The sequence below is a fragment of the Corvus hawaiiensis genome, chromosome 2 (assembly GCF_020740725.1).
Source record: "Corvus hawaiiensis isolate bCorHaw1 chromosome 2, bCorHaw1.pri.cur, whole genome shotgun sequence".
NCBI lineage: Eukaryota > Metazoa > Chordata > Aves > Passeriformes > Corvidae > Corvus > Corvus hawaiiensis.
This window is the reverse complement of record NC_063214.1, coordinates 38,750,437-38,822,525: the sequence shown is the minus strand read 5'-3', so window position 1 is coordinate 38,822,525 and position 72,089 is coordinate 38,750,437.

Here is a 72,089-nt window from a genome sequence, read left to right as displayed (position 1 = left end):
AATTAAACCCATTGAAGCTTTCCGTGTGAGTTATTAACTTGGTGGTAGAAACAGACATTTTTTTAAACAGAAAACAATTGTATCTGATGTGATTCATAAAATTTTTAAGCACAAAGTATTATCTCACTATAGTAGGGTTATATTGCTGTATTGTCAATCCCAAGTGTTAAAAAGTTCTTCCATTCAACATTACTTTAAATAATACATTTGAGAATCATTTGCTTGCTTTTTCATAAGGCATTTTTATATTTTCAGGCATTGCTGTCCTAGCATTTAGAAGCAGGCTACTGGAGGAAGGAATCTAAGGGGTTATTCCAGTTCCTGTGCATGGACAAGGAGAACCTTCATTTCCCCACTAATTCCATGCTGTGGGTTACCACCTCTCTGATCTGCTGCCTCTTAGCCAAAGGGCACACCCTAAGCCCTACTAGTCAATAAGACTAATTAAAGTGCCACAGTTCAGTGGGAAATGTATACGTCAACATGATGGATTCTCAGCATTATGAAGAGTCAGTTCTATGCTACTAGAGCCTCTGTACTGGCATAATAAGTCACATGATCTATGATGAATAAAAAACTTTTCACACAGTTATACTCTGCCAGGACTAGAACTCAAACCCTGTCAAATTCTCCTTGCTTTCAGTTATGTAGAATCAAATCCATTTCAATAGCTGAACAAAAGCCATTGCTATGCTTTATTTTCCTTCCCAAAATAAGTCTACTGCAGGTAAAAAAAGTAAAGACAGACCTGCCAATGATGGCAAGCTGAAGAAAATTACTGATAAATCACAAAGAACAAATTTTTTCTGAGTAATATGAGGCTGATTTAAAGCAACATCTGACCAGTAGCTATGAATTATGTCTACTTAATGAAGAAAAGGTGGCAGATTTTAATATAGAGAGCAATATTAAGGGATAGTTGTAGTTTTCAAATTTTTCACAACCGGAAACACCATTTAATTGCTATTAAAACTGACCGTTATTGGAAGCCATATGGCTAACTTGATTTGGATCATAGTTAGAGGACAGTGGAAAATTCCCAATCCTTAGTATGAACAGGTAAAAGTGATCTGTCTGACGTCAGGCTCTCCATTAACCTGCAGATATGTGACACACCTGAGGAATTTGGGCCCAGAGATACTTCTCCGAGAGCACAATGAGCTTGAGACAAGTGACTTGAGCATCACAAACAGAAGGCTCAGAAGGCTTGCATATGCCCAAATTCACTTTTCTGTTCCTCTCTTACGCCAGAGACTCTTTCAGAAGAAGCATTAAGGTCTATGCTTATCTGAAAACATATATATATACCCACATACATAAGTGCAAAAAGTACTTACTTTTAAGGAAAAGCTTTAAAATTATAGAGCTAAGTTTGGTTCTGCCCTGGGACAAGCAAGGAACAGAAGCAAGGTCTTTGTTGCAGTCAGGTTTTCTGTATTCCCTTTTCCCAATTTCCATCCACTTCTTGCTTTTCTAAATCAATACCTACTTCTTTTTAAAAATCCTTAGTCATAAGTATGCTGTTCACATAGACCTTTCTTTCATGCCTCATCCTCCTCTTCTTCATTCCCAATTACAACTATGGTGTTGGCTCTCTAATATATTATCTAGCATTGAGTCTGGGTTACTCTGGTTGGTCCATCAAGTCTCATTTTCTATGAAGAATTTTCTGGGGAGCTGATTTTTTCTTATTGTTGTATCTTGGTCGCAATAGCTTCTGCCTTATGGTAAAACAAGAACAGAAAGCCGGGATAATGTCATCGCTGCTGCAATTTGGGAGAAACAACAGAGTTGCATCAAGAATTAGTTTAGACCAGGATGTTCAACCTAGATAAACAATGACTACAGGGTGTCGCTGTTGCCCTCAGGGACAGCGTGAAGAACGACACAGAATCCAAGTCCAGGATAAAATGGGATTATTTAATTAATTACAGACTCATTTATATAGCTTGATTCGCAATAGAGAAAGGACATGATTGGCCCATCGATCAACAACCTCTCAGAGTGATTGGCTGAATGCTACGACACCCATTTCAAAATACTATTCTCAATGAACCAAAACAATATCCACAGTATTCTGACAACAACCTGCACCTGCAAAATAGTTTACAAAATAGCAAACTGTTTCTCAGCTAGTTTGCATGAGAACGGAGACTTTCACAAGGGGCTGTAAAAACTGGAAGAATTTTCTCTGCTAGCTTTTCTCAGCATCCATAACAGGGACTATATTAAATGGAAAAATATGTGAAAGTAGTGAAGTAATGTAAAAAAAGGCACACAAAAGAAATGTTTTGTGCTTTCCAAAGCACAGTACAACATTTTTCCCATCTTAGTTCCTTTCCAAATAATGAAAACCCTCTTTTCTTGAAAATGACTGTATAATTTAAATGTCTTTCTTCTTATGATTTTTTTCTCAGTGAGACAAAAAGAATAGCAAAGGACAGGGAGCTATCACACAAACACATGTTTTTATGTTTTAAAAGACAAGGAGAAAATGCGAGACGTTATGGTCACAAAAATATATGTAGCAGGCACAATTTCAGAAATTTGTCAGAAGTAGTGATAAGGAGTTAAGTAACCTTAGAATTTCAGTTCCAAAAGATGCTGTTGTCTTTTGTGTCAAGAGTGCAAATCCCTGAAAAGCCCGATCACTTTTAAAACCACTATAAACACATAAGTCAGCCTTATAATTATTGATTGATTCTTGCACTCTGTTGAATGAAACAATGAGATCAAGCATGAAAATGATTCCCTGAAGATTTTGTGCTTGAAAAGACAAAGACAGAGAGAGAAGGAAAGTTTCATTTTGCATTTGCTTTTTCCACCCAACTTTGCAGGAGTTCAGGGTTCAGACATATGGTGCAGTATGTGCTATCAGTAAAATGACAGCTACTCTTTCACCCTTGGGCAGCAAATGGAAATGTGGCTTGTTTATAAGACAAATTCTAAAAATAACAAGTGTTTCTTTCAACATGGCAGAATAGTGTGACTCATGCATCATTCTAACATAAAAATGACATCTGTTGCAGTCAAATTATGTCCAAATGCTGAAGTCAGATGCAGTTGGACCATTTTCAAAATTACTTATCAATCTATCAAAATTATTTAAGCATCAGCACAAAAAATAACAGCAATCTGGAGATCATTTCCCAAATATTAGGTGACGGTTTTATTAGGAATTGAAATCTGAGCTATGAATTCAATCGGTGAAGTTAAAAATGTGTTAAAAATAACCCACAATCACCCATGTCATGCTGTTATATAAAATTAAATGCCTGGGCATCTTAATAGCTTATTTAATGGTTAATGTACTGAAGTGCATGGGACACTATTACTGCCATAAACTGACTACAGGACACTGAGCAAGCAAGTAGCAGCCTCTTAGCCTAACCTGTCCATCTATAAAATGGAGCTGATGATAATGCTTTCTATGTGGCCAATGTCTTCTCTTCTGAGCTGGAACTTTCACCATGAGATTTCCAAAACTAACATATCTAAGATGGCTGTGAACAGTTACAGCTAATTGCCCAAGACTGCTTTGTAGCGAATGGAAAGAGATAGGTACTGTCAGGGACAGTTCTCTGAGAAAATGAGATGAATCATCTTCTGGAAGGATCTCCAGATGGCTACTAAATGAGCCCAGGTGAGTACTTCAGACCTGTATTTTTCAGCTACACTGAAAAGTTCAGTCAGCTCTGGCAGTGTGGGAGGATGAGGGCCAAGCAGACCAGGGGCAGGGGGAAGGGACTCCCTCTCACTCCCTGAAGAAGACCCTTTCCAGTCAGGGGAGCAAACATTACAGTTGTAGGGTCTGTCCACCATTGTTTTTCATTGTCCCAGGCTTGGTGAGAATTTTGCATGTAAATTCCCCTCTCTCTGTACACTTTTGTTATTAATATTGTTGCTGTTACTGTTTCCTTAGCTCATTGCTGTTTCCAGCAAGTTGTTCTTCTCTCAACCCGTTATCTCTGCCTTTTGTGTCTCCAACTGGAGGGCGGGTATGGGAGCAGCTTATGCTTTCTTTTTAGTGGGATTATTAAATTGGGGAATACCATTCCTAAACCATGGCATTCATCCCATTGAACAAATGTGTAGATGCACTATGCAGAGCATGTTTTATTACTGTACCAATAAGACTGTTATTACTGCCACTAGGGAGTTGTTTTTAGCAGACTCATGTAACAGAGAATTTAATATACAAAAGTACCAGCTTTTCATGTGTCCTGTTCCACTTCTTATAATATTGCCTGATCTATGCCATCATGTCATATATTTGCTTTGTAAAGTGGGGTTTTTTAGCAAGCTTTTTTTTGCAGGTGGGATTTGACAAGTGGGTGAAAGCCCATGAAATTAGATTAACTTCAAAGTAATTTAAGGAAAAGGCAAAGTAGACCTCTAAGAGCAGTTGCTTTAATTTGGACTGAGCTGCTCAATGCAGCAGTGAAGAGAAGCTCCAATACCCTCCTACAGAACCACAGACACCAGCCACTACCATAAAATAAGTACGCAAGCACCCTGGGCTGGGTGTTCCCTGACAGCTCACTGCCAGTGAATCAATGCCTTCTGCTGAGCTCTAAATAAGACATGTAAAACTGTGGTAAGAAGGAAGGAATAGGCCATGAAATGCAGGGCTTTTGAGTGTGGTGGAGCCTGAGAGGTGAGTCCTGTGTTCCTCCCCAACAACAGCTCAGAAGTTTGTGTCCTCAGATGCAGCTGTTACACAACTAGCCTCAAAAAGTGGATGTGGGGAAGGTCAGCCTGAAACAGAAAGACTAAAATCTACTGTCTTCCTGAGAAGGAGATATTTAGGAGAGCTGACTCTATTATGCACTGCACAGACCTCTTTTATGTGAGCTATTGTGTAAAATTATAGGATGGAGTTCTTCAAAGAACTCTCCAAGGTTTTCCATAATTCTTTCAAAGTTCTTTTAAATTCCCTTTCAGAATCTGTGAGATAAAAAAGCATTGAAAACAGGAAAAGAACTTCTCCGATTACAAAGAAGATCAAGAGATGTTTTAGGAAAATAAAAATAATCAGTCACTTTAGTTACATCACCTGCATACTGATCCTTATCAAATATTTCCTTTACATTGACGTTAAAGTGGCAACTTAATTTTGTATTTAAGGGAGCAAATCACTTACCATGGGGTCCTTCTGGGAAGCTGCCAAATAGGCATATGACAAAATGATTTAACTGGTATCTGTCTTTAACTATCATCCATGCTGACATAAAACACTAACAGTGGCTTTTTGGGTAGCACAGCACTTTTTGACTTAAATTTTGGCTACTGAGTTTATGCTAAGTAAAGACCCAAACCCCTCTCTCAACCAACTGTACAGATAACTTTCTGAAACTCAGACATGAAGAAGAGCAGCTCACAGTCCCATTCCCAGTTTGAGGAGCTAGATGCTTTCAGGAAAATTTTTCACTGTAGAGGTGACGAAACAGCAACAACAACAACCAAACAAAAAACCCAGAATACAGCAAATAAATTCAAGGCCAGAAAGAAGAGGTGCTTGCACTCTTCCACAATGCTGCATCATATTAAATTTTCCAGATGATGCCTTTCTATGTTCTCTTTTATAGGAAAATTAATGTTGTTTCTTATTAAATCCATACTAGTTTTTGTGTTAGGCACACAGCTACTTTCAAGATGTCTAGTTCACCAAGGTAAACATTAACATTATTTCCATCAGCTCTTGGAGTTTTCTGTCTGATGGAAATTGTGCAGCTGTACACAGGGGCTAGATTAGGCACATTATAGAGAGAGTATGATTATAGCAAAAATGGACTAATAGAAGTTTCAGGTCTGAAAGACAAGGGAAGTAAGGAAAAAAGCAGTGATTACTGGTGGTTTGGAGTGCAAGAGGACTGAGACCCACAGGGCGTATCAATGTGGATCTAGGGTCCAGACCTAGAGCCTATATTCAAAAAGGAAAGCAGAAATATAAGACCGTATGGGCAATGAAATTTAAAAACTGCAGCCACTATAGACTTGCACTTCTTTCGGTTGTCTGAAGTGTCTCCAAGGAAAGTATTTCATCACCGCCATTATTTGTGTTGGGACTTTGTTCACCTTATCTAAAATATTAATAACTAGCAAGTGATCCTGAGAATGTTTGAGTCCGAGGTGTTAATTGAGATGGTGAAATGAAATCTCATCATCTAATAACAATACACAGGGAAGTCTCCTGTCTCCACACAGGTTCTTCTAACAAAAGGAAAGAAATTATTCTCTGTTCTTATACAAACATTTACCGGTTTGCATTTTCTGACACATAAACCCAGTGGGAATTTGGTGCTAGGAAAAAAGTATTTTTATGCCCCATACTTGGAAAATGTCATACTCTTTGCAATCCTTTACATTTTATCAAATGACAACATTTTTCAATTTCCTTTATCTAATTTATAAAAAGAGTTTCCGAAAACAAAATTACTGGCATTGATTTGCTTGCAACCCACTGTTAACATGATTTGCTTCATTAGAAATGATTAGCAGAAGTCCAATCGTTGCTCAGTAAGCAATAAAATCTAATTTATCACTTCAATAATGTTACTTTGTGGGATGCCAAACAGTGGGAAGTTTTTAAATCGGGAGAAAAAGAACACATTTTCCTCATCTAGATAATGACTGAAATTTTTGATGTCATTTCTGTAGAAAAGAAAAATATAAAAATACACTTGAATTGGAGAGCAATTGTAAAGAGTAAGTATCCCTGATGTCTTTTGTCTTTGATGAGTATTGGTCTTTTAAGATTGCAGATATTGAAGAAAAGTGTTTGTCTTTTATTTATGGACCAAAATACAAGGAGATATTTCATTCTATGACAGCAGATATTCCAAATAATCTGAACATCAAACGAAATATTCACATTTAAAATTAATCTCCTGTGCATCCATGTCTAGTCTAGGAGTCTCTCTCTTCTCATTTTTCCGGCATGAGTGTCTTGAGGATGCATAAGGTTTATGATTTTTCAGCAATGAAATTTAAAAATAGGGAAAATAAAGGAAAGCAAGAAGTTTTTCTGAGCAGGTACTGGAAACTATTGTCAGAAACTCAAAAATTCCAAGCTTCTTTCTTGCTATGGAAAGAGAAACATAACTCTTACCTGAATCAGAAGAGGTCATTGTAAACACGGCTTTGCTACTGTGCTAATCAGAATATAATTTTAATTTCATGAAAAGCATTCAGAAACACTGTATTATCATTCATCTAGGACTTATTTGAAGTGGAGCGTTTTATTGCTATAAGTGTGCTGGTTAAAAAGTGGTACCAGTCTCTCAGCATGGAATAAAGCACTTATCCTAGTATACTTTGGTTCAATGTATTGATATTTTCATGAAGCCAAGCACTGGAAGAAGCAAAATTGAACAGTTACCAACACATTACATGTCTATCTCCTGAACCACATACCTCCACCATCCAGTAAGTTTCTCTAATTGCCATCAAGTTTAAGATGGTAGTTTTTATGTAAAAGTTTTTACTTCTTTGATTTTTTGCCTTCTGTCTGTCCCTCATTTTCAAAGGTGTACTGAGCTGCAGTTCATGTTCTGTGAGAAAGGGGCAGGGTAACATGAGCACTTTCAAATCTTCCTTCCCAAATGTACCAGGATCTGTAATAAAGCAAAGAGAAAATAAGCTCTGCCATTATGGAGGAACTGAGGGTGCAGGAGTTGCCTCTGACAAAGCACTCAGGGACAGAAGAGTGAGGGATGCATAAATAGGGAGAGGGAAGGGAAGGGAAGGGGAAGGGGAAGGGGAAGGGGAAGGGGAAGGGGAAGGGGAAGGAGCCCTGCTCTTCTAATATTTCTTCTCCATTTTCTACCATATCCTCTGCTCTGCTCAGAAGATGTCTTTCTGAACTTGAATATTATTAAAAAAAAAAAAAAAAAGAACATCAGAGCATCTGATAAGACTGAAATTTGGAGCAGGTCAAGCCGAACCAGCTCAGTTTTATCAGAAACTAGACTTTAATACAAACTGTTGGAAATGCTTCTGAGACCTAGGCTGGGGAAGAGGAGCAGGAAGAAATAATTGGGGTGAAGGCAACCCCTTTGGTGTGAAAACTTCTACCTAAATTAGAGTATCAAAAGCCTGGAGATGATAAAAACCTTCACTCCTACTGACTGCCCTTTGACTGGTTAACACAGTGCATTGCTACTTGGGATACTGAAATATTTAGTCCTGTACTTGAAAGCCTTTGTCCTGAGAGCAAGATTTTAAAGTAATAATAAGTCTGCCCAGGAAATCCAGCCTTCTGCATAGCTTGGGGAATGGGTAGTGATTGTTCTTTGATGTTCAGTCTCTTGGAAGGCAACTTAGATCACATTTGTCCTTCCTCTTGCCTGTGGCATTGGCTTCTAAGAGAGTTGCCCTGCTTAAATTTTAGCTTTGAATTAAGAAGTTCAGTGAAGGAGCATTAAAATTTGTTCCCAAGCTGACTTTGAAAGTCAGTGTTCATCTTCAAAAGGAAATCTAGCTGCCCATGAATGCTGCCAAGCCAAACAGCTAGGCAGATACTGAAAGAAGAAAAAAGGTACTTTAGCTTCTTTTTGTGGATATGGAGAGAGGAAAAGAGGAATCAAATAAGAAAGTGAAGAAAGGTATGAAAATTTGTGAGGAAATATGAAAAAAAAAGGGGTGTGGGGGGGAAGTGAGAGGAAAGAGAACTGCTGTGATAAACACAAAATGAGCTGCAAAACAACCATAAGAAAAAAAGATGCTAAGAAGGTACACTCAGGTGTCACTTTTGAGGCACAATGTATCAAACTACCATTCATAGTAGTAATTTGGTTCATTTTAGTGGAAGGCTACAGTAAAGTGAGAGCCAAGTGAAGAGTTTATTACCTTTTTCTCTTGTTCCTCAGACAGTTCTTGCCCTGCTCTCCTCTGGCTACTGAAACATTACATGATACTTTCACAGAAGACTGGCTATTTATTGCCTCCCAAGAGGTTTGCTAACATTACTTTTAACCCAAAATACTCTGAGTCACGTACTTCCCACCCAGAAAACCACCTTCTCTTTGCACCTCAACTGTTCCCCAAATGTGCCTTATGCTGGATGTGTTCTCCAAACCATGAGATGGACACCTGACGTTTTGTAACAGCTTGTCCTTTGTGGGGGCCCATCCTTCTGCTGACAGCAGGGAGCACTGCAGAACATTTTCTACGGCCGGAAAAGTATTAGTCTGTTCTGTGCTTCTGGGTTATTCCCGATGGATGTAACTAAGCAGATGGATGATTGGAAGAGTGCAAAGACATTTTGTAGTTGTGTATTTAATGGGTGTTTATGCAGCCAGAAGAAATCAATACAGTAAGCATTTCATCTCAAAATACTCAAATCAGTAAACATTTCATCTCAAAGAAAATATGCCAGCTAAAGATTATTTCAGCTGGGACATCACTTCTTGAATACTTGAATACTCAGCTATCTCAAGATACTTTAGAGAAATACAAAACTAGTGCAGAGTCAGGATTTTTCTTCCAAATGATCTCTGTGTAGTCTCATCCCTTCTCATCAACATAAAATAAGACCTAAAATTAAAATGGTGAAAGACTTGATGACTACTATAGATACCCAGTGTGGCGCTCCCTGAGCCACTTCAAGCATGAAAGAAGCACATTGGTTGGAGATAGCACCCAAAGAACACAGTAATATCACTTCTTGACTCAAATAGGTACACAAATGCAGCATCCACCTTGTCAGTAATCTATGTAAGTCAGCTTTAACTTGTGTTCCTGCTCTTCTTCCTGTGTAGTGCAGGCACATCATGAGCTGTGTAGCATAATTTTAAATGAACCCTGTCTTGGGGACTATTTAGAAATACTCAGAAAAACACCAGAGAGGATTTTCAGGCAGAAGCAGGTACTGCCCCTGTTTTGGCTCTGTTGTAATTATCCAAGCCTGACTTTGCAGAAGTTTCCCCGAAGGACAAGTTGTAGCTAAATCACTAGAACACAAAGAGAATGAAAAATGGTGCCTCTCCTGACAGTGAAAATGAAAGAGAAAAGAATCATTCTCAGGAGAACAGGGAATTGAAGAAGGTTTAGGAGCAAGGAGAATTAGTGACAAATACTGCTCCCACACTCTTCCACCACAGATCCTGGGTGGCATTGCAAACAGAAGCATCAGTATGCAGTGTGAGGTGACAGGTGAGCCAATGGTCAAATCAGTTTCCACAATAATGTCCCAAGGAAGAATAAATATGCAATGGAAAATAACTATAGAACATCACCTACCCAAAATATATCATCATAATTTTTTATTTTAAAATTTTTGTGAAAAAAATAATATTTTTATTTTAAATATTTGTCTTGTCTCAAAAAAACTATTTTTTTTCATTTGGAACTAAATTAAAATATATATTTCACCCCATTTTATGGTATTTCTTGGCAGTAGGCAAGCTAAAACAGTTCAAGATGAACATTTTGTAACTTCTGCTATGTAATATGTAAATGTAAAATCTGTAAGTAATTAAATATAGGAATTTCTCTATTAAAAATTGTGACAGTGGTAGATATGGAAAAATTGTGGTCAGGGTTTTTTTCCTTAACAAAATAGAGTATTAAAACATGATTGTGTTTTGCAAAACAAAATGACTGAAATGTAATTATCTCCTATGAACCTTTCAAATCTCTATTTTTATACTTCATCCCGGTACTTTTCCATTTGTTATTTTTTATAGTACCATATTAATGGAGCTCCAATTATTTTTAATCATCTTCATCATCTGAATAATTTACCTAAAATCTTTCAGTCTCATTTTCCTGTTCAGACTATTTATAAAGGGAATGCAAATGTCCTGGGAATTGAAGAAATACACCATGTGCTAAGAGCTAAGCACAAATGTCTTCCAACTCTGTGTACAAACACAAAAATTATGCATATTTGAGGAAATATGGTCTTCAAGCAATTCATTCACAGAGACCTTCTACCTTCCAGATGATAAAACAAGTGAAAATAAAGAGGGCTTTATGCCTTTTTGCTCATTTTCACTCCTGCACACATTACCCCAAGGACTGAATACGTGGTTTCTGTCTCCTGTTGCATGAAGGCACGGTACTGACTTGGCACAAGGAGCTCACAAGACATGGAGGTGCCACATCATCCACATCTCCTCCTCTCCCATTGACATGGAAATGTCTCAGCAGTGCAAGCGTCCTGTAATATTTCCCATGGGAAGATATTGAGAGAGTCAGAAATGGAGCTGCAGAATTTTCGTGTTGCCAGGAGATGTGCTTTGCACCATGGCTCCATATTTTCTTTCTTTTGCCTGCAAGCACTATTATCATCAAGAAATGAATGTTGTTTTTTAAGTGCCAAATAAAACACATTGACTGCCAGCCTGCAAGTCTGGAGTAGAGAAGTAAAACGAGTTTTTGGCTTCATCTTGACCAGAAAGAGGAGTTGGATCTCAAATATGGTGATGTCTGAAATGTCACCTTGACAAGTGTTCACAGGGAAATCAAAATTTCAGCTGGACTCTGTAATTCTGCAGGCAGACCTGATGGGAAAACACAGGCAGCTGTGGGCATAAAAATCTCCCAGGACTGCAGAGAGCTGTGAAATCACTATAGAAAAGGACTGACTCACACTACCAAACACTGGAGATGAAAAATGTTATTTGCCACAACCCACAAAGCCTAATACCTTCACTTCTAACTGGGTGCAAACATTTTCTGCACAAGAAAGAGGTGAAAAGCTTGAGACTTGCAGAAGATTCAAGGAAGAAAATATCCAAACCTCCGCAGAAATGACAAATAATGTCCACAGTAGCCCACAAAGGCATTATTTTACATACCAGGTGAGGAACTTTCTGTCAAAGCTGGCACAAAATGCAAGGGGCTGAGCAAGGCAGGAAAGGCATGACAGCATCAAACACACTAGTAGTTTCTACCACAGGAAAGCAAAGCTCATTTCTTTAAATAATATTACCAGGTCAGATCATTCTCAACCTTTATTTTAAAATCCAGCAAACTTCTGGAACCAAGGGAGCACATGGCAAGAAGACAGAAAAAATGCAGAAGTAAAAATATGCAATAATTATCCCTTTTGTGAGTTAAAAAACACATCAAATTAAATTTAAAAAAAAAAAAGAGAAATGTAATAGAACTTGTTAAGGTTCCCCTGACCAAGAGACAGTGACACATAAAGCCTCTTTATTATAAACAAGCCCCAGGCCTACTCGAACTACTGTATTTGGAAGCTTCAACCTCTCTTGTCTTTCACATCAATTTACAGTGATTTATTATTGATAACCCACGTGAAGAACTCTTGTCTTTTTTTCCTAGCATAGCTTCTGCTTTTGCCTTGATTACAATTCTGAGGGCAAGCACTAGCACAGACAGGAAACTGTAATGATAAATAATCACAAATTTCAAACTGAAGATTAAAAAAGCCCTGCGAATTTAGTCTCAGAAGAAGTTATTAGATGAAGATAAAACCATAACCCTCCAAGACAGATACTCTGAAATTTGTCTGTTCACAGACATGGTGCATGCAATGAGAATAGGCTTAGAAAATTTAATTTGAAGTCCACTGTTTCAGAGCCTTTGAGGACTAGAAAACTAACTTACACTTAAGAAAGCTTCATTATAACTATGCTGTTATAACATGAAAACAATTGTACATTTTTTATCATATTGGGTTTACACGTTGGAGCAACCTGTCAGGATTAGTTCTGATGCAGAAATAAATGCATCATACGTGATGTTTGAAAAAAAAATCCAAAAAAGGCTTTACACCTATTCAGCAGAGGTGGCCATCAATTTTCAGTGCTTACTCTTCATTACAAGAGTTCTGCTGTTGTTCTAACATACGTTTTATTTATAAATAACCCACTGGAATGTCACATGTGCCACCACATTACATCTTATTAGAGTAAAATAACTTACAATGCTGAATGCCAGTCCCTGGAAGGGAAAAAGGCAGAAAATGAGAAATGACAGAAGAGATATTTCTGCCCATCCCTCTTTTTGCTCCCCTTCTCAGGAGAGTTCAAGGCGTTGTGCTCATTAAACCTCTGTCTTACAGTAAGAAATACATAATATTAATGTTACAAATACTTCACATTATTAATAAATACAGAATGGATAAATATTTTATGAACGCCCCATTGTGAGGAACTTTTTTGTGTTGTTCAGACTCCTGGTCAGGCTAGAATATATCTTTTCTCTCCTTTGACAAGGTCTGTTTGACAATGGTGGAAAGTTGTCCTTCAAGCTAATAAATCACACAACTGCAAGCACAGGGAAGGAGCATGTGTTCTCTGTCAGATATTCCTAATCAGCTTGCCACTTCAAATAAGTCACTTTATGCAGCACAAAAATGACCTTGAATTATTACTTTGACTCGTATTTCATGTTGTCAGCTTGCAGAATTTTAATTAGAATTGAGAGTTCAGGAAATCACTATATCCAATCCATCAATTTCTTACAACCCTGAGAATTATTGCAATTTAAGCAGTATCAGAGCAGGAAGAGGGCATTTGAGGCATCCTTTTCAGGAAGTTAGATCCATGTTATTTGTAATAGGCAGGGGGATACTTGTAATTAATTTTCCTCTCAAAGTATTCACTTCTGACTGAAGCCGTTAAGAATCTGAAAAGCCTTATACAGCTGCCACTGAAAAAATAGAATAGCTATAGAGTTAATAGGTCAAATGTTCTGTCTCTTTTCTGTCCACAAGGCTGAATGCGTAACTCCCAATCCTTCCTGGTTTGGGAGTCAAATCTGCGCTTGGTTTAAGATGCCATTTTGTAGAGGTTGGAAGGCAATGGCTGAATCTTTTCTTCCTTGATATGACTGTTTCCAATTTTACAATATTTTACAATAAGCAATCCCAATAAACTCCTATCGCCTCAGATGGAATTTGGTGTGAGTTTTACACGAGTTCTTTTATGTCTTCCAGTACATTCCATGGGAATTCAAGCATTATCATCAGAGCAGTTATGCTCCTCATCCAAAATTCTGTGCTTGACAAAGACTGTGGCCAAATGTAGTAAGAAACCCTGCAGGCAGCCAGCAGTGGAGAGTATGCACCAGGGACTCTGACCTCTGAAAAATTAGAAATCGAGACATGCTTCATTAGTATCCCAAGCTTATTCCAACTTTGTCTCTTCCCTGCATAAACCCTGCTATGAGTAAGTCTGCCCTTCTCATAGCTTCCTTTAAAAAGCATCATCCTCCTGTTGTCCATTATAATAATTTCGAATAACCTTATAATTCTGAAAAAGGATGAGGTTTTATTTTTTAAAAACCACCTTACTCTTCTCCAACTTTTAGCTTCAGCAATATTATATAATAATGAGTTCTACAGATGAGTTGCAAGTTGTGGGAGAAAGTAGAACTGTTTTTCAGTTTTTCATCAACTTTTTTAATAACATCATACCAGGACTGGTTTCAACCAGCTATACTGAAGGTGTTTTTCTGAGTGTACAAAACGTAGTGTTTGGTTTCCTCTCCTTGTATTGTTAGACACACAATAATTTCTTTTTCTTAAGACAGAAATAAACCCAAAACTTCCTGCAACAGGAAATGAAGTTATAAAAATCATCCTCCTTAGCTACTAGGAATTTCTAGTAACAATCCAAAGGCGCTCCTTTTCTGGGAATATGAAGCAATTAGCAAAATAATAACAAAAGAGGAACAATGAAGGATGACTGTGTGTGTCTTCTGACAGAAAGTCATTCCCCATCCACAAGAGTTTGCTAGAGCACTCAGCTCTAACCAGATTCATCTCTTTGTTTTATTAACAAAGACAGGCAAATGAAGAGGAAAATGTTTCTTTATTAAAGGTACAGATTGCCACTATAAATTGTCAGTATTTCTACACTATTTGTCTTCCAAATGGTGTCTAAAAATATCCTTTTGCATCTTTTTTTGGTGTATATATATTGTTCTGTGGTGTTGTAACTCAGAAAAAGGGTTCTGTCAGAGAAAAATTTCATTAATCTTGAAGATTTCATCGATTTTTTTTATTTCCCAAGAAAAATAAACTTTGCTTTTATCTTTTAACTGCTTTCTTGCAGCCATTACAAAACCATTAGAAATTAATTTGCTTTTCCATTGCCTCAGGAACTAGATAACTACCTTTAAAGTTTCAGTTCTGCCTACACTCAAAAAGTGTGTGTAACTCTGGGAAGGTACAGGCAGGGAAGATATTACAGTCCACTGATCATTATTCTGAAAGGCTGTAAGAAATGGTGGGAAAATAGAAAGCAGTCATTTTGACATTAATTGACATCAATTGGAGAACACATAGATCAAAAGGAAATACTTGAAAAGCAGTCCTAAGAACAGCCAGAGTGGTTTCTTCTTCTGCAAAGCAAAGCCAATCTAATTTGTTCCAATTATTCAAAGCTATACAAGAGGTGGGCAAATCTTCTGGATTTGTGAAATTCTGAGACTACTTTCTAGGTTCATACAAAACAATTAAGCCCCATGAATGGGTTTGTTAAAATGTAAACAAGCTGAAGGAATTGTTTTTGTAGACTAAGGCCAAATGACAATGTTACTAAGAGGTTGTGATCTTCAGCCATTGAACACTTGCAGATTCTGGTTGTGTTTCATTTACAAGGTGTCTGCTTAAAGGCACCACAGTCCTTTAAGCTATCCTTGCACTCCTTCTCTTATGGCAAAGGAGGAGCCTTTATTTTCTGTCCAGTCAAAACTACTCTGCCCCATTCCACAAATTTTGTGAAGGTACCAGGCTATTCAGAAATTAAACGCTGCACGTCACTATGTATAAATTATGTTGACAATTATTGAGCTAATACCAAGTTCTTGGAGCAGAAATCTTATGAGGAGCAACTGAAGGAGCTAGGGGTGTTTTGCCTGGAGAAAAGGCTCAGGAGTGACCTTATCAATCTCTAAAACTGTCTGACAAGAGATTGTAGCCAGGTGGAGGTTCGTCTCTCATGATTATTGTTAATAGTCCTTCTTTTGGTCTTCCAGAGCACAGTGGAAGGGAAAAGAAAGTTAAAGAACAAAATGTCACTGCAAACTTCTTTGAGATTTACACATAATCTTTTAGTGTGACCTGGGTGGAAAAAATGTTACCAGGTCGATTTATCTAACCAGTCTCAGTTCCTAATTCAGCAAGACATGTAAAACCACTGACTCATTCAGCAGTCTAGTTCAGAAGAGCATGTGAGGGCCCTGCGGCTCAATCCCTGCTCAAAACAGGGCCAGATTTATCAGGGTCTTGCCTGGTCAAGGACCAAAAGAAGGACTATAAATGATAACCATTTTATAGCTTTAACACATCTTTCAAACCACAACTCCTTTCAAAGTGTATTGTCCTTATATTTCATTTCTAAATTCACTTATTGTCCTTTTTTCTTACATTCTGAAAATAATCTAGAACCAGAAATACCTGACAGTGCTATCATTAACATCATTTACAATTATCTTCCTTTCCCCACAGCCGCTCAAATAATATGCAAGGAAATATGAGAGCAGTTCAGGATATTGTAAGCAGTATTATAATGAAAAATTCACCTAGAGCTAAATCTATCAAGGAGATTCAAATGACCGTGTCCTAACTAAGCATCTTTGTGTGTAACAAAGTCCAAAACTGATTATCTTAGACTCCAATCACTCAGTTGCTAGGTCATGCTACAGCACCAATGAAACAGGAATAAAGATTCCTGCAGATCTGCTCCAGCCCAGGATTTCCAAGGTCTGAGGGTGTCAGAGAGACAACGCTGCAGAGCCTCAAACAAGGCAGTAACCATACTCCCCACTTCCCCACCACAGTGGATACTGCAGACTCTTTCAGAGACTAACAGCCAACCAAACCCACAGCAGAGAACAAGAAGTGTTTGCCTTTTCCAAAACAACCCGTGATTAAATCTCCTCAGAAGCTAAAGGTCTGTCTCTTTTCTCCCCTGAGGCAATTAGTCTAATCACCCAGTTCAGTGTAAAGTAGAGGAAAACTCTCTTTTGCTATCATATAAAACTGTTCTGCTTTTATTGTGGAATTAAATATTACTGAGACACAAGGCAAGTAAGAAAGTGAGTACATCTCTTTACTAAAGTGTTTAGAGTGAATCTTTACCAAAGGCAATACAAATACTCTATTCTCTCTTCAACTAAAACATAAATCCTGCTTCTCCCTTGTTATTGCTTGAGAGCATATTTGGGCTGCATGTCACTTTAGGTTGTTCTTTCATAATGACTCCAGTCCCTACCTTGATTCATCCCGGTTGTAGAAGGACTAATGCATTTTTTTGGTCACACCTGAGGATGCAAAATGCTCATCAACAGACATGGACTGACATCATTTCCACCTGTTTCTTCCATTGCCTTCTCATCTGCACATTACTGACTTTGACCAGATGCCCTGACTGCATGGAACCACCCAGCACACATTCATTATGTGAAACAAACTTTCATGGCCTGGCACTTTATTGATAAAAGCAGATTTACTAGGCATTTTAAATATGCAGCATTTGCCAACTATTTTGGTATTTTGTTGTGAACATCAGCTGCAATTCTTGCTAAATCTAATTCAGATTTGAAATGAGCCAAATGAAATATATATGATTTAGCTAAAACAATGAAAACCTACTTGAGCAGTAAGCTTGGAACTAAGAAACAATCTATTACAGACAGACTGATTTCATTGTAAATTTGTGTAAGTGTATAATTGGCATATTTTCCAAGTACATTTTCCCATTTTCTCTAAACCAGACATAACACTAGGTTTGTACTACCTAATTTAGGTGTCTAAATTAACAACAATTTTTCATATTTGTGTTCAGGAGGATTATTCATTACCTAGTTTCCAGACTGACTGACCCTCAATCCTAATGAGGGAATGGGTGGGTATGATTGCAATGTGGGTATTAGGCAGACTGCCCGTTTAAAGTCCCTAACTCATCTGTTGAAACTGCTGCTCCCAGGTCATCATGCATCAGTAGAATCAACTTCTTTCTTCATTTTTTTTTGCTAGAACTTTATTAAATGGACTGCTCTTTTTCATCTAACTTTGTCAAGCATATCTCATCATATGGGTTAATAGTCTTAATGTGACACTTTGAAAATTAAAGCTACAGGTTATGTCTTCATCCTGAGAAGCCTATATATGTTTACTGGTTTTGGCTGAGGTAGAGTTTCTTCATAGATTTTGTAGTGACACATTTTGGATTTGTGATGAAAACGATGTTGATAACACAGAGATGTTTTAGTTATTACTGAGCACATGCTCCTCACCGCACCCCACCCCACCAGTGAGGGGGTTGGGGTGGCACGAGGAGTTGGGAAGGGACACAGCCAGGACAGCTGGCCCCAGCTGGTCTAAGGGGTGTTCCGTACCACATGACATCCTGCTCAGGAATAAAAGCCATGGAGAAGAAGGAGGAAGGGGAGCTGTTCAGAGTTACAGAATCAGTCTTTCCAAGTTACCATTACGTGTGATGTGGCCCTCTTTCCTGGAAGTTACTAAACACCTGCCTGATGGTGGGAAGTGGTGAAAGAATTCTTTATTTTGCTTTGCTTGGGCGCACAGCTTTTGTTCTCTCTCAGCCCAAGTCTTCATGCTAACCCATGAGTTTTCATGCTTTCACCCTCCCAATTCTTTCCCTCACCCCACCAGGGTCGTGGTGGTGTGAGCAGCAAGCTGTGAGGTGCTTCAGCACCTACTGGGATTACGCCACAGCAATATGGTATGTGTGGAAGTTACACAAGGGTCGTGTTTTAGATATGTTTCTTACAGGCTTTTGGTGTGAAACAGTACTCTCCTGCTTTAATACGAGCTACAGCTTCTGCTAATTGTGTTGAAAATGAAACAATGCCTACAAAAGCCAATAAACTGAATATCTTCTGAAGCTTTGAGTTTCTCATGGGTAAGGAATTCTTTCTTCCTTTGAATTTGTTCTGTGCCCTAGTTAAGTGCAAGTGCTTCTCTATAAGAGCTTCCAGATGCTCTTACAGAACAGCTTGGGCAGTCATATTAAAAGCACAACTTCTATCCCTCCCCAACCATGAAAACTGAGGACAACTGCACTCCTAAATCAGGAGACACTATTTGCTGGGGGAGTCTGAGGAAGCAATTTTTAATCTAAGTTTCTTCCTCTTCTGTCTGTACCATACCTTATACTTTTGGACATCCAAATATAAATGGTTGTAACAGCTGTCTTCATAGGGATGAAAATTAAAGTAGCTCCCACACAAAAGTTGTGTGTTGGTATGAGTAAAACAGAAAAGGGAAAAAAATTACAGAGATATATTTCATTTTCTAATGGAATTTAAGTTTTCTAAGGAACTTAGTAGAGCTATACCAACAGCCACTTCATTCCCCACCTAAGTGTAAAATTCTTCTGTATGACATAAGCCCCTAAACTCTTAGTATGTCATTCCTCATATTTCAGAGGTGAAGCCATTGTGTCAGGCTACCCTAGGTGCTACAGAGGAAAATCACTCCCTGCACACTATAACTGAGGAAAAAACTCCAACCATTTCTTTCAGTCTCAAGATAAATGTACAATAAATCCACATTGATACCCTGCATATCACATAACACTTCCTTTCAGCTTGTTTCCTTTGTATTTAATCTATTTGGCTAATGTGTGTTTTCTGAACAGCATCTACCTTAACCTGAAGAGTTCAAGTGATAAAGAGTACAAGATTCCCTGGACAGTTTGCTTTGGTAGTTAATTGCTGTCATTGTTAAAAATGTGAGCCTTAATTTCAACATAAATATGCCTCCCTTCTTCTGGCAAAGGAACTGCTTTCCATTTAACACTTGTCTCCTAGACAGAAAAGTCATTTTATATAAGACATTTCCCCCATTCATTTATTTATACAGTGAAGTCACTCTTCCACCTTCGTTTTGATGCACGAAATGGGCTGAGATCTTTTAGTGTGTCACCAAAAGGCAGCTCCTGTGTTTTTGCATCATTTCAAGGACTCTGTAAATATCCATTCCCATGACCAACAGGAAGATCATGAATCCTTACTCCTTGTTGACTGCTTTCCCTATATCCTTTGGCTGGATGGCATGGGCAAACAGTGGCTCTGCAATTACTGAAAAACCTAGCCTACAGCACTTTTATTTCCCCCTTGTTTTCAGTTCAAGCCAGGCTTGAGACTTGAACTCCAAAGGAAGCTATTTTCCTTAACACAGAGGCAAAGGCAGTGGTTGCCAAGCAACAAGAGCCATAGGAATTTTTTTTTTTTTCTGAAAATTTCTTCCTCCCACTCAGACTTTCTCCAATTTGGAAGCTTATAGGTACAGAGGATTTGCATGGAAAAGCAGCACCTAATGTCTTTTGAATCAAAGCAAAGATCAAAGGCTTAAAGACTGTATCACTAGAGATTTCAGAAGAATCTGAAATTTAATGCAGTCAGATTTGGCTTGGTGGCAGTCAGAATATTCTGAATTTTTAATGCTGTTTTGCCTATCTCAGCATTAGCCGGAAAATAGGACTGAATTTTTGTGACCTTATAGGTACTATCCAACACCAAATTTTGAAGATTCTGACTTATTTTTCCCTACAAAGGAAACACAGTGCTAAAGTAGTGGTGTCACTACAGGACTCCTATGTATACCTAAAAATGCAAAAGTGCAGTTAATGCCATTCCACAGAGGGACAATTAAAGAGCAACAACATGCTTAAACTCTGTCATTTTCATTGTTCTTACTTTTTTCCAGATCACTGCTCAGGCTTTCCATCATGTGTTATACATAAACTGTGCACATGGAAATATTCCTGCACTTCTGGGCCTATGTTTGACTCCTAGACCCCCACACAGTCTTCTGTCCCAAGGATGACAGTAGGCTTTGTTTCCTCCATCTCTACATTCCCCAATGGTGTGTGACCTTAGCCAATGCAATATTTGTGCCTGTAGGCACTTGCAATTCAAGCAAACAAGCAAATAGAAGACTTTTAAGACTTAAAGGCTCTAAAGAGATGCCAGACTGTCCCTAAATAGCCCAGTCATGGCCAATCTGCTCTATGCGCCCAAATCTTGAAAAAGGTAGACATAAACCTCTCAGTGCCATCACCCTGCAGCCAGAGATTGCTTGCTTTTGACAGACTGCTTCATTAGATAACCAAAATGTCAGTGAAAGTCAAAAGATCAAATTTTGTACTTGGGATCCTCAGTGCTAAATGATTTGTTGAATATTACCCTAAATTTCTCACAGAGGCATGGCAGAATAGAGACTTGAAGTCAGGTGCTCAGAGCCCAAGCGGAATGAACTAGCAACTTCTTGACATCCCTTGCTAGCCTCAGCTACCCATGCTGGCCTCAGCTACCCATGCTGGCCTCAATGATCACGGAATTTTGTATGCATTACTCCTTTTTAATCCCATTAAAACTCTAGCTGTGATTCTAACACTCCTCTGTACAGTTCAGCAGAAGAGACCTCCAGATATTACTTTCAGAATAACCCAGTCGCACTTCACTCTACAGTCTGCTCTCTCTTCAGGGAAAATGAGCTCTTGTAGGACACGATTTCCGTTCTGCAGCTACAGATAAATTTCATTAAATCTCAGGAAACAAGCTCTCTCCTGAAGGTCATAGTCCCTGAAGTCACTTTGGAGACGCAGCTGGAACTACTGTGAGATTCCTGCCTTCAGCACTGAGTACACTGAATACTGGTTTCAGAGAAAATACCTCTCCTTCTTTAAGCAGAAAGAAGAGTGTATTCTCATGAGGTGAAAAATTATTTTGCAGAAACAAGGTTTTTAGGAGAACCTTCATCTTTTTTTAACCCCAGGTGAGTTAGCTGGAAAAGTGGATGGCCTTCATCCATTATGATAAGAAGGAATAAAATCCAAGACAGACAGCACGTAAGTGCTGTTAGTCCAGCCTCATTAAGCTAATCAGCTACACAAAGAAGGATGGTTAGTAGCTTTGGGGGATTGGCAGGGGAAGAGAGAACAGCAACAGAGAGAAGAAAACATGATTAGTGATTGTGCAATAGAATAGGGGCAGGAAAAAAAGACCGTAATGGACGCCATAAGTGGTATTTCTGCTGAGACCATAATTCTAATAATCCTGTGGTTATGAATTGCTTTTCTAGGCTTTCTTTAGAAGTTATTTTTTAGATTTCTGTTGCATTAGGAAGTGCAATGCTTTTCCACTGATAACTGCAGGTTTCTATCCTTCACCAGTTCCCTGTGTGAGTTCTTTGATGTATAGTGGTTGTTAAGTGTCACCCACACAATTTCCAGGAGGACATTTTGTGCACTGCGTGACACATAGCAAATTCTGGAGTAAAAGTGTATGAACCACGTGTTTTGCTGGTTGTGTTGCAAGGGTACTAATTGTCACAGCTGTGAAGATGCCTTGGCCAGTGCAGCATTTGGTCATTTGGTTTGGTATGTGCTGTACTACAGCAGGGTTGCTGCTGCTGGTGAGTCTGGAAGATTGGAATATCAAGTGAAAGTTGGTGCTAGGGTAAAAAATGCCTAAATCTTTTAAAACAGACTTCAGGCTTTTTTGTTTAGTTTTATTTGTTTGCTTGTTTGGGGTGGGGGATTGTGTGGATTTGTTTGGTTTGGTTTGGGGTTTTTTGGTGAATGTTCTGGTAGGAACAAACAAAGTAGAATATTCAGGGATGACAGCAAAATTCTTATCCTTCTTTCACGAACCAAGGGTTGTCTACATTTTCACTGAACAGATGTACTTCTTATTCCTTCACCCATAAAAGCAAGATGCAGTGACACAGTTACTGACCGTGTTAAAATATGGGGAGCAAGTGCCCCTGCTTGTGCCTTCCAGTTGGCACATCTGAACCAGGAGTGTGGAATTTCCAGATACTATGTCTAGTCCTGTGAGAAAAAGACTCAGAATGTCTTTCAATTCTATTTTTCTATTTTGTTCTATTTTACATTATTAATCTGGCTTGAGTTTGCTGTTTTCATTTAAATATTTCTGAAAACATATCAGTTTATTCATTTATGGTACAGGGTATTTATTATTGTTACCCTTTTTAAAGCATCTAATCAAACTGCAGTTATTCTGGGGAAGAAAATCAAACCAGTGTAACAATTATCTGCTTGCTTTTGTCCCTTGATGATGGAGAACTTCCAGAAGGGAATACAATGAAAGGACAGAACACCATTAGCCTAAGCAAATATACATCCATAGTGCTTTCTCTGGGTATCTTAGTGTGACACTGCCTATCATAAAGCTGTTTCAGTCACATTTAAAGTTCTATCTTAAACCTCACTTTCTCTATCAGAAGGGAACATCAACGTCTCTATCAACAGTCACAAATTTCTGAGCTCTCAGGGACGAGCAAGAATAATTTCTGTACTGCACAGATAAAATACATGTAATCTTTTAGAAAGAGATACAAAGAAATAAAATTGAAATCCAGCTTACAGCTGCATCTTATTTATATCAGCACCTATGCTTAGATATGTGTGCTTCCCACTCTCAGTTTGTTCTTAACAATGCTGCACAGCTGGTGATCTGATAACAGGGCATGACCTTCGTCCTCGTCTCTGTCTTCTGAGATGATGATGATGTGATTAGAGAGCTCATACAACATTGTGTATTCTAACAGGTCTCACAGCTCCATTCAGATTTCCAGCCTTCGGGTCCTCCTGCTCAGAAAGGATTTCTTCATGAATATATAAATAATTGCTTTAATTCTTCTGCCACCGAGTTAATTGCTGTTCATGTTTTGAAAATGCATTTCCATTTCAATATACTTTTTGCTGTCTGTGCTGGCATTCTGATCAAAAGTGGCAACTTATAAATGGAGATGTCCTTGTTTGTGTCATCAAATTACATTCCCTTTACAGACACTGGGGAGAAATTGACATTTCAGAGTATAAGTCATTTCACAAAATCTTATGTGGAAAAAAATTTCTAAACAAACAACACCCAAAAGTGCCTTTATTTTCTTTTGACTATGTATTGACCTATGTTTGCAAGGCCAAGTGTAGACATCTATCTCAGATGTAAAAATTTAGGAGATTAAGGCCCTGGGCTAAGATTCTGTTGAAAATACACGTTTAGATGCACCTATGTAGGAATCCATGTTCTGAGATAGGTGTCTAGGCTCCCACTACAGGAGCTGAACACCTAGAGCTCACAAACATTGTTGGTCAAGATATTGCAACCTATCTGGTGTCTCCTGCTCCTGAAGGGCACAGGTGTGCAGCAAGTCCTACGGCTTCTTATGTGGGCTGTCATCTCACACACTTCAAAGTACGTCAAATTATACTAGTTGTTAATATTTAGGCTACTGAATTCAACTCTGAATTAGCCTCCTTCTCTAAGGGAATCCTAAGCACAAAGCATGCATACAGACACATACATTTAAGTTTCCTAATGTGGAACCCTGTCCCAGTCCTACTGATAGACATTAGGAAGGGCTAAACCCTCCCTCCCTCCCATGCTGATGAATAGACTCTGTGAAGAATTGTGCCAGTTCTTAACTATATTGTAATCAGGTCATTAAGTGCTTTTTCATTTGGCACACCAACACTCAGATCTCAGCACGAAGCACTTTGTCACATTCAGAAATATATATATCATAAAAACGCATCATTACGTGTAAAAATTTATATAATCATGTACAGTGCACAGGGGGATAGTGCACAACACTTAGTACTGGTTCTTGATTGCAATTTAACACAATGACAATCAACTTCCCTGGGATGATAATGACTTTAGGGTTACTGAGCACTTTTTTAACTCCAACTAACATCGAGCCTGCAAGTCAGCTACCATATTTGAGGACTTAGTCCCAAATTCATCTGTCCTTAGTTTAGGTTCACAATTGAGAAGCATAAGCAAGGAGCTCAGCAAGCCTAAGCTTCTTCAGACTGTAGTTACACCCAGGCTCTGTGTTCTGCTGTCCATTGACTACAGGATCTTTTTGTACTATAGTTCAGTTACTGTGTGTTTAGTTGCTCAGTATAGGTGAGCTAAGTCTTAACTTAAAACTAGCTTTTCTCTGCAGCTGATATTTATTTTTGGACCGTCTAGAAATTCAGGGTTAAGGGAACACAGCTGTGACTGTTCAGCATCACTGCAGTAAAATAATTAAGAATAATAAAGTGGCAATTCTGACACAAGCAAAGCTCCCATTAAAATTAACTAGGAGCTTGGCTTTGGGTGCTGAGAGAGCATATTAATTCTGCCTATTGACCTGGCCCAACATTAAAAATACCTGGAGTACTGGAAATGTATGTTCTGATTTTCAGGACATGGGAAAATAATAATTTGCTGTAACACCAAGAAATGGATGATCCTGCCATCCAATATAACACTAAGGGATTGAAACATGAATGTTTTCTAGAAGATAAAGTACTGACTAACATCTGAGATGTGTGCCCTCATTTAATTTCCCTGGACTTTTCCAAGATCTTTTAGTTCCCCAGGGTAGGACAAGACAGCTGCTCTCTGCCATATTTGGTACTCCATAAACCAGCCAATTGGCTTAAATCACAGGTTGTCCTGCAAAAAAAAACCCCTGCAGATAGTCTTATACTGTATTTAATCTGATAGTCATAAGCATTAAAATTGTTGTAGGCTGTGCTCATTTCTGATTGCTGACTAAAAAAAGAAAGTTTTATGTTTACAATCAAGCAGTCATGGAACCTCAGCTGTATCCTTAGCTCTGATACTGACTTATTTGGTGACTTAATTAGACCATTATCACTTCAGTTTTCAGAAGTACTGAGAGCTGTTGTTTCTATTGACTTTGTCTTTAAAAAGTGGCTGCTTAATACCATGGAAACTTAAGCTAAAAATCTTTCCTCTTCTCTGTTTCCTTTTGAAAATGAAGATATTTAGTATTTACCTAACCTTCAAGGGTATTTGGAAGTTAAATCCATTAGTGATTGAGAGGCAATCAGATAGATTGCTTTATTCAGTGGATCAGTCTGTAAATAAAACAGAATGTCAGATTTCTGACATACAGCATTCCTTCCAATATCAGATTTTCAGAAAAATCTTTCAGTCCTACTATTTCGAGAAAAAACAGTGAGCACACAAGTCCCAGTGAAGCTCTGAACTATCATAAAAGCTAAAAAATCCTTGATCTATAAATTTTGAGTGTCTAAGAAGTGGACTTAAAGCTGCCAATGTGAAGAACAAAAATGCTGATGTTGTTTCTGATAGCCATTTTTTTAAAAAAACAGTTTATTCCGTTTACAGTTATTAATACATATTAACTAAGCATTAGCAAACACCTTTTCCTCATTTTAAAAGAATAAAATACATCTTCATTTACCGTAAAAATTTTAACTCACTATCTTTTTCCTGTCTTCTTTCTTTATTTCATGTGAAAATATACAGTTCTACAAACATTCACCTTTTGTACAAATGCCATTAGATTTCTCATTACAGTGAACAGTATCTGTTATTTTCTATTACAGAAAGTATCAGAATTAAGTAAACAGACACGGTGGAGACTTCAAGTGATATGATGGCTGTTATTGAGTGTGACAGACTGGTTTGGTTGACTTCTAGGAATTTCTATTAAGAGCTCATGGGAATCTGCACCAGGGAGATGGTACAGAAAAAGAGTAAAGTGAACCTGTGAGACAACATAGCATTTATTCCCCAAATTCCTTGAGCACAAAGGCATACCTAATGGGCTTTGAGTGGTATGAATGAATAGTTCCAGCTGACTGAGAACAGATAGGGTATTTTTATTTGAAAATCACTTTATCTGAGTGCAAATCTGGGGCTACTAAAGCAGAAGCATCAGCGAAAAGAAAAACAGGAAACTCGAGAATTACTGCTTTAGGTGTCTTTTATCATTCCTGCACTGGTGACTGATTCCAATGTCATCACAATAATAAGCAAGAGAAAAATATTTTCTAACCTACTTCATAATTTTGAACACGATGTTGATGTACTAGACTGCAGGAGGAGAGAGGAAGTAGTTGGAAAGTTGTCTGGTTTTGGTAGAAAAATAATAAAAAACCCACAAGTAAAATTTTCATTAACATTTTAATGGTGCAGTATTTTTCTAAGTGTATGGACAGGAGGGATACAGTCAAGTTTTACTTCATTAAAATTTATGGTTTACAGATGAACAATACAAATATGCCAAGAAATTTTTATGGATACTTAAAAGCCAGAGAGAATTTGTTTGCACCTGTATCACACCCATGCCAGCTCCCTGAGACAAAGCCATTACACAGTCTGTCCTAGATTCTCAGCTGAGGAATTAATGTGCATTAGTTAGCAGGAGCAATACAGATCTGTGCTAAGAATTCTAGAAATGAAAACTGTGATTTATTTGGGGAGAAGAGCCCAATAGCACTGAGATCCCAAGCTTCTACCTAACAGAACTACCATTACAACAAAACTTGGGTGATTCAGGGTATAGTCACAAAGTAGTCAAAGAGCCAATAGAAGTATTTCTGCAAGGTATTGACTGTCTCCTGGGACAAGCTGTTGAAATAGGTCAGAAGATGTAAGTGTTGAGCACCTTGCCACCTTGCCACATCAGATCTTTTTTTGATGACATGAATAAGTAGATTTCTTATAGAAATAAAATCTCTTCGTGTTGTGGCTCAGATACAGGGGGAGAGTCTGTAATTCAAAAGCAGTGACCCTGCCTTCCCTGGTTATCAAGAGCATTGCAAACTGTAAAGAAAACGACATTCAGCTCCCTTCAGTGAGTGAACATCAGATATCCATCCATTCATCCATCCACTAACCCTTCCATCTTCCATGTGCAGCTAATCTCACAAGTGACCATGCTGAAGTCTGAACAGCCTCCCTGTGAGGTTTCATCTACTTGCTCCCAAATCATTATCTTGGACAAAATCATTCCGGCAAAATTATCTGAGCCCCAACTTAGCCCATGTGGCTATCTCAGGTCAGGGAATTAGCTACCCTTTACAATTGACTAATATTTTTAAATGCAAAAATTTCATAGAATATATTCCCCATTTTTCTGAAGGTAGCTGGTTACAGCAAATGTAGGCTATTAGAAAAACAGTACAAATTCTATGACATTTCCTTGGACTTCTTAAATATTTGACAGAAAAAGCATCTATTAATTAACAAATGAAGTATTTAACATCCCACCTGTCTTTGCAGCAATGGGACATGTCATTAAGAAAAACTATACCTGGAAATAGAGGCAGCTTTGAGAGGGAAGAATCTCACTTTCAATATAAAAGGAGTACAATGAAATAACATAAAGGATGTTTAAGAAGTAAGGACAAAATAAATGGTACTTTGCAAAAGTCCAGTTATGCACATTTAATGGGATATACATAACGATAATCTAGGTTTAATTAATTCCTATGATTGTGACTTGCCTCCAAATCACCTAGTGCATCACTGAGTAATAAAGAGATCCACTCAAATGAACATGTTCACAGAACAAAAATCTGAAATCTGAATAGACTAAGATGAAAAAAAAGGAGGTGGGGGGGTCTAACTATTTTTATTAAATGAAAAGCTGTGTGCAAAGAACTCTGTTCTTTTCAAAACCAAGTATGGGGCAAGACCAATAGTGTTCCCCACCAACTAGAAGTTGAGGGACACTAGAAGTCTATACAGCCAAATACTGCAGAGTAAAATCATCAGAACTTTCCTATCCCTCACAAAGCACAGGGATGGGGTGCTCCCTGTGCCTCAAACAGGAGATGTATGGCAGAATACCGCAAAATCTTCCTCTGTAGTTACCGTACTTCTAACACAAAGTTGCATCTGGGTACTTCCATCACAAAAATCATCCTTTTGACATAATAGGATTCACAGAAACATCCACATCTCAGCAGTATGAGGAGCATTATGACTAAGTCTATTTCATACCTGACCAACTCTCCAATACAAATATCTCCCTCCTTCCTTTTTAAGAAGAGGTATTTTTCTGTGATTAATTTATGACCCAGGCATCATCCTGGCAAAGAGCTCAGCTTTGGACAGCTTTTCACCTTTCTGGTAAAGAAATAGGGCACTATTTGAAGTAATTTTTCATAGAAAGAGGTTTGCATCATAAAACGTATTCCTTTTGTAAGACTGGTTGGCATTTTCACCTGTTTTATACAGACAAGGCATCCATCTATCAGCAAACTGGAATTTTGGCCACAGGAAATTGAAATAATACTTTCCTTTGAAGTTCAGTTGCTTAGTCATATTTTTATATAACCTCCACTTGGAAAATCGTGTAACTGTGCAGCCCTGTTTTACTGTAAATCCAAAGCCCAGATACTGAATCCACAGGACCTCAGGACTGAGGATTCCCAGGCTTGCTTTGTCCAAACCTTTCCTGACCTGTCTACAGTTTGTATGACTTGATTTAGCTGTAACAGCAATTTCTCTAATTGATTAGGTTTCTGTGGCTAATTTCTTTTATTTTTGTTCTCTTCAGGCAGTGCAACTGCAGTTTTATATATATAGAAGTAGAACGTAGTCATTCTGTGTGGAATGAGATATGGAATGACTATGTGGAATGACTAACACAGTGATGTAGTATACAGAAATACAGACCGGCACAACAGAAGAGGCCTCAAGATGTGAAAGTTCAGGATGGAGCGGAAAGGAGTAGAGGCATGTGATGATAAGAGATGGGATTGAGCCTGGTTCTGCAGGCCCCACCCTAGAAACAAGTCAGAAATGGGCAGTAAAAAAAAAAAAAAAAACCAAAATAAAGAGAACAAAGAATTAGTATCTAACATAGCTGAAAAACATGTATCTTACATTATGAAAGTGATAAATTAGTTTCTGTGTGCATTTTGTCTTATTCATCAAAAGTAAATTGAACAAGACCCTGTGAAAATGGTACTCTTAAAAATATTAACATAGCTCATATTTGCAATTATTCAGCCAATGCTAAAAATTGTTAAGAATTCAAATACTCCCGACGACAGAAAAGATGTGCAAGCTGCAGAGACAGGGATGCACTGGGTTCTCAGGGTCGGCAGGGTTTCACTTGCTCAATATCAGTGTGTCAACACTACAGACTATTCTATAAAGCTTTTTAAAGCCATATTTTTTTCTAATTTCCTTGTTAAATTTCTTTCTGGTTGCTATACATCTTTGCATAGTATCCTTGTATCCTTTACAAAACATCTACATTTTTATTCTAACTTGTGTCTATTCCTTACTTTCGTTGTCCATTTGACCTGAGCTTGAAGCCCTTGCCTTTCTCCGGCTATTTATTGGTCCTTTGATTCTTTACCTCTATTTCTAGCCATAAGACCTTCCTTAGTCACAGAATAGCATTTCTAGAACTATATGATAAAATGACCAACAGTAGCCCGTACCAGATGTTCCTCTCATCTCACCAATTGATCATCTTTTTTTGTACGTATCTTTTTTTCTCCACTGTAATTGGAGAAAACATTTTTACCAGGTTTTACCAGAGAAGATGCCTTCACCTGGTCCCTTACTCACATATGTTCAATTGCACACAGCAGGCAGATAAGGGTAGCACCGTAACTCCATCACATCTCTTCATACCCTTTTTCCAGAGCCATTGTCATCTGAGAGTTTCCCAGTTAGTAGATGAATGGGTAAGATGGAAGAAACTGGATCAATGAAAATATTTTTTCCAGGGATTGAAAGTTCAGGTTTAATTTTCTAAAGGTCTCTAGAAGGATTTAAAACAAACCTGGAACTGGGAGAATTCAAACAGGAAACTTCCATAATGAAGCCATTTGAAAGGTTTTGTTTTAAAGGCACAATGAATTGGACTTAAATGCTTACTACTCTTTCTTTAAATGTCCCTTTCTACTTTTATTAGAAATGTTACTGGCATTTCAAATTGCAAGTACACATTTACAAAAAAATGTGAACTGCAAAAGCCCTCAATATATAAGTTCTCCTTTGTATATAATTTTACAAAAATTTTCATCAGCTTTAAGAATCAGAGGGGGGAAATGGCAATACCAATGACATCTGCAATGCTTGAAAAGCTTGGGATCACTAAGGAAAAATAGCACAGAATATTTTTGCCATGGAGTGTAACAACAATGACATAATCTAGCCAGCTAGCTCTATTATGAGTTTACACCCACTCAGCACAATAGCACTCTTCAGAAAAAGACAGATGTAGGAGTGTGGAATATAACGTTGCAGGAACGATCAGCAGCATATCTGCGTCAGGGCACAGGGCTGCATGGACCCTCTGCAAAGTCGCAGGGAGGCAGAAATCAGAACTGGCAGCTGGATAAAAGACCCAAGTTCAGCCAACTGTTTCACTAATGAAAACCAGTAGCAATTTCACAGGTGCTTTAATTTACCTAAAATTGCAGAATCCATTGCTATCTCCCTCCCTGCTTCATTCTTCTTCTGGGGTACGCTTGTATCCTGAGCTATTAGCTTGTCATAGGTGTGAATAGGCTTTGAAACTTGGAATTTAGTTCCGTTATGCTGCCGTCTGTCAGAATCTGGTGCCATCTGTCAAAATAATTCACTTGGATTCAAATTACTTCCAAACTGGTGGCAGCATGATGGTCCTGCAGAAGTCATGGGATTCAATTGTGTTTCATTTATATAAATTCAGGTGTCATAGCTTTTTACCTCAGTATAATTGTATTATCTCTACCCATTTCCTAATCTATCACTCTATACAATAAAGCTATCACAAACTTTTAATTAAAAAATTAAATCAAAATTTAAAAATTTAACGGCTAGATTCTTAAAATTTTATCTCTTTTTAATCCTTAATTAACACTGTTTTCAGACATTTAAATATGTGCACTATTCATTCCCATTATGTGTTTGAACAAGTGAGCTCCTACCTCCTGCCAAGTCAGAATTCATCACACCTTGTATCCACCCACTGTTTTGAGATTTGATCATCCCTTCCAATTCAGTGGTTTAAGTCCCTTCCAGAGTTAGTCAATTCTAGAGACTTCAATCTTAAATTGGTAGGATAAATTGTCACGTAGAGGTGCCTGTCTCTCTCAACTAACAACTAATCCATGCTTCTTCTCCAAACATGAAATAAACTGGTGCTAGAGTACTTTTTTCTTGCATTTTTAGGATTATCTAAATTAACTTAGAGCAATGTTATGCAATAAGGATTTCTAATATAGCAGAGCACAACAAGATCCAATAGCTAGGATATTAGCAAAATTCAAACTACATGACATAGATATTAAACAGTAAAATCAAATTGAACAGAACACAAAATGTGATGTTTCAGACTCACGAATTTTCTAACCAGTAGATCAAAAAAACCTCATAAAAACCTCACAATTTATTGAGCTCTAAAGAAGCATTGTCTTTTGCAAGCTGAAGAAATAGAATAGTCATAAAATCAAAGTAGAAATGGAGGTGAAATAAGTGGCAAGAGAGAAGTGTAAAAGAAATTCAAAGCATGACATCCTGATTCTGGCTTTATACCCTATTCCACAGATCAGTCATCTTCAGTGCTGACACTGCTGGGTTGCTTTATTACTGTTTTGTAGCCTTAGCCCTGATCTTGGGTTTTGTCATTACATGTGTTAATATCTGTTCTTGTCTTCATTTCTTCTTGAAGAGCTCTTTCCTGCAATAACTATTTTATTGCATAAATGGTCTTGTCAACCTTTTCTCCTGTTTCATGTTAGGAAACATTTAAAGTCATTATTCTTCTAACCTCATTTTTAAAGCTGATTATTATCTGTCTTGTTATGTTACACATCCATATAGTGTTTAACATGTAAGATTATCATGTAATGAATCACCTCCCATTTAGGATTTATTTGAAAATTAAATCATACATAAAACACTCAGAAATCCTTCATTATAAAATCAGTGCAACTATGAAAAGTTAGTTGAAATTATGTATATTTGTTTATGAAATGGAAAGATGCAGAAAATGGTGATGATTGCCTTATACTAGACAGCAAAGATGTAAAAAGGGATTATAGGGCTGTTGAAACAGAAATACTTGCATGAAAAAATTAGCAGAGTTTACATTTCTTAGTGTGAATGAACTCAGAGGAGACAGAATTATTGAAAGGCACCTTAAAGGAAAGCAGAATGACATATAAGAAATAGAAATGCCCTGGTTATGCTTTTAAAGGGTGGAGGAAGAGGAGGAACAGAAAGAAACAAATGTACTGTAAAGCTAAACTGTAAGTATGGGAAGTTAAGAGCTTGCCCTGGGGAGTTAAACCACCTGCAGCCACAGGAGAGCCCCGGGGTTCCATACCAGCGACAGTCCTGTCAATCCAGATGACCAGTGTGACAGTGTGGGTCTGGACACACCGGGGAGCCTGTCCTACAGTGCCTCTGCTCCTCGCCCTACAGCAAGTCACACAGGCTGGGAGAGAGGCACCCACTTGCCCTACTCAGACCATGGGCAAGCATGTCACCTTCCTTTGACTCTCTGGGTCACTCTTCAGAGGCAATGGCTTTCTTCTGGTCTGCTGGGATTGCTTACATCCTGCTTGCTCCCTCTGCATGGGAGACCAACTATTAAAGAGATGCACACATGCCACTCTTGAGGTGGCCCATATGGCAGTGTCTATACAGCCCTCTCTGCTCATCCTCATCCTGCACTGGACCACATCACTTTGGTGTAGTTCTGCAAACATAGCCCACACTGAGGTAGACAGAAATTCTGCTCCTGCAGAGCTGAAGGAGAAAAACAAGCCAAGATTTCATGATGCTGCAGTAGCTTCTACAAAACTTAACTGAACCAAAGCTTCAGGTCTCCAGCTTTTATAGTGACCTCAGGATAAAATCAGGTGTTCTTCCAATCATGTTATTCCAGTATAAATTAGTGAGCCAAGTTGTGCTGAATTTGGCTTTGTTCATGATAATTGCTCTAGCACAGATCATTGAACAAGAGAGGAAAAACTGAGCCACATATTAAAAAGATGTGTTATCAATATCCTGGAGTCTAATAGCAGCCTTTTTGTATCATATTCACAGGTTTGGTTCCTACACAGCTGAGCACTAAACTGTTTAGCTCAGTTTTTCCAGGTCTCTCAAACCAGTGTGATCAGCAGGTTCTCAAGAGCTGAACAAAGTCCATGTTGATACCAATGCCTGAGAAAGTGGTAGAGGCATTTAAAATCACGGCTCTTCACAGAGCTATAGATCAGATCAGAAGAATTTCACAAAAAAATGTTTAATTTATTTTCATTTTCTACAAAGAAAATTTGAGACAAGCTCATATGCACCTGACTAAAGTTTGGTGAAATGGATATTACTGTAGGCTTGTAAAGTAAACCAATTTTAAGTGTAATTAAATTACAAGCAGAAATGGACTAGGGTGGGAAGGAGAAGCTATCTACTAAAGATACATTTGCATTTTGTTTGATTACACACACTGAAGAGTGAGGGGTTTCATTTATTGATGAAGTTGCAGTGAGACTCAGAGAAATAAATATTTTTATTTTTTATGCTGTCATACTTCATTTTCTTGAGTCAAAGATGTGACATTCTTATTTGGTTTGAAGAGGAATTTTGAAATATTTGAACCCATTTGCTGTAACAGTAGTTAGCAGAATAACTAGTTAACATGATGGTTCAAAACTATTCTGCAATTATTAATGACCTAGTAATGACTGTTAGAGGGGTAGGAGATTATTTAAGAGTGGTTTTGGTCCATGTGATTTGCTGCCTCTTGTTTTATGAGTATTTTGGAGTGTGAAAGAAAGGCTTTCAGGTGTCTGTGGGAAATTACAGATTGCTTTTGCAAACAAGGGAATTCTTCAGGCCAAGGAAGGGAACCTTTAATTACCTCATGTAAAAATAGGTAATTTATATTTCTGGGTGACCACATAATCATACTTAGCTCAACATTGGTCCTAACTAGTGTAGAAGATGATTCAGCTGGATGGTAGTGCACCCTGATGAGCTGATGTGTGTGCTAAAACAACATAATTATTTTCCTGCCACTACTGTTACTTTGTTGTGTGATCAGCAATTTGCTGTGTAGGTCAGCCATCTCTTTCTTAGCTCTCTAGACGGTCTTAACATATATGCTCCCTGTGGCAGCTCAGTAGGAGGCTGAGCCTCAGGTCACAAAGAGCAATAACAGTCCCTGTGCCTCCTGTGGCGCACAAAAGCCCAGGGCCCATACACCCTTTGGGAACATGTTGATGGAAACATTGAGACTATTGCATGGGTTGAGCACTGTGAGCATTCCAAGGTTTATTTCAAACCAGAGAAACAGTCATGGATGACACTTTGCTGTTTATATTCATCAAAACACATACTTTAAGGCTGTCTTCTGTAATTATATTGCAAATCATTTTAATGCTGATTACAAGCACTTTACAGTGATTCTTTTACAGTCATTGATATAATTTTTTTTAAATCCGTTGGCATTTTCTTGTGAAAAGCTGTCTGAAGCGCTGATTACAACATCCCCACTCAGCTCTGTAGGGGAGAGAAGTAGGATTGCAGCAGGATTGCAGGCTAATGGACTGCAGAGCCAGAAAAAAAAAGCAGTAAAAAAAAAGGAGGGGGGCAGGGAATGGCACAACTAGACAGAGGAAAGCAAAAGGATGAAAATCTACATTCATAATGTCATTGGAAAGATTTCATCAACATCATCCCAGGATGATTTCATGATTCTCTATCATACCCTGGCAGTTGTTCACACTGCCTTCCCCTCATGTAACCTATGCCGTAAAACTGCTGCCTTCTTTCTCATTCAATTGGTTTCAAGAATAAAAGTTCCCACGATTATCTGGGTGCAAGAGGAATGGACTTGAAGTCCAAATTATCTTGTGTCATGGGCTGACTTCTCATGGGGTATTCACACTTTTACTGTGTAATTAGATGCTTTGGAAATTGAGCACTTATGGGAATGCCCTTGATGTGCACTTGGTGGGAGGAGCACTTTAATCAGGTGCTTCATACCATCTAAAGAAGATACCTCAGCCCTGGATTAACTGGAAGCAGTAAGCTACTCTACTTTACTTAGCACTTCGTGTAAAAGGGACACAATATTTACTACATCATGCCCTTATGCTGGAGCTTTCTGTGACAGCTCAGTTTCTGAGGGCAGAAACACAGCGGTGACATACCTTTGTCTGAACATCAATGTGAGCACATTTTTTTAAGGAAACTTGTGGGAATTCTTGTTTTAGTCTACTTTAGTTCCCATTATAATGAGCTTCAGTGTTTGAACTTGAATGTTTCATTTCAAATCAAACCCTTCCAAATCCTTATGCAGTGCTGTCACAATAAGTGACAGCATCAGGAGCACCAGGACAGAGACAGCACAGTAATTAAAATGTGCTGATTAATATGAACAGAAAACAGTGGATGGGATTAAGGTTAAGTAGGCCAATACATGAAATAAATCTTCTTTTCTACCTACCTTTCTAATTGCTTACTACTGTATTATCTGGTTTAAAAACCAAAATAAGAACTGCATTTAAACTTTCCCCTAAACTACCATACTTTATCTACTTATTCTTTCCTACTCTTTTGCTGGTATTTCATTTTGCTGTCAGAACTGCATATAGAAAAATGCTGCAATAATCAGGGAAATTCAGTGTGCAAGTGCCTCAAAGAAATTTTTCTGCTGCATGTGCTGTATTTGGCTGTTTTACTGTTTAAAGTTCTCTGCAAGAACAGGACCAATTCAAATGTTTCTTCTGATATTCAGTAATACACAGAGAAACACTCAAATAGTACAGATCTAAACCATAATGGACACGAAGTTCATACCAGGAATGTGAACCTTTTAGCAGTTTGTCCAGCTACTGAAATTTCTGCTCTGGACTAATTTCTATGCTGCACCCTCCTTCACTTCAGTTCAGCAGAATAACTCCAACTCCTACAGCACCCTGAATGGATTTTAAAAGCTTTGAAAACGGCATTTTTATGCTCTCAAATGGTAATGAATTTCCTTTGGCTAGTTCCCTTAATTAAAGGCAAGACACAGAGCCAACAGCTGGAAATGAGGGTATGCTGAGGTAGGAATTGCAGTGAATTGCCCGGGCACAAGGAATGTGTGCACAGCAGGGGGAGGTGGGGCACTGCTGAGTCCAAAATAGGATTCTTGTTCCACAGTTACAGGTCTGGAAAAGAGCTATTTCTATATGTAAATTTTAACTCCTTCTGTCAAGCTTTTACCCAGAGTGCTAACCATGTCTCTGCCTTCCCTTTGCTGTGCTCCTGAGGTCACAGACTGAGGATGTCTGTGAGAGAAGCCATCTGAGAAAACATGGGGGCAACTGCAAGGTGCAGTGGGTCCAGAATAAGTTCAGGATCAGATGGATGCTGGGAAAGGGGTTAAAAACAGGCCAAATGCATGAGTGGTGTTAGAGAGAAGTGTTGGAAGGGGTTGGTGTCTGAGCTCCACAGCAGGTAGCTGAACACAGGTTACTCACTCACCCGTCAGGTTTTGGAAACTTTGGTTGCTGCTACTGCAAAGCTCTTTTCTGGCTAGCATTCCTCATGTTCCCCATGAGCTTGTTACCAGGGTAGAGCACAGACCTAATTACACTCTCCTGAGTATGTATCCTTACACTGTGCTGTACTGTGCCAGAGAGATGTACCCTTGAATAACCCCTTCCCCTTCTATAGATATTAGACAGCTACTAATGCAGCAAACCCAGCACAGCAGGGAAGAGGTTATTATTAGCCCTGGTGTGCAGAGAGGGGGAGATGAAATGCAGCAATCAAATTACTTTTCTCAAGTTGCAGAGAGCAAATGTGTCAGTGTTACTGCTGCACCTGTGAGCTCTGGTTGTGAATTAGGAGGGATTTGGACATGAAGACATGGGTGAAAGTCCTTCTGCAGCTCTGTCCTGTACTGAAGCTGTAGGATTGTACCAGAGAGTTAGTAAGAAAGAACAGCCTTTGGGCTTTCACTTAGCTCTGACTGCCCCTTGGGAGACAAGAGGGTGGTGGAGACTCTTTTGATGCTGTGTCCTGGTCCTCCTCCCCCATGGAATTGCCATGGTTCAGAATTCCTCTGGATAGAAATAATCAGGCAACGATCCGTTTTTCAAGAGAATCATTTTGAAAAGTAGTCGTAAAAGACGGAGGAAGGCCTGATAACCTTTCAGGAGATTAATTTTCTTACTCTTCTGGCAGGAGGCTTTTGGCTAAATGTCAGGTGATGAGTGGACCTTTGTGGAGAATGGGCATTTCTGTTCTTCATACATTTCTAAATAAGACCTCTGAAATCCCAGTGATGGTGTAGAACTTACCTCCAAATGGAAGCAGTTAATAAAGAGGACTCCAGCCATAGAGTAACTGCTGCAGCACTAATGGGCTGAACCATGAACTTCTACCTTTTTTTGGAGTGAATCAGCCATTGTGGCTGGACTAATGGACTGCCTGTGAGGAACACTGGTGCCTGCAGCTGCCATATGGGTTAAGAAAAGGCCAGGGAAAAGTAGGGTATTAGTCTGGTATCTTGCACCAGTTGTGTGTTCTCCAGTAATCATACAAGTATAGATATCGAAGTTGAGAAAAGACTTGATCTGGGATTTCCATTTCACAGGTGTAGGCACAGGTATCTCTGTGCTCTGAAATGAAGGTAAATCACCATTGCACCTGAAGGGTGGTCCTTCCTCAGAAGCACTGGTAAGATCCCAGTGTAGTCCTTCCCCTCAAATTTAAAAGGAAAAATGACATTTTTGTTATAACATGTAAAGTGCTGAAAGAAGGAGTCAGTCTTGTCTGTGTAAGGCTGCGAGGTTTTGCCCGAAGCAAAGTTACAGGATTTATATCCATCTTAATGCAGTTACTGGGAAGTTGAATCTCCATTTTTGGTGAGAACAGAATTGAACTGCAGGCTGGGTTTTAGCCCCATAGAGAAGACAGTGCCTCCAGCATCCACACTAATAGCAGAAGGAAAATTCTTTTTAGTTAGAGTGCAAAGGAAAAAATTGGTTTCTTTAGTACTGTGGAAAGGCAACAAGGGAAGTGCAACAGAATAGAAATATTTAGTAAATTAAATATAAAAAGAAATTTTGTGCTTTAATATCAGCTATTTACTGCTTTGGCTCAGTGATTATTTTATGCAAAAGGCAGTAATTTAATGTACTAATGCTCCACAATGTCACAATGAGATTCCTATTTCTAGATCTATTGTTGTGATTAATTACATCTATTTTAGCAAAGAAATGGTATCCTTGAAAGAAGATTGTTGTAGTTATTTTTATCTTGACTTTACTGAGAGACTGAGACATAATGGTATTTTAAAAGAAATCTATATACAATTCTTGGAGCCTACTCCCAAAATAAATAAAAATACTACTTCTGAGGATGACTGGATGTGGTATCTTAGGGAAGCTGCTATGGGTGCTTCCGCAATTGCACCCTGTAAAGATCACCATCTGCATCCAGCTGTACAGCTAAATAAGTGTGGGTTTCTTCCAATCAATTAATCTTTTTTCTCTTTACAGTCATCAGAAGAAGGAAGCATCTAAGCCTGCTGGATGGCTGCAAGCTCTTCCTCCTGTAGTCTGGTCTGCATTTGAATGTTTGTAGTTTTGTAGGAACTAAGAGCTGCCCCTGGCCTAGGAAACCCATGGATATCTTCTAGTGTCTTCCTGTAGAGGCAGCAGGAGATTGTGTGGCAGAGGGAAAGGGCAGTCTAGATGAAGGCAGCCAAGGCTTACCTTTCCTGCAAAAATCTCCTTCTATTGCCAAGAGAAAGAGGAAATTGCTGAAGTTCTATTTCACATTCTTTCATCTTGATGCAACAGCTACTGAAGAAAGGAGCCAAAGGCACATGTTGAGTCAAAAAGCCGTCCTTCAGGGCATCAGAGATGTGACACTGACAAACAATGGGATGCCAGAGACTACAAATGACTGGTGGGAAGCAGGGAGCCTTTATTACCTGTGTTGGAAGGCAGAATCACTTCTACATTGACCGAGGTCAGATCTGGGCAATGCCAAGGACTTCTGCACCTGTATATACTGTGTGACTAAAATGTGACAGGTGCAAAAATTCACAAAGGGCAACTCTAATGAATTAAATAGCAAAGCCTACCCAGAGCAAGGAAAGAAGATGACAGAAAGATGTACAGGGTCTCCAGTCTGTGCCTACTGCTTTCTGCAGTAACAGCTTAGACAGTTTGTGATGCTAGGGGTGAACCTTCACCCTTTCCAGATGGACAGGAGGTATCCATGTAAAGCTGCCCCAGGGCTACCCCGTGTTCAAGCCAGTCACAGTCCAGTGCTCTCATCAAACCCATCACAGCAAGCTCTGCCCCCATCCGTTTGGGGTCTCCGAATTTATTTGCTGCTTTATGGTGATTTATGTGATTTGCTGCCTTAGCTTGGGGTGAACAGTCACAAGCAGGCTGATGGTAAGGGTGCTGGTTTCTTCTTTATATACTTCTCTATTTTGGGGGTTCTGAGGTTACTTTACACAGCTATTGTTCGACAATATAATATGCTCACTCAAGGTCATTTTTCCTTACTCATGGTAAGTGGCTGGGGTTTTCTGTATATGATAAGGCCAAGTTTTACCATATATATCATGGTAAACCATGGTCATACAATTCAGTTAAACTAGATAAAAATAATTCCCCACTGAGACTGAGGGTTGAGGGTCTTGCATAAGGCATCTGGTTAAACTGTAGGCACCTGAGTTTTCCTAACGTTGGACTTTAAGTGTCCAGCTCCTTACCAAAGTAACATTCAAAATGGGTTTATGCCAGGATAGATTCTTGCAGTCTGCGGCCTCTTACTATCAATGACAAACCCTGTATCCTGGGCCTTACTACAGTGCCAGTGTCTTCAATACATTGGGGTGGAAATTAAACTGTATATATCTGTCCAAACACTAAATACCCATTAGTAGTAGAACTTCCAGATTTGGAAGACCAACTGGAAGCCGTTTTATTTGTCTTTGATATACAGCTTTCAGAAGGTTGATAATAGCTTTCCAATAACCCCTGGTGGTTTGCTTTTGCTTTCACATGCACATGCACACACAGAAACCTTCCTCTGATGTCTGAGACTACTGGGATTCATTAGCAGGAGTATTCATCTTGTTAAGCATGCATTAATAGCATCCACTGTAAGTATTAATCTGCTGTTGTCAAGTGATAATTGCAGAACATGGTGATTGCATCAACCTTCACCAAGCCCAGCAGATGGAAAAGTCTTTGAACCCTTGTTTTAGGCACTTGCAGCTGCAAAGATTATTTTTGTGTTTTCAGCCAGGTTAAAAACCTGTGACACGTTTCTGATTACAAACCATGAAACTTTTCTTTCTTCCTAATTTCTGATAAAACTAATTATTTAGAAATCGATCCCATCCAATGCAGGTCTGGTGGGCTAGAATATTCCTAACTACAAACTAATAGAGGAGAAAAGTCTGGGGTGTCTGTATCCTAACTAACCTTCTACTTTGCAGTTCACAGTGAGAAAGACTCTCTCAGACCAAGGTCCATCTCATCCTGAAGAAAATAACACCAGTGCTTTGGCTACTGCTGAGCAGTGATCCCCAGCATCAAGATGGCAATTCAACCACCACTGACTCCCAAGCACTGTAACCTGGAGGTAGGCAAGAGGCTGGAAGGGAACATAGCCAGGAAAGATGATCCAAACTAGCCAAAGGGATATTCCATGCCATATTTCTGCTCAGCAATAAAAGATAGGGAAAAGGAGGAAGGCAGTGAGGGGAGTCATTTATTATTAAGGCATTTGTCTTTCAAAGCAACCACTGCATGTACAAAGACCATTCTTCCCAGGAGGTGGATGGAAATCACCTGCTGATGAGAAGTAGAGAAGAAACTGAGTTTGCTTTTTTCTGCTTCCACATGTGGTCTTTCCTTTCACTTATTAAATGGCCTTTATCTTGACCCATGAGCTTTTCACCTCATTTTCTCGCCTGACCTACTGAGCAGAGGGAGTAAGAGAGTGGATTGGTGGGCATCTGGTGGCCAGCCAAGGTTGACCCACCATGAAAAGTCAGATTAATTTTGCCCTAGAAGTGCCCATTTCTTCTAGGACAGGAGGAGCACAGGATGAGCAGTTCAGATATGGGCATTCACAGTAAGGTAAGATGAACACCACAATCCACATCCATTCCATCTTCCTGACTGAGAACTGAGTATCTTCTCTATCAGCTCCTGTTGAATCATTATATGAACCACCCTTCTGCAGGCATGGTAGCAAACACACTTAAGTCACAAGGACTGTTCACTTCTTCATAACCACATGAGTTTAACAGCAATGTTGGATCCAGATAATGGATCCACTGTTGTGGATAATTAGCACTCTGGTTTAGTTTCCCTGTGTGGAGTAAATGTTGATTCATACTTGCCAAACACTGAAGAAAATGGATGAAAATTTACTTTTAAAAGTCACCCTAAATCTTCCCAGAAAAAAAAAAAATCTATGTTTGTCCAAGGCAGAGAATCTTATTTCTTCCAGATATGTTATGGTAAGGCTTTATTCTTGCACATTTTTTGTTTTCTAAAAGCCAAGTAGACTTTTCAGTTAAAGCTTAGGAGGGAGAATACTTCTTTTTCAATAATTCCAACCTGACTGTTATTCCAATTTCTACCTGACATTATTTCTCAACAGATGAAGCCAGTCTGTCACGATGACCTTACAAAGAAACAGGCAATTACTAATTTCTGGCACTCAAATACAAGCTTTCTTTTAGCTAAACTCCAGAAAAAAAATGAAATATAAAGAAGTAGAGCCTTATATGTCAGCAGACAGAAATCCTATTTATTGACTACTTCCATGGGCTCTTTGAGAAAAAGAGCAGTACAAGGCCTGGTCTCTGGAGAATGTTTCTGGTGATGCCCAAGCCTGAATAGCATTAAAGGATGGAATTTTGCAATTTCTCTTAAGCAGCGAACTGTGAAGTTTCCGTTTCTAGGTTAGCTTTTTCATCAATTCTGTAATTAAAGGTAATCAGCAGACTGCTAAATATTTTGTTGTCTCATTAGAAACTCACATGCAAATTTAACATAGAATAGCAATTTCATTCCTTCACTAGGCAATAGCTGCCTTGCAATTTTAGGCTGGGAAGCTCTATCATTGTAGGATTTTACAGGGATACAAAGTAACCTCCTTGCAGGAGTTAAGTACCTTAGACAGGACAGGAAAAATACTGGTACAAACTTGCTTATATTGCTGAATTTTTATTACACTGAAAATTATCTGAAGCTACACAGGTTGTCACCCTAGAGAGTTAGCTAAGGCTTAAAGTTGGATCTAACTTCTGATCCCACTTTCATCCATACACTAAGCCATCTCACTGGAGTTTGATGAAGGTTTAAGTCAGGTTTAATGCCAGAAAACACTTAGAAAGGATGTAGGATAAAGGTCCCACTGTTTATTTCACCTGGCATATGCCTGTTTTGAAGTGTAGATAAAGTCCCCAGTGACTTATGATTCTCCTCTGTCCCAGAAGAACACAAAGACATTCATATACATGCCCAAGTTTCAACACTCAAGAGATCCTTTGGCTATGTCCTGAGAATCTCTACCAACATGGGGGATGAACCAAGCAAGATGAAAATTTGCAAAATCATGCAGAGATAGTGGCTGGGTTTAACACAGTTAACTCTCTGTTATCACTCTGCTAACTCTGCTGCCAAGACATAGTCTATAAAAGCCCCATATAGGTATTCCCTAGGTTTGGGGGTGCATGACTGGATTTTACCCATGTATAAACTCAGGGATTTGAAGAGGTGTTCATAGCAAGACCCTCTTTCAGAAATGCAGGATGACTACCCACATAAGGTTTGGCGCTGGAAAAACAGGGGTGTAGGGCTGCCTACTGTGTCTCAGTAAGGACTATGTCTTGATAACTAAAGAGCAATTGTCTATTGTCCAGTGCCAAAGCCCACAAACACACTGAACTAAGAACCTGTAAGATATTCTTGTTTGCACGTTCCAACTTGTGCTGGACCTTGAGCAGAACACTTTTGGATGAAGTGGTTTTACACTTAGCATATCTGCTATTAAAGCTGAAGCAGGTGGCCAGTGATATTCTGGTTAGCATTTTGAGACATACTTTGTGCTTAGAAGTCTAGCTTCATGTCAGAGAAGCGATTCACCACAACAACAACAAAAAAACCTAAATTAATTAATTTAAAGCTTTTATTTTTAATGGGGACATGGAGCCAATATAGGTTGGAAAAGAGGCTATTTCAGGCTATGGAAAAGAGTCATCTCTCTAGTGAAAAAGATAAAACAAATTTTCCAAACCAATTTCCACACCTCTGTCTCCTGCTGTCTCCATAGGGAATGAGAGCTTTTTAAGTTTATCCTGGCTGAAAATCTCACATGTTGTTCTGAGCAACTCTTGTGTAAATATCTGTCCTCTGACTGAAAGGCTCTTCTAGCATTTCACAGCTCAGCTGACTGGAGAACTCACTTCCATCCTAGATAATTCTTAAGTACATGGTCTCCCACCAATTTGCCCTTTTACATTATCAACCCTGCTCAAGCACTGATGTTTCCGAAGTGAAGCATTTGGATTTCCAGACACATGACTTGTCTCAAACTGTCCTCAAATTGCTAATGGTCGAAATATGACTGGCCTGGATGAAAATACATGTCTCTAGCACCCCACCAGTGTGGCCAAATGACAAAGGCAGTAGGGAGATGAATTTATGCTTGTTCTGTTTGAAACTCCTGATACTCTGTCAGCCTCAATACTATCAGGATTATGCCTGTACCAGCTTGCAGGAGATAATCAGCATGATCTCATGCAAGCGTGCAGAATGTGTTTATCCACTTAAACAGCTTGCTTCCTTCAAAAAATATTTAACCTATGGGAATTGCAGACATATTGCAGAATATTTCCAAAACTAGACTCTTTCTTGCGTTTGTGAATCATCAGTTGTCTGTTTCTGTGGTATCACATGTTCTATGCAAGAGCAACACATTGTGTGAGTATATACCCCATTTTTGTGCCATAATTGATATTTAAAATTTGGTGGGATACAAACTAAATAAGTTAGATCAAATTATGGTAATATTTTTAGTTCAGAAAAACATATGCTAATTAATTTATCAGATAAAGACAGAGGAATTTTTCTCCTCAAACATATACAAAACTATTTCTTTATGTAAAATGATCTGTCAGAGGCTGTGATTGAAAAAGACATCTGTTACTCAGGCAGATGAGCGCATATTTAAGTTAAGCCACCAGTATTGACTGAATTAAGTGTCTCCACTAATAGGTATGGAATGTAAGAGAGTGCTTGTTTGCTCAATGAGGCCTGTATTTCCATATAAGTATTTAAAAGGAGCTTTATCCAGGAAAAATTAGTGCCAGTCACAGATGCTACCAAGAATATTCACTCTGTGAGAAAAGCAGCCTGAACAGCCTCCAGCTCTAAACCCAAAGTAGAAAAAAGTCATTTAAAGTTGTCTAAATTATGGCATTTTTATAATCTGAACTATAGAACTGAAATGTGTGGCCAAAAATCCAAATCTAAATGTATCAAGCTCTCTAGTACCTTCTGGCATGGAAATTACCTTCCTGCTGTTTCTAGGACCATTTCTTGGAATAGCATGATGGATTTGACCACAGGAATACAATTTCTGGCTTTAAAATAATGCTGCAAAAATAATTTTGGCTGCTTCTGAAAGGAGAAAGAGGCAAAGAAAATATTCTAAGAAATCCTAAACAACTGAGAAAGAGTCAATAAAAGTAGGGGTTGTAGATTTTCCATACTTGGAATTAATCATAATCCACGTAGATATGGGCCTGAGCAGCCTGTTCTTATTTAAGTAGAATTGGTGGATGACTGCCTCCAGGTCCCTTTCAACTTCAGCTATTCTATAATAATATTCTCTTATTACATTCAAGCCTATTTTTTATGCTGATCTGTATTGATTTTCCAAATGATGGAGCAAACAGATGAGAAACTGTTTCTTGAAACTCAGAATTAAGCACAGTTGAAGGAAACTCAGAACCTCAGTTATGAGTAATTATGAAGTGCCAGTTACAGATTATTTCAAAATCTAGAATACAAGCCATTTAAACCTTTCTAGCCTTTGTGTCTCTTTTTTTTTCCTTTGTAATTTCAAGAGGAGAAACTTTAATTGTTTATGTTTCCAAAACTTTCAATGCTTTTTTTTGCCTCTGAATCTTGTCTGCAATAGGTTGTCCTCTGGTAGGATTTGTTTACCGTAGGGTTTTAGCTATTAAATCCAAAAAGATGTCAAATTGCCTTAGGATGAAATCTTCATATGCATTTTTTTACGTAACAGAGATTAGGAAGTGTAAAGGAAAAACTCAATAGCACAAGAAATTGTTTCTGCAATTTGTTTTGAGATTTGCTACCATTTAAGATAAGCCTTTTTATAACCAACAGTTAGACAACCTGCTGTTATTGATCCCACAAACATCCTGTTTACTATTAGTGGATTGCATACAAACATAGCATAGCTGGAGGACTGAGGAAAAATGACTTGCAGTCTTACAAGGTTTGTCATCAAAAAATGTGTCATATTGCTTCTCTTTCCTAGGGGCAATAGTTGAAAATTATCTGAGCAGGCTATGGGAAATTAAATTTCAAGATGATTAGGGAGATACTTTCACTCCAAACATTCTTGTGAATATGTTAACTGAGCTTCTGGAAGATTTCCACGACACTCCTTCAAGGAAATACAGTCATTGGCATGGACAGTCTTCTATAAACAAAGGAACACAAATTCACTGATTCAAGATTAGAGATTTAACGTGGATTACAGGTGGACACTGTCTACTTCGACATCAACAAGGTTTTCGACACTGTCTCTCACAACGTCCTCATAGGCAAACTCAGGAACTGTGGATGAGTGGACAGTGAGGAGGATTGAGAACTGGCTGAACAGCAGACCCCAGAGGGTGGCACAGGGTCTGGTTGGATGCCTGGTTGGGTCACTAGTGGTGTGCCCCAAGTTCAGTATCATTTAACTTACCCATAAATGACTTGGGTGAAGGGGTAGATGACTCCTCAGCAAGTTCACTGGCAGGAGTGGCCGATACCTGATGCAGACAAAGTTCCTCCTGAATATGAGGAAGAACTTAGTTATTGTGTGAGTGACCACACACTGGAACAGACTGTCCAGAGAGGTTGTGGAGTCTCCCTCATTGGAAAAATTCAAGAACCATTTGAATGCAGTTCTGTGCCATGTACTCTAGGAAGATGCTGCTTGAGCAGGGAGGTTGGACCCGATGACCCACTGTGGTCCCTCCCAACCTTATTCATTCAGTGAATCCGTGATTCTGTGGTTTGTCAAAGTCTACCTGTGCCTCATTAGTAAGATGCTGCAAGTGAAAATCCATCTTAGGCTGTATGTTAATTTGTTCCAGCTATATGGACATTCAGCAGCATTTCTGTTGCTAACAGGGATCTCATACATTAGGTAAAGAACTAAAAGACATGATAGAGCACCAAATCTCTAGGGAAAATGCTAAAAAGACATGGTTTGATCACTTTATTTCCCCAAATGAAAGACTAAAATAAGTCATAGAATCTTTAAGGTTGGAAAAGGCTTCTAGGATCATCAAGTCCAACCACTAGACAAGCATTGCGGAGTCCACTACCAAACCATGACCCTAAGTGTCATATCTACATGATTTTTTTAACATTTCAAGGGACAGTTATCCTTCCGTGGGCAGCATGTTCCTGTACTTGAACGCCCTTTTGGTGGAAAATTTTTTCCTAACATCCAGCTTGAACCTTCCCTGACACAACTGCAGGCCATTTGCTCATGTTCTGTCACTGGTTACCTGGGAGAAGAGGCTGATCCCCAGCTGGCTACAACCTCTTTTCATTATAAACAGCAATAAAATTCCCTCTGAGCCTCCTTTTCTCCAAAATAAACAACCCCAGTACCTGCTCCTCATCAGATTTGTGCCCCAGACCCTTCCCCAGCTCCATTGCCCTTCTCTGGACACGCTCCAGCCTCCCAATGTCCTTCTTGCAGAGAGGGGCCAAGAACTGAACACAGGAGTTGAGGTGTGGCCTCACCAGTGCTGAGTACAGAGGGACAGTCACTGCCCTGATCCTGCTGGCCACATTATTGCTGATACAGGCCAGGTGCCACTGGCCTTCTTGGCCACCTGGGCACACCTTGGCTCATGTTCAGCTGCTGTCAACCAGCATCCCCAGGGCCTTTTCCACCAGGCAGGTTTCCAGCTACTTTGTCCCAAGCCAGTAGCACTGCATAGGGGTTTTGTGACCCAAGCGCCGGACACACCACTTGGCCTTGTTAAACCTCATACAATTGGCCTCAGATCATGGGCCCAGCTTGTGCAGATCCCTCTGCAGAGCCTTCCTGTCCTCCAGCAGATCAACACTGCAGCCCCACTTAGTGTTGTCTGCAAACTGACTGAAGGTCCACTTGATCCCATCATCCAGAATCCAGAAAACTTTAGCTCAACACTATTTCCAGCTGCAGGAGGTCCAAAATAATTGTGTTTCACTCACAGAATAGACTTTCTAAAATGTTTATTTTTCCCAGTTACAGTGACACAATCTACTGTTTTATTAAAAGCAGATCTGGGGAAAAATATTAATTTTTAAGTGTGTTGAAACCCACAGAATTTAAAACAGAGTTAAATTTGACATACTGTTGTGTCTTTCTCAGCAAGGAAAATAAACAGCTGCCAAATGCATTCCACCTGGATATCTGCTTGTCTATACCGCTTCAATGCCAAGATGAATTGTGGTTTTATTCAAAAAAGATTAACACAACAAATACTATCGTGTAAGGCAGTATAGGAGGAAAATTAGTTCACAGTGTTCATAGATATTAGAATATTGCAGGAATGTCCAGGCTATGCTCTGAGGAGATTTAACACTAGAACACACACTACAATGACAATGAAAATGGGCTTACAATTAAATTATCTTATGAGGGAAGAAGAAACACCCTTTTTTGTCCTGGAGTGAGACAATATCACCTCTTAAGTGTCAGGTAACAGACTTAAGTATGTGAAAAACACAAATTACTCATAAAGTACATCAGGTGAATCTAGCCTGGAATAGAGTACCTTGCAGAGAGAGCAGCAGCAATAAGGCTTGCCATGCTATGTCCTGCAACATTCTCAAGGGCGAGCTAATGCAAAATGACCTGGATGGAATTCTTGTCACACAGAAAACTCATTGTGAACCACAATCAGAGTGTAGTTACCAGGAAGTTACACCACTACTTACACTTGACAGATTTATCAAGTGTAGTTTCTTCAGGAGTCTGTCCATGACCTAGTACTAACCATATTTCTGCCCTATCATCCTTGTCGTTAAGATGTATAGAGATTGAATTTTCAGCTGATAAAAATGGAAGGAACTGGGACTGAAGTTCCACGTGACCCTGACAAACTGAAAAAGTAGCCTAACAACACAGAGCAAAATTTGGAAAAATATTTCACTCTTCTAGGAATGATTAACTTTACAAGTACCCAACGGGGAAAAAACTGCTTAGGAAACAGTTCTTCAGTGCTGCAGGAACCTGAAAGAACTGCAAGTCACACAAAAGTCAACAATATAATTTGGAGGGCATATGGAGTAATCCTTCTGCTCTCTGTAACTTATTAAAGTTCTCAACAGGAGTTGTGTGAGCAATTTTAGGCACCACAATGAACCACTTAAAGTCCATAAGAAAGCAACGGATGTAATAACTAGAGGACCGTAAAGTGTGTCTCAAGAGAAAAAGGTGAAGAGACTGAGATTTTTGATGCAAAGAAGAAAAAGCAGAAGAATCCCACTTTGGAGTAGTTTTAAAATATGTGAATGATATTTGCAAAGAAGGAAACAAATTTTTCAAGTCCTTTGAGACAGGGAAAATTGTCAAGATCTAAAACACACAAAAAGGAAAATTTTAATCTGACAATAAGAAAACTTTGCTAAGAGGTAGGACAGTAAAACATTACAAAAAGATGGCCTAAGAAACCTCTGAAATTGAGGGTTTCTGAAAGACGTGTTAGACAAACTTCAGTCAAATAGCCCACATAATGATTATTTGAGCTGATGGCTAAATAAAAGAAAGTTTTACGGTGCCTTCCTGCCATATTTTCTCTGGTTCTAGGAAGAAAAACTCCTGTTTCTCTTATCTGTCATTTGCCTCCAAGGGCAAACACTTCACTCATGGAATACACTCAGTGCACTGCAGGTTCTGCCACTAGTACTCGTGTTGTGGGCTACACCTGTGCTGTAGTCTCAGAAAACCAAAACAACAAGGTTGGTTATTATATAAGTCCCTTAATTTGTATATCATGGAGGCCTTGACAAAGGAAACATCATTGCTATCATAAGCAAGATATGAAAATGATTAAAGATGCCCAAAGTCAGTCACAGAGACAGTGACAGTGACAGAAAGATGAAGGGACATTGTCTCTCAAGTTCTTATCCTCTGGGTAGTGTAATATGGGCTGGTCCATTCACTGACTCATCCATTTAATTTATGATGTATAACTTTGAATTCTATAATTGGACATTTTTTAAACATCATCTCCCCTTTATACCCTATCATAAGCATACAAAGAAGACCTTTGGTCCCACAAGCATATAAGGAAGACTAATGTTAAGTGAAATTTGGCCTTGTTTCTAGTGGGGGAAGGTGGACCAGAGCATCAAGAATTCTCATCTGGCAACTTAAAATATGCAGTATGTCTATGGTTCTCCAATGAGACAAGAAAACTCCTATATACAAGCTCTTGAGTAATAGCATCTTGAATGTACCTCATGAACCTGGCTGAAGCTGGTTTAGAGTGAAGTGGAGGTACTGTGACCCACAATGGCACTCATACACACATTACTACAAATAGAGAGGGAGAAGATGTGCCAGAAAAAGAAGGATGAATTCCAGCACAAACACACCCTCATCTTTCCTTCTCAAGCCAGGATTATCCTGCCTGCAGAGAGAAAATACCACACCATGACTATCAGTAAAGAGGAAACATCCAGACCAAACAGAGGTACTTGTTTGTAGAATAAACCAGTCGTGGTTATCAAACTCTCATTCTGTCTCACTTTCTCTCACTACTTGGTACTGTAGTTCTACTCTTAACATCTTGTCATCACACTAAACACAGAGTTCTGGCTGGGATCCAAAGAGCTGCTGGACCTGGCCAGATAAGATTTCATACAAACTCCTGCTGAGCCAAGACCTGAATCACAGTCTTAGTGACAAAGTGTTAACATGGAGGCAAGTTTGCCTAAATAGATTCTTTTTCCCTGAACCCTTCTTCTCTCTCTGCCTTCTTTCAACATTTTTTTTTTCTTCTGGATTTCAGCTGGGATATGCACAAACAAAAATTACTTATTGAAGTACAAAATAAGTGAATATAGTGACACATTTTCTCTTGGCATAGAGACAATTGAGCTAGAACAAAATAATAATAATAATAATAATAACAACAACAAAGATTGAAGTAAGAATAACAGCAACAAAAACTGCAAGAGTATATTTGTCATTTTTTACTTCCCCTCAAAAACTGTCCCTAGCTACTTTGTGTGTTTCTGAAGAGCTCCTCTTATTCCACTTGCCTTGAAAATCCATTGTGCAGGAGGCCTGAATAATCTTATTACAAAGATGCTCACTTGGTGTTGGGTATGTTTCACACAAATAAAAATTCTGTACATTATAAAGGGGTAAAATAGATATTTTTTAACTTTTCAGTATTGACAAAAAAGCATTATTTACAATAAGTAAAAGATATGTAGTCCATCAGCACGTACCTTCTGTTGTCTATACAAGCATACAAAGTCTCTTGTCTCAAACCATGCCTGCTTAAAATCCACGCTGCCAATTTTTTAGCTGTGGTCAATTAAGCACTGCTCTGCCACGTGTGGGATACCATTCCTCACAGAGGCTCAGCCGACTGCAAAACAAAAGCAGGCTGTCACAGACTTGTGGGTGTTTGACAACCTGCCCTGCACAGCTGTGGGCAGAGAATGCAGGACTGAGCACAGTTCAGTCCAGTTCCTGTGATGCATAATTACTTTTATTCTGTTATAATAAAGATGTCATCCTCTCTGTAATTAAATCTATGAATCATTAAATAGTCACTGCTTTACTATTTACAGAAGCAGTGAGTTTAATTTCTCATGATACTGTTCTCTGGAAGTTTTTTGATGATCTGACATATTTTAATTAACTCCAAAATACTGCTTTTCTTTTATCATCTCTGACACAGAGAATGTGTCATGTAGTAGAGTAGCAACTGCCTGGGACTGCAAGGGATCAATTCTTATCTGGCCTGTATAGTCTCAGCATACCAAAGATATCCATGTTATTTTTTACAGGCTATCAAAAATGACCTATACTCAGGAAAAGTATACTAAGTTTATCCTTCAGTTGCAGTTAGTTCTTCCCACCAGAATTCACCAAAGATTCAAAGCCCTGCTCCTTTCATTCTGAAAGGAAGGTAACTGAAGCCTTTAAACTAAGTCCATCCACCTATGGCAAAAGCAAGTCAAAGCTGAAGCTTCAAAACCATCTGATGGCAATATCAGCTCTCTGTTGACACCCAGATCAACGCCTGAAAATGGCCAAGGATGGTCAAGCAGTCTTTCTGGCTATGACCAGCAAGAAAGTTGATGGTGCAAGCATGTACAGGGCACTTATCTGGGCTTGCAAGGACAGATGAGTCCATCATGCGCATGTGAGCACAGCTTAGGTAACATATAAGCACAAATTAAACATAATGTTTTAGGTCAGACAGAGATACGGCGACCACACTGTGCTGTCTCCATCTCTCCCTCTTAAAAGAGGTTTTGTGGTTAATCACTGCTTGTAGATTATCTTGGTCACAGAAGCTGAGGTTGATTTGGAGTGACAGCAAATCCCAGGAGATGAAAGAAGTATCCCAGTCACATCACATCTCCATGTATCCCTCCACTTATCTATGCCGCTGTATGCAAATATTTTTTCTCTGCCTGGCTTTACAGCCTATCAGCTTGTAGGAATGCTTTTAGCTTTCTTACAGTAGGGAACCACTGTGGGGTTCCCAGCCTGGGCACTGCTGCAAACTACAGGAGATGCTCTGGAGTGCTACAGACACTGCTCTTGTGTGGCTGAGTGCCCCCTCCTATGTGTGTGGGGGCAAACAGAACTGGGGCACTGCTTTATCCACTGCTCCAAGGCATTTTGGTCACTACAATATGATATCAGGGTGCTTAAATGCAGGTTACTGTAATTGGAAAAGAGTGGCTTTCACTCAAACACCAGACACTTTCTTAAATACTAGGCCACTTCTGCTGGTAAGTGTCTCCATTTCCATTGCTAATAATAGAAAGATATATTAAAACAGGAACCCTAAAATGAAACTCATAAGGCAGTAACTGCACATCTGAGAAATGTTGTTTCTCTATCATGTATCAGCACACAGGGTGAAGGGAAGTCAGTGCTACCCAGCCTGACACAGCAACATGATTCAGGGTGCAATGAGCAGATTCTGCCCAAAAATGCTGATGTAAAGCTGCATCCTACAGCCAAGAGATGCCCACAGCATCCATTCCCAAGGGTTCCCTTCACTAAGGGCCACTGAGAAGATGCCTACTACTGGCAGAGTAGCCCAGCACGTGGCCATCTTGGACATGCTGCTACCTCAGGTTCTAAAGCCCTTTGACAGGACTGCCATGAAGACCACAAATGCTACATTCCCAAGCAACTAGCACAGAAATAAAGAAACAGGAAGAAATTTCAAAAGAGTGCAGTGACCTTCTCTCTACCCCTGTTCTCACCAGTAAAGCAAACACCAAAAAAAAAAAAAAAAAAAAAAAAAAAAAAAAAAAAAAAAAATCCAAACAACTAAAATCCTTTCTTCTGATAAACCAGTTTGTGGAGAAAAAATGTGATGGCTGAGGACCAAATTCCAGAGCACTCAGACATGGAGTTTTTGCATTGTTTTCAATGCAAGGAGGAGGAGAAGCTGTGGTGCAGTTTAAGCCACACATCAAGATATCTTAGACCAGAGCATCCCCTCCTCCTGCTTCATCAGCTGTTCTAAATGTTTCTAAATAATACACATGGGCTGCTCTGACTCTGAAGTGTACAGATAGAGCACAATTTGGCATGTGGCAAACTGGCTTGCTGATGTTGCAATGAGTTTCTCTGACTCTTCGGGTGTAGTTGCAAACAGTGAAAAACAGTAGTTTAATTTAGTGGAGCATGTGTTTGCAGTTTCTATTTGTTTGTCACCAAGGAATACCTCAATAAAAGTAAACCAAGGTTTTTCACACTTTTAGATCCTGGAAATTACATTTAGGCTCTTATTTAAGTGCTTTGGTGCTCCTACAAATTTCAATCTAGTCAAGCTACAGATGCTCAAAACTTGTGGAGCCCTGGATACTTCCATTTGGGTGTTTCCACCCTTCTCACTGCAGCCATTTGTGTGCATGCCTAGCACAACCGGAGTTAAGTCAGAAGAGCTGAATTAAGCACCTAAGTAAATACAAGCCAGACTGTGCTAGACTTAGAAGGGGTTTTGACAAGAATATAAAAATGTACCAATCTAAATAAATTGGTAGTGCCCCTTCCCACTCTTCTCCCCACTGCAGTGTGATCCATCTCTCACCTACCTCCTCACACAAAACATTTGGAGTTCATTTTTGCCCAAGAGCCCTTCTATTGTTGCAGAAAATACTGTTAAATGTAAAAGGGTTTTGTAAATAAAGCCAGAAGAAAAAAATTCCTTTTCCTAAATATCAGTCAAAGGGATCCAGACTACAGTCAGTGCGATTTGAACCTGTTCATCCCTATCAGACATGAATAAATGCTGGACAGCTTTGCTAGCTGCTCCTGCCAGCCACACAATGCCAGATCAAGGACATAAAAGCTAACAGAAACAAAATGTACACCAGTGCATTTCATAGATCTTGAGAAGAAACCAAGTGCTGCTATAAAATGGGGTTATAATTAATGTTTTCAGCTTCTCAAAATTTCATTTCACATCTTGGGATTAATCTGGTTTTCAAAATCTTCCAAATTCTTTATTTACCTAGAATTTTAACTTTCATTATCTCTGATGCCTAAGGTATCATCTCCTACAGCTTTTTCCCTTCTTTTAGGAGAAAATATTGATATTTAGAATTAAAAATCGTACATCAATCTCTCAAACACTGTTAATGACTGCAATGAGATATTTCATCCAGTCACATTAATTAAACCTGAGGCTCATTACACCAGTTTCCGACAGAAACGGAATCTGAAGTCTACACAAGTTATTTGAGATTACCATGAAAAAGAAAGATTGTCCAAAACCTGGAATATTACCCTGCATTTCAGCTGACAAAAGTTCAGGTCCTCAAAGCACACAGGATTCAAAGAGGTTGACATGAAGGTATTCCAAGAAGGAACTTACTGCCAAAATTAAGAAAAAAAGATATTTAGACTTCAGCTGCCAACACTGACCTTCCTAACTGACTCTGGACAGGCTATTTTGCAGTTTTTTAGACAGGTTTAAAAGAAGACTTCTTCAAATGAGCATTTGCACAGATTAGAAGTGTTCACCAATCTTCCAGGGAACAATTTTGCAGCAATTTCATAGGGTGGGATCTCATATAACTAACTCACATATTTGTTTTCCAAGCATCTTGTCATATGCTGGTTTTAAGAAAAAAAGAACAAGTATTTTTTGGACATGATTCACTTTACCATTATTTTGCATTAATTGTTTTGCATGAGATCAGGGGAGCACTTTCCTTTCAACTCATAGAATCATAGAATGGTTTGGGTTGAAAGAAACCTTAAAACAATCTAGTTCCAACCCCTCTTCCATGAGCTTTGGCACCTTCCACTAGAGCAGGTTACTCAAAGCCCCATCCAGCTTGTCCTTGAGCACTTTCAGGCATGGGGTATCCACAGTGTCTCTGGAAAGCATGCACCAGTGCTTCACCACCCTCAAGGTGAAGAATTTCTTCCTTGGATCTAATCTGAACATACTCTCTTTTAGTTTAAAGGGCATTCCACCCTATGCTGTCACTACATGCACTTGTCAAAAGTCCCTCAAGCTCTCTTGTATACCCTCTAGGTACTGGAAGATGCTGGAAGTTCTCTTCTCCAGAATGAACAGACCCAACTCTCTCAGCCTGTCTTAACAGGAGAAGTGCTCCAACATTCTGAGCATCTTCCTGGTCTCCTCTGGATTTGCTCCAACAAGTCCATGTCCTTCTTACACTGGGGCCCCCAGAGCTGGACACAGCACTCCAGGTGCGGTCTCACCAGCGCAAGAGCACAGGGGCAGAATCCCCTCCCTCACCCTGCTGGCCACGCTGCTTTGGGTGCAGCTCAGGACATGGTTGGCTTTATGAGCTGCTGTTGCACATTGCTGGGAGATATTGAGCTTCTCATCAGCCAACAGCCCTTAGTGCTTCTCCCCAGGGCTGCTCTCAATACCTCCTCCTCCACCCAGCCTGCACGTGTGCTTGGGATTGCTGTGACCCAAGCGCAGGACCTTGCACTTGGCCTTCTACTGCACTACTGAACTTCATGAGGTTCACACAGGCCCACCTCTCAAGCCTGTCCAGGTCCTTCTAGATGGTACCTCTTCCCTGCAGTATGTTGACTGCATGACAGAGCTTGGTGTTGTTGCTGCCCTCAATCCACTGTTCATGTCAACGACAAAAACATTTAAAGAGCACCAGTCCCAGTATTAATCCCTGAGGAGCTCCACTTGTCACTAGTGTCCACTTGGTCATCAAGACATTAAACTGTCTGAGTGTGATTTCTCCTCAGAGAAAGCTGTGTGTTTCTTGCTGTTCCAGTTCAGGAAAGGGTTCTTTAATTCAAAGCAAAATAAGGCATTGTGGCAGTCTTCCAGATCCAAATCCCCAACTATAATGGGCAAGTGACACTACCATCCATGCATTTGCATTCTTGAAAAGGCACCAAATAAGCCAGCCCATACTGACTGAACAAGCACAAGGTAAACAGAGGGACATTTACTGATCAGTAAGAGAGAATTAAGAGCAAAGGGTGGGAAAAAACCCCTAAGATTACAACTTGTGGCAAAGGGAAATGGGATACACACTCTGTAAGACAAACTGTATCAATATTGGTCTGTAAAAGACCCTCAAGTCAGTTTGAGAGTCATGTCTCTTTTATCCTTAACTAAGAAATAATTCCTCTAAGTGTCTCTTCTATTTTCAACATGTTCAAGAGTTCTTTTGAAACGTACCTTGGAAGGCAGCCAAGTCTCTGCCACTGTGCAGAGGATCTTCAGCTGAATACCAATTGATTTCACTGTGTAACGCACTGAGGTTTGATCTATGGAACCAACGCAGAAGAGAAGAGAGACTGAACTCTGAGTAACTTGCTTTGATAAAGTGAACAACATGAAGTAGAAGATTGGGACTAGTTGATACAAATTATCATTGCCATCCAAATGGCTCAACACAGACATCCTGACAGAGCTCTGGGAGACTGGGTATCTTCTGTTCTCCTGATGGTTACAGTGTAGCTCAAACCGGTAAAAAAATTTGTCTTCCACAATCAGAGGGCTGCAATATATAGCAGATTGCAGAAAAGATCCTATAGAACATAGGAAACAGTGGGCTGTAGGAAACAGGGACAGAGTAGAAAGTCCTTCAGCTACCTTTGTTTCTTCAGTTTATCATGGAAATTTTCTTGTATGGGCATCCAACTCATCTTCTAGTGATTCTGTCATCTAAGACATAAATGTGCCATGCTGAGACCTCTGGGAATCTTCTCCTTTTGTAAGATCAAGACTTTCTGAAAGACTTCTGTCAATTCATACAGAGCCAGGTATCACTCAGCCATTTTCAACCACAGAGTAAGAGGAAACTCAAATGAGCATTCTTTTTCCACTGTATGTTCAATCTACATATGAGCTACATAAAATCCTGCAGCCAGGGGTTGTCTGTGAATAAAAATCCAAATGAAAAAGAGAACATAGGGAAGCAGAATGTCACTCTTAGGTCAACAGGCCCGGTCTAAGCTCACAGACCTTTTTGCACCTCAGTTTGGATATCTAAGCATAATATTTCTCCAGCTCAGAAGGGTGCTGGAGTGAGCAGCACAGAGAATGGTGCAGCTGGAGTGAGGTTCATATAGACAAGCCCTGTTACCCTGAGGAAGTCTTAAACAGGAGTTTGACCATTCATTAATCATCATTAGTCTTTGCCAGGGACTTTATAGTCTCTCAGATTAAGTTTGTTGAATGTCCTGCTAGTATTTGCTCCAAAATCACTAACATACAATTTTCATTTTTAGCATTAGTTGAGCCACGCTCTCTTATCTGCAATTATTTATAAGTCAACAATATCTGCTCATCCTAGAATGTGCTCAGATAGCAGTCATTATTCTTGATTAGTTAAAAATCTGATGCGTAACTGTCTAAATCTAAACCATCATCCATTTTGCCCATAACAAATGTAAGTTGTAATAAAGAGAAGAAATTTGCAGAAATGCACACAGACAATTTCAAACTTCAACCACAAATATCTTGCAAAAAAAAAGAAAGAAAGATAGATAAGAAACTTTACTAAATTGGAAACCTTTAAAAACAAAATGGCAGTTTCAGGAAGCAACTGACACAAGCTCCCAAGGAACAGTAAAGAACATTCTATCCTATTCTAGATCACTTACAGAAATTCATGAAGTGAGACTCATATTCATGCAACCCCAAGAGTACCCCTGCTCTTCATCATTTCAGTATGCCAGAGTGTTAGGGTGTTTTATGGAAAGTGACTGGCTGACCTGTGCATTCCTTTGGGTTTATCAACAAATAGGATTTCTTCTTTTTGAGGTTGCCTGAGGTACTTCCTAAGTCACGCAGGGGTTTCCCAGTGGCTCAAGTGGAATCCCAGGCAATATTGTCCTGGAGAAAAGAATGGTGGAGGGGAGGTTCATACTGGAACCTTCTCAAAGCTCAAGAGTGGTCCAACCCAACATGCAAAAATCTAGGCAAAAATGTAATAAGAGGCCTGCATGCATGAACAAGGAGCTTCTCACTAAACTTAAACATAGAAGGAAGCATACAAACAGGGTCAGATCAACCAGGAGTAATATACAGATATGGCTCAAAGCCACAGGTAAGGATTGAGAAAAGACAAAACCTACCTGGAGTTGAATCTTGCAAGGAACAAGAAGAACAATAAGCAAAGTTTCTACAGCTCTAACAACAGCAGAAGAAAGACTATGGAAAATGTGTGCCCAGAGCTGAATGAGCTGGGGAACTTGGTGAAAAAGGGAAAAGTACTTCTGAATGCTTTCTTTGCTTCAGTATTTACTGGTAGAAGTGGCCTTTGGGAATCTCAGACCCTGAGAGCGGATAAAAAAAATAAGGCAAGACCCTAGATGGAGGGGAAGCAGGTCAGGTAACACTTAAACTGGACATGCATAAGTCCATGGGAACTAATAATAGCTGAGAAACAGTTTGATGACATTGCAAGGCTGCTCTTGTCATGGTGGTCAGGGCAACTGGGTGAATTTCCTAAGGACTGACAGAAAGCAAATGTCACTCCTATCTTTAAGAATAGCAACAAGGAGAACCCAGAGAAGTACAGTCAGTCTCAACTTGATCCTTGGGCAGGTGATGGAGCATTTCCAAATTTGTTAAGCACAAGTAGGGGACTGTGAGTTGTCAGCATGAATTTATGAAGGGAAAATCATGCCTGACCAAAGACAGCCTTCCATAAGAAGATGAGCATCTTAGTGGATAAGGGGAGAGCTGTGTATGTTCTTCATTTTGATTCTACCAAAGTCTCCCATAACGTAGTCACAAACAGATGAAGAACAGCCTAGACAAACGGACAGCACAGCAGACAGAAAACTCTTACCAAGTGCCAGGCTGAAAAGGTTATGGTCATCAGGACAATGTCCAGCTGGAGGCCACACATATCCAGTACTGGAGCCAAAACTGCTCACCATCTTCAGGAAAGACCCAGAAAATGGAACAGACTGTATCCTCAGCAGATTTTTAGGGGATTCAAAAGTGGAAGGAGTGTTTGATGCACTGGAGCATTGTGCTGCCATACAGAGAGACCTCAACAAGCTGGGGAAATGGGCCGACAGGTAACAGGTTGAAATGAAGCTTTGCAGGGACAAGATGTTGAATATGAGCCAGAATTGGGCAGTTGTGGCAAAGAAGGTCCATAGCATAACATGATGCTTTAGGTAGAGCATTGCCAGAAGGTCAAGGGAGGGGCATCCTCCTCTGCTACTCAACACTGGTGAGACATCTGTAGTGCTGGATCCAATGCTGGGCTTCTCAACACAAGAAAGAACTACTGGAGCAAATCTAGTAAAAGTCTACAAAAGTTGTTCAGGGATTGGCGCACCTGCCATACAAGGAGAGGTCAAGAGAGATGGGACTGTTCAGCCTGAGAAACAGAAGGCTCTGGGACATCTTTTCAGTATATATAAATACCTGATAGAGTGGAATAATGAAGATGCAGTCAAACTCTTCTCAGTGATGACCAGTTACAGAACAAGAGGCAATGGGTACAAATAAAAGATGAAGAAAATTCAATCTAAGCATAAAAAAAATACTTTTCTTTTTTACTTTGAGAAGAGTCAAACACTAGTGTGTGTTTCCCAGACAGTCCGTGTTTGAATACTTTGGAAATACTCCAATTCTTACTGTACATGACTCTGGCCAACCTGCTCTGGTTTACCTTACCTTGAGCAGAGGGTAGGACTAGACTATGTGCAGAAGTCCCTTCCTACATTAGTGATTTTGTAACTCTGTAATTCTGTATGAAATCATATTCTTACCACCAGTTTTTCAAGGCATTATGGCTATCTCTAACAACTAAAGGACAGGTAGTTTTCACAAGTACCTGTACAATACAAAACTTGCTGTGCCCTTGGAAAGAACCAGGCTCACATTTCTCCAGAGAGAGGAGGGAACTGAACCCAGCTTTTCCACAACCTCTGTGGTTTCCTAACAGATGGGCCAGAAGGTTAGTGCCAATGCAGGAAATGGAACATAACAGAGTTTATTCCCAAGCCTATTTCTGGGTGCTTACATTAAGAGCTTGTGTCCTTCTAAGTGGAAAGAGCTGGACTCAGGAGGGTGATGGAGAACAATGGGAAACAAACTGTTGCCCTGAATTGCCCTCTGAACAAAAGTGTATTTTTAAGAATAGTTCTGCTCAGGCCCCAGCAGTACATGAGGTACTCTAATGAGGTTTTCCAAGAGCTATTGTTTCTTCTAAGCTTCATGTCCTACATTTGCATATCCTGGCATTTACAATGCCTTGAAAATTAAGAAATAAAAAGTACTTCCCTTTGCAAATCTTAAATCTAGCTACACACAAACAGCTTTCAGCCTGCAGATCACAGCACCTTCATGGACAGGAATAGCCAAAGACAAGTAGCGCCCTGATCATTTAGAGGAGAGGCAGATCTGATGGGCTGCAAGGAAGAATCAGCTTGATGGGCTTTTGGGTGCTGTTGAGCTGATGGATAACAAACTGACTCTACAGCAGAGGCACTAAGGCAGGTGGATTAAGGAAGAGGGAGGAAAGTCTGCAGCATAGACTGTAACCATATTGGTTACTATGCAAAAAAATGTTGGTAGAGATTTCTATAACCTTTTTCTCTTCTCTGACCATAGAAGGTAGAGGAAGGGCAAAAGGAAATGAATTCTTCAGTTATAAATAAAAACAGAAAGGTAGCATGAAGATTACATTACTCCAATATAAAATTAAATTATCTACCCTGCTCTTACTGAATAGGGTGTCCTAATACAGAGCCCTGACTCAGATTTTAAAAGCGGCATGTACCAAAAAAAACCAAAATAGCAGTCAATGATTTTACAAGGTCATTATAAAAAGACTTGGAAATATGATTAAGCTCCAAATGAAAACAAAGAAGTAATTTAGAATATTGCTTTTGTGTCTTGCTATTCTTTTAAATGCATGCCATTGAGAAACCTCATCATGCACTGGCAGTGCTATAAAGGTGATAAGCAGGCCAGATGGATTCAGGTTACCCTGAGGCTTCTGCTGAATTTCACAGGTGCCTGTGAGTAATTCCTTCACTTTCCACAAACCTAGTAACACTTCACCTAAGCTTCATATGCACTTTTGAGCTCTGCTTTTCCAAAAGAATTTGGATGAGCTGAAGAGATTTTAAAAGAGCTCAGTGAGAATGATCAGTTGGATTGGTCAGTTGTCCTCAAATATATGTGAATGAACCACAAATCAGTTGAATTGTTGAATTATAGAATGAATCGTAGAATGATTTGACTCAGAAGGGACCTTAAAGATCATCTGGTTACAGCTCTCTATGGCATGGGCAGGGGCACCTTCAACTAAACCAGGCTGCTCAAAACCCCATCCAACTCGGCCTCGACCACTGCCAGGGATGGGGCAGACTCAATTTCCCTAAGCAACCTGTTACACTATTCTCATGGTAGAGAATTTTTTCCTAATATCTAATCTAAATCTACACTCTTTCAGTTTAGGCCTTTCTTAGATGATCTAAGTCTTCACATGCCTATGGATATAACAAAACAATTCTTTTTTCCCCTTCCCCTGCAGGCATTTTCACATGTTACAAAATTTAAAATTAGCATTTAGTTCACAGTCCAGAGAGAAAGCTTCAAAATGCAATTCTGTAAACCAAACCTTAATTTCCATATAATATCTTATTCTACACGTTATCTGTACATGAACCCTGAAAGTAGTCTGATGTTCATTGCTGCTACACCAAGCAGCTGATACCGAGTCAGCTCGATGCCACCAAACGCAGTGAACTCAGATAATATACACAGGAAATATTTTTCTATTTTAAATTATCATACAAATTTATTCGGATTGTTTTATCCAGTTCTTTGGCAGCATATTTTGGTCTTTTTCACCTCATCTTAATGCACCAAGATTTATATGACTACAAGGAGATTTAAGCTGTTACCAGACCCACAAGACAAATGTTCATTAAGCTGTGGAAGCTTTAAGGCATGGCTATCTTCCATGGACAAAAATGTAAGAGAATGATATGGGTTCTTGGGGTCCAGTCGGGACGGCCGGACGTAGACGGTGACGGATGGAGACGAGAGATCTCTATAGGCAGGTCTTGGGACACAGCCGGTTTATTGCAAAAGGCGTGGGTATTGGGGCACTGCTCAGAGCTGGTAGACTCAGCTCTGAGCAGGCCCAAGAGAGCAAGAGAGTGAACGGGTGAGAGAGAGAGAGGGTGTAAGAGCGAGAGTGGAAGTAAGAGCAGGAGTAGAAGTGGAAGTAAGGAATGAATAGAAGAGAATGTCTGAAGTCCTGGTTACAATACAATAAATCATCTTCTGTACTGAATATTCTAATTGTCACTAACCAATCTAATACAAGATACAAATCCTATAGCATTTACATACAGCCTATAAGAGTTCTTATATTACCATAGAGTGTTACATCTTAACTTCTAAAAACTACTCTTTGGACCCCTTCTGCTGAGCTAGTAGGGTCTGCTCTGACCCTTGGACCTGTTTGCAAGCAGAGGGTATTGTTCCATCAAGAGGGGATTACTTCAGTGGCCATACCATTGTTTTCCAGTTGTTCAGTAACTAAGACTTGGTATTTCAAAAGTGGCTTTCATTTCGATGTTGCCTGTAGTTTTCATATTCCCAAAATCTTTTGTCAGGCAATCACATTTACAAGGCTTTCCTGTTTCATCTTCCCCAACAGATGATGAATTATCTGCTCAGGGGTTTGTGTTTGTTTTTCCAATGAATGCACTTTAAATTGCTGGTGGGAGAAGGATTTGCTGAAAGAGATGGGTGACACTAACCTAACAGAGTACAACTGTCACTGGTGGAAATTTGTGTCTTTAACTTTGTACTCTCTTCCTGCATATATGTATAGGGTTTTTTTTTCCTCTTTAAGTAGCTGGCAGTTTTAACTCAAATAAGTGTTGTATTAAATAAATATTTTGAAAAGTTGCAGAGAAATAACGTTAAGAAATTGTTACAGTGGCTTTGGTTTTAACTTCACTGCATTAAAAATTTACCATGGCATCATTTTCCCTATGTGAGATTTAAATTAACTTTACACCACAAAGTGGAAAGGCTCTGCATTTTCAGGAACAAAATAGGTTTTTTGTTCACTTTTTGCAACTAGATAATTAATTTTTTTTTTTTTTAATTCTGCTTCCCCTTCTTATAAACCCTTCATTGCCTATGTTGGACACAGTTCATTTTCATTTCTCAGCCAGACCCTGGCCTGATGCCTCAGATGCAGGCCCTTGGGCAGCTCACTGGCACCCTCAAAGTGCCTCCCAATATTCCACACAGGTTCAGACTAAGACAATGTGAAGCAACTTCTGTCTCATTAAAAAGGCTGCTGTAAATAATAATGATGCAATTATTGTAACAAAAAATCCCATAATTATAAATTCGCATGGTGCATCTATTGAAGAATACCTGAAACCTTAAGAAATTTTCTTCTCACCAGAAACACTCTTTGCCACCTGCCACCAGCTGGGTGTCATTAGCAAACTGCTTTTAAGTCCCTCTGCATGTCTCTTTCTTGCCTGGGTTATTTGAACTATACTCTTCTGATAGGAAAGGTTGTCTCCTACTGCGCTATTTTTCAGTGGCTAGTAAGACAGCCACCTCTATGTGCCACTAGGTTGAACTCTGTATTCACCTGCTCCTTGTCAAGGCACAGCCTACATGTTGAAGTGCTACAGCACTGAAATAAGCGCTTTGGTCACTGTACAACAGGGATTCATAAAAACAAACAGAGGCTGAGCTGTCCCCCACAGGGTTTGTGCTTTATGGCTCTATGCATCATTTTGGCTAAACTGTTGACTGGAAAATATCTCTGAGCCTCCAAGATTCCCTTGACAAGCTGTTTAAAAAATGAACTAACTAGAATTCATGATCTTTCCTCTCAGTGCAAAGCCCTTCACTTTAAAATACAGCCTACAAAACAAGATTAGAGGTTACTTTTTTTTCAGGTGAGATGTGCAATCAGCTGAGAGATGTGAATTTATTTGACTGGAAGAGTTTGCATCCACCACGTACTACACTCAGGTGCAAGTCTGAGTGTAGGTCATCTTTAGGATCGTATTTTAAAAGTGCTTGAATTTGACTCAGAATTTGGACAGCTGTAGCTTTGATAGAATCCAGGAAAACATCCTGTAGTTTACCTAGCAAGAGCTAGAGTCCATGCCATGGCTTGTGGCTGTATTAACCCCTATTCTCCATCCCACATTTTGTTATTCCTTTAAATTGAAAAAGACTCTCAGCTTCAATTGCCCAGTGGAGCAAGACTTGATGAGGATATTACTTCAAGAAAAAAGTGACCCCAAGAAGATCTCTCCATTCTTGAATGGGGGAAGAAGGGGATCCCATAGCTCAAAGAATTTCCTTACAGAATTTTACTCCTGCAGTATGGTAGGTGTGCTGATAGAAGATATTTCAAAAGGCAGTTAGGCTAACAGCATTCAAAGGCTCCTTTCACTAAACTTAGTAGAATTTATCTCAAGAGTTGATTAGAAAGAAGGATAAATAGACCTTCTGCCCCTCATCATATCAATATTAGATTCACAACACTCTCCATTCCTGTTTGTGGGTAGAGTTTGCCATTACACTCAGTCATAAGTTTAACTATTTGCAGTTAATTAGTTAATTCTTACATGAGAGAGAAAAGAAGACAAGCAGTGCTATGTATTTGGAAAGAAAGGATCTGGATTTTTATATTTTCCAGGTAGCTTGAGCCTTATCCAGAGCAGAAGGCAATTGCTTATGGTTTCATAGTCTGAACAGACCTTTAAATAAGACCAAAACAAGGAGAAATTTTTATTTTACTTCCTCTGTTGTTTCCCTAGCAGTAGCATTTTCAAAAGGACCTATTTTTGTTCAGCAGCTCCAAGAACACTGGAAACCCATTCACATTTCTTCTGCTCTTCAGTCATAGTATAGCTTCTCCAGTATTACAAAATGCCTTCTATTAAGGCCTTTCTTTCCTTTTAGATCACTATTGCAAAAAAAATAATGTCAAGATGAATTTTTCCATATCAAAAGCCGTTGCCGTGTCCTTAGAGCCACAAAAAGAAGGCCTGGATATCGTATGCCACAATTGCAGTGTCAACCCCCAAACTGCAAGGAATCTTGTAACAAAGAAAAAGGGGTGCTCTTAACCCCTGAAATGCCGTACTGTGTGTGAGAAGCACTCTCCAAATGATCTGGAGGGCTCTCGATTCCTCCCTGCTCCTGGGAGATAGAAAATATGGGTACTGCTTCATATACACAAAAGAAAAAGCTAGTCTATTCCAGCAAGGAAGAGAAAATACAAAGCTGAAAAATACAGACAGACAAGGAAACAGAGGTAAAAGGAGAAACCTTATGAGGTACTCGCCCCTTGTTGAGGTGTTCTTCAGACACCTGAATGGAGAAAGTTCTGCTCACCAACAACCCTTATGTATGCATCTCCCTGAAAGAGGCCAGGGAGGGCGGCCGGTCACCACAGACAGGATTACTCACCTGTTTCACAGGGCATTTCTCTGTCCTCTACGTATGTCTTTTTTAAGGTCCTACTCTCTTTTAATCAGCCATGTCCCTGGGATATTGGAAGCTATAATAGGTACATTGATAATGGAGACTTGTCTTCCTTTCCCCTCCCAGTTAAATCCAGTCCTAAACATCTCTTGTATATCCAGGCTGCTAATCCAGTCCTTTGCCTGGACTGGACAGCTGTGTAACTGACTTGGGAAGACAAATGTCATAACTCTGAATGTCCCCCCCTTTCCCTTTATTTTTTCCCCAGCTCTATATGCTGAGCAGGATGCCATATGGTACAGAGTATCCCTGTGGTCAGCTGATCCAGCTGTGTCCCCTCCCAACTCCTTGTGCACCCTCAGCCTCCTCACTGGTGGGGTGGGGTGAGGAGCAGAAAAGTCTTTGTCTCCTTGTAAGAACTGCTCAGCAATAATGTAAAAATCCGTGTGTTATCAACACTCTTTCCGACACAAATCCAAATCATAGCTGCATGCAGCTACTATGGAAAAAAATAACACTATCCCAGCCAAACTAGCACACTGATTAACACTTTTTCCTTAAGTTTGCCATATATATCTTCTCTAGTACTCAGATAGGCATAGGAACGTGGTGAAATGCACACATACTTCCTAACAGCTAGGTTAACTCTGAGACAAGCCAGAAGAACATAAGACCATAAGAACCATAAGACAGAAGCCAGACAATGTTTCTACATCTCTAAGACAGAGTTTTGGAGATCATCTCCTGAAATCAACCTTATCCTTTAAATCTACTTACAAAAGCAAAGAGAACAAGATTTCTCATGCCAAGATGCACTGAAATTACACAATGTCCAGAAACTTGAAAAAAGAAAAACAGTTGTGTCTGAATTCTATTCTCTTTACAAGACTAAGCCCTTAAAAATTCCATGAGAAAACACTACCAAATATCTGTGGTGTTTTTAGCCTTACCCTGGTCACTGCAGTCTGTTTCAAAGTAGCACATGTTAAAAACTGTGAGTAGGGAACAGAGGATTAGATCTTCCCTCAGTTCATTCCCATTGAGATGTCCTGGACAGGCAAGTAAAAAGAAATGAGCAGTTTCAGACAGTACAGCTTCAAGTCCACTGAAGGTGGTACATCAGTCATCAGTACATGGCACTGGTTCAGTCTTTCAAGTTTCTTCACTGTCTCCCCTCAAAATGAAAGCAAAAAACTTCCCATGACTCACTGGACTACTACATTGGGATGTGAGGGTTTCTTTGTATATGCCAAGCCTGACCTGAGGGGAAGTGCAAGTAGAACGGTTACTTCTCATTGTTTGGGATTTTGGGTTGTCACTTGTAGCTCACTTTTTTCAGTCACAGAAGTTGGCCTCAGGCTGATGACAGAACAGGCTTCCTGGACACCTTCTATATGTCTTGGATATATATATAAAATATCATCTATTTCTCTTCCTTACAGAAGCATGAAATGCCTGTTTTTGTCACTGAAGGGTTCTGGTAGGCTTTAATCCATTAAAATGAACCTTGGACTTCACACGAGAGCATTCCATCTGTGTCCCACAGATGGTCCATGGTGCATTGCACCAATGTTATTGGCGTAGTCACAGTTTTGCCAGTCCATTTAGCTGGTCCCTCTGCCACTTGATCTCACCCTTGCCTCTTCCAGGCGTAAAGCATTAAGACAACCATCTTTTATCTCAAGTCAAAACTCATTCCCTGAAGTAGAAAATGCAAAGACTCTTTCCTAGACTGAGGGCCTGGAAGATTGTAGAATTTCAGTTTGTCACTAAGTATCTTTGGAGAAACTTTGATCAAGTGGTGTTATCAGTCACTTTTTAGAGTCAGAGTCATAGAATGGTTTGGGTTGGAAGGAACTTAAAGATCATCTAGTCCCAAACTTCCTGCCATAGGCAGGAAGGTCACTCGCCAGATCAGGTTGCTAAGGGCCCCATCCAACCTGGCCTTGAACACTCCCAGGGATGGAGCATCCAAAACTGTTCCCTTAGACATGGACACAAATTTTTCTGCCCTAAAATCCCACCACATTTAGATCAACAGCATTCAGCGTTTCCTCTGTACTTTAAAGGAAATGCTAACATGCAGTAATATAAGGTGCCTTTCAGCAAGACAATGGTATCCATGGGATCAATTTTCCATGGCTCCAACCATGTGCTAAGAAAAGTCATTCCGTTCACTGTAAACCCACCCTGTGAAATCAGGAGTGAAAGCTCATGTCAACACTCCCTACACATTCCTAGGCATCTGGGAAATCACAGGCGCTAACAAACTCCGGGTCATTGGCACAATTGTGTCATTAACACACCGTTTGGTAGGCTGCATCTACTGAGCTACGTGACAATTTCCAACATAACTGCACCAGCAAGGCTCCTGCTGTGTCTCTGCTGTGACTATCCACTCTCCTCAGCTGTTAGCCTTGAATTGTAGTTTGGGGCCACACCAGCCAACACTCTTCCAGAGATATGCAGGACAGAGTTTGTGGAGTAGCACTGTACCCACTGGGGAGCTGAGGGGGTTTTATCCTGCTCTGGATAAAAGAGGAAAGAGCACTTAGACATGTCATGCCTCTTATTTTCAGGACCTGAGAGAGGATCCTGGTCCATTTTATTTTAAGAGCAAGACCATGTGTATATGGACCAAGCATAAAGCTTGGTACATATTGTACCAAGTTTACTCATAAGAAAACAGCTACACGGTCCAACCTCAGTACTTCTCCTGTAGCCAAAGAAGGTCATTTCATAAGGTACCTAGAAAAGGAGATTGTTTTTCTCAAGAGAAGAACATCAGGAAAAACACACCTGACAACCATTTTGCCCAGTCACACATCTCTGTTCATATCAGCTGAGGCTCTGCCCCATTTTACAAATTACCTTTAAAAAATGAGAACTTCAAGCACTTTGTCGCTTGTGACTGGCCATGTTTTATCATCTCTTTACCTTCTTTGTTCCAGAAGAGTTGTCTACAGTGTTTGGTACACTCCACTTTATTCCTCTCACTATGCAAAAACTATCCAAGACTGAACCTACTGTGGTTATTGACATGGTTATCTACATGGACAAAGAGGCCTTTTTTCCCAGTCTCTTTTGGAACTGTAGTGGTTTGGTCCAAAATACTCATTACTTACTTATTTACCTTCTGTGAGATAAGAATTAGGAGAAAGCAAAGCATGCACAAAACTTAAAAGAATATAAAGATGTTTATTAGCAGACCTAAAAGAGGAAAAAAATCAGACCACACCTTCAGAACACTTCTCCTCCCCTCACCTTTCTCCCTTCACCCAGTGACAAAAAGACAACCCTTGAGATTTTCAGTCAGTTTACCACTTCTATAATAACCTTTTTCAGTTCACTTAGGGGGAGAGGAACATGGGGACATCTCCCCAAGAAGTTCTCTCATGGCTTCAGTATCACAGCGAAACAGCTGCCTGGGTTGGTTCTCTGCTCACATCATGTGGGAGTCCCTTCCCCCGACTTGCAGCTTTTCCCCCAACTGCTTTTGAGGGTCCAGTCTTGAGCTACTGGGGTACCATTTTAAGGCTGAGCAGTTCAAAAACAAAAGTTGTCTTCACCCATCTCTGGGAGCATCTTCATCTCTAGGAATAGAGGCCCTCTCCCTTCCTTCGGAGCAACAAGGGTCCTCATCATCTTCATCTCTAGGACTATCTCTGGAAGCATCTCTAGGAACTGAGGTCTTTCTCCTTCTGATTTGGAGCAAGAGTCCTCATCACTTCCATCTCTTCCTATTCAAACTCCTCATCAAATTACAGCTGCTTCAGGATTTGCTTATTCCAGCACAGGTACTTTTGCTCACAAGTACAGTTTGAACGCTCCACCCCCCATGCTTTCATGAAATTACAACGGGTACTCTGACATATCATAGCTTTACAACAGAATTTCAGCTTCTAAGCATCTCCTCTTTCTCCTCCCTCAGGGTTTCAGCTCTTCTTCCTTTACTTAATGTCTGCAGGCTTCATCTGTTCTGGAGGAAACTTACAGCACTAAAAGGGTTAATCTCACCTGGGCCTTGCAGCTGGAATTCACTTATCGCTGTTGGTCACAAAATCTTTGCTGGACAGCAGGGCAGCTTCAGCTGAATCTTCGGCCTCACTGGAGAGAGGGTGTGTAGAGCTGGGCCACGCTTCTGCACGTAACAGGGCTGTGGAGGGGCCGTGGGTGGAACAGGGCCGCACAGCTCCATGATGGCTGTGTCCCGGCCCGGGCCCACTAGGCCCCATACGGGCCGAGCCCGGTTACCTGTCCCAAGGCCGGAGGCAAGAGAGAGCTTTCCCAGGGTTTGTCCATTCTTAAATGTGGACCACAGAAGCGGTCAAATTTTTCAAGTGGCTTAAAAAATTGTCAATATTCAAACCAGCAAGTTGATAGGTTCTGTCAGGTCATAGAGGAAGCTGTAAGCACCTCTTTGCAAGAAAATCACTTCTGGAGCTGTGCTAACCCATGACAGAAACCAAAACTGAAGTTTTATCAGCCACAGTCCAGGCCCCTTTATTCCAAAATTTCATTAACAAAGGCTTTCTTAAAAGTGTCCTGTCATGTCCCTACATAGAATCATAGAATAGGCCACACTGGAAGAGACCTTGAAAGATAATTTCATATAATCCTTTGTGGGAAAGGGAGCCTAGTTGAGATTATCTAATACCTTTTACAATCGTGTCTTGAAAAGCTCCAGTGGGACATATGAGATGAGCAGGCCATGCTAAATGATCAAAATCTTTCCCCCATCTTTAAAAATATTCTAAATCCCATAAAGCAGACTCAGGGAGGTTTCCCCACAGAAAAGCGCTGGAAATTTGTTGAGCTACACTGCAGGATCTCCCAAAGAACTGCTCTGCAATTCGAGGCTGTAGCAAGCCAGGCCCTCATAGCCTGTCTCTGGAGCTGTTTTTTCTACCACAGCAACCCAGAACCATGGAAACACAAAATTACCACCTACCCTTTATTGTCTTTTAGCAGCAGCATAGATTCTGCCTAAATGTCTGCTTACACACAAATCTCCAGAGAAAGAACAGCAGCAAAATATTTATGACTCTATAAAGTTAATTAGCCATTTGTCTGCCAATCTATAACTCCCTGTTTTAACACAATTTAACACAATTTCTTTGGGTGATGATTTGGGACAATATTAGCTGGAGAGCCCATAAGCCTTTTGTGAATTATCTGGGCTGCAAGCACTTAGCTAATATGCTTTACCTCTAACTCAATTATGTCTCCATAGTAATTGCTGTTTACACAGTATGTTTGCTAACCCAGGATAATATTCTTTTCATGTGATTCTTCAAAATTAAGCTAATATAACCAAGATTATTAATTTTCATTGAAATCTGGTGAAAGGGTTATTAAAGTGCTGGTCATCAGCCTAATAGCAATAATATATATTCCTTTGCTCTCTCAGGATCTGAAGTGGACAAAATGGCCATTGATAATAGATGTTCTATTCAGATGAATAACTGAATGGGGCAGACTTTTAAATACAAGAGAAATCTAAAGTGATACAAGTGTTTTATTCATTACCATAAGGGCTGGATTTCTATCCAAGTGGCACTACTGAAAGGAAGACAGAAACCATTGCCTCCAGCAATGTGATATCCATCTGGATCTGACCTCTGTGGACAAGGAGCTGCATCATCTGACTGCTGCTGAGGTCTGAGGTTCTGAGTACTCATTTGAGATAAAATATTATCTACTACACAGAGGTTCAGCTGTGGCCTGACCCTACGGCTCAAGACCCTCTACCAGCACAGAGCTGGAACAACTCTTGTCCAGAGGCAACATATTCCCTGCAAAGGTATAAATAGCTTGGACCGCCATCTAGCCTTAGCTGGTT